Source organism: Musca autumnalis, unplaced genomic scaffold, assembly GCF_047663935.1.
Source record: "Musca autumnalis isolate F117 unplaced genomic scaffold, ASM4766393v1 scaffold_562, whole genome shotgun sequence".
In the NCBI taxonomy this organism is placed as follows: domain Eukaryota; kingdom Metazoa; phylum Arthropoda; class Insecta; order Diptera; family Muscidae; genus Musca; species Musca autumnalis.
In genome coordinates, this window is record NW_027412158.1 from 1 (window position 1) to 60,589 (window position 60,589).

The 60,589-nt window shown below is 35.7% G+C and overlaps 1 pseudogene; it reads left to right on the forward strand.

Moving 5' to 3' along the window:
- The first annotated feature begins 23,120 nt into the window (after nt 1-23,120).
- Nucleotides 23,121-31,496, forward strand: LOC141388103 (sodium- and chloride-dependent GABA transporter 1 pseudogene; annotated as a pseudogene).
- The last annotated feature ends 29,093 nt before the right edge of the window (nt 31,497-60,589 follow it).

Sequence of the window (60,589 nt, forward strand, 5' to 3'; positions counted from 1 at the left end):
ATTTGAATAAAACGTTGAATGTTCTGCACATAAGTTTTTTGTCCATTCCGCCCCTAAATATTTTCCGACCATCACCAACGTAAATAGGCTTTTTTCTCTGTGAGACCCCATCAACCCAAAAATTTCGTGATGATCCGATCAAAATTCAGAGCTGTAGCGTGATTTCAAAAAAAAAATTAATAATGGGATGTATTACCGACTATTGCGATATCTCCGTTATTTGGCCACATTCGCCAAGCAACTTTGCATCATTGCACAGATGGGATTCTTTACTTTCATAGTCAGGGGTTGCTTTTGGAAAGTCGCCAACCAAAGCTGTGATATTCGTCATTATAACTAAAATCGCAAAAATGACCACCGTTGTTTGACCACCTAGCCAGATAACGATTTCCGCGGGTAATAAGGGTAAAATGAACAAAAATTCTGTATTTACCATTCTCGGGTAATCGAGGTTCCACTATATATATTTTTTATTCCTTGCTTATTCTTCTTGGGATCATAGGACTTCTACAAAGTTATTCCATCTTAATCTATCATGACATAATACTTTATTTTCATCGAATGATTTGTTTGTCTTCTTCAGGTCTGCATGCAATGTTCTCCGCCAAGTATTCTTTGGTCGGCCAGTGCGCCTTGCTTCAAGGACTGTCATGGGAATAGCTTCTGGGGGCTTTCGGAGGGTATGCCCAATCAATTTCCGCGACATGATTTGCATTCCAATCTTCTCTTCATTAGTCAAGGTAAGCAGATCGGCATTGGAAATTGTTCTTGGCCAAAATATTCCACATATTATCCGTAGGCAGCTGTTGACAAAAGTTTGCAGCCGTTGGGATATGCTCTTGAGGCCTGGGTACATAACCTACCTCGCCTGCTTGCCTTGCCTTGCTGCTTCATTTCTGACATAATAAAAATAAAAGAATAAAGAAGACAGAAAACATTTCGAATTGGGCTGCCCTTTTCTTTTTTATTATTTTATTAGAAGCAGGCAAGGCAGCTTATGTACGTAGGCCTTTAGACATGAGCGATGTTTCGCTTCCCTATAAATAGATAAACTTAACGCATGAGTTGAAAAGTCGTATTTTCGTTTTAAGAGAGATCTGAATGGCCGTCCAGGTCTTGTTCAGACGACCTCGGTTTTTTGAGTCTGTTTGTTACATCTTCTTCCGCGCTGTTGTTGGTTGCCATTATACTTCCCAAATAGCGGAAATTGTTTGCATAGCTAATTATGTGATTTTCAATCACGAAGTGGTTGTCTATTATGTTTTTTAATCGCATCGCATATGTTTTTTCTGTATTGGTTTCAAGACCGACCTTTTTCGGCCGCCGATTTTTCATTACATTTGCATTTACCATTTTCCGCACCGACTTCTTCACAGTGTCGTCCGTCTTTATTCGTCATATCGTTTGATGAGGATGTCTCATATTCTGTTTCTTTGGCGCAAGCTTCGGCGGGTAATTTGAGTGTTTTGCCGAAAAAACGACGAATTCAAGAAAGTAAAAACTGTAAAATCAGTTGTCTTACCGAAAAACTCAACAAAGGCGTTATGACTCTATCTGAGTTCTTCGAAGCTATTATAAACAAGGAAAACAACATTGTTAATAATGACATCATAGAGGATGCTGATAGCCAAGATATTTCTGAATCGGAGACTCAGGAGGATACAGAAACATCTCCGAGTCAACCTACAGAGGACCTTAATTGTGTTATTTGTGTGCAGGAACCGAGAAATATTTTGCTTCAACCATGTAAACATTTCAAGATTTGTTCGTATTGTTTTGAAAAGTTAGATGCAAAGTCCAAAACAAATCGATCACCTTTGCTTTGCCTTATTGCAGACAAATTGTTGGAACAAATTTAAAAATTTATCAATCAAATTACGAAAAGATTGTATGTCTGCGTGTAGGCTAAGATAGATTAGTTTAAGTAGCTCTTAAGTTTCATTTTATTTTAATAATATGAGAATTGAATCCTCAACAAACCGAAAGGTTGTTTTTTCTCTTCTCGCTTTTACAGACCTTATGACACTTTAAAAATAAAAAAATATGGTATAAAAGTGTTATTCATAATTATACCATATTTTTTTATTTTTAAAGTGTCATAAGGAATCGCCAGTTTCTATTTCGAACGTTTCTTCTTCATCCTCGGCATTAACTTCTAGAACTTCTTACTTCTTCGGATAATATTCCACCGTCTCATCAGCCTCGTTTAAATCATCATGAAAGGGTTGTTGTTCGCCTACGTCTGGGCTATGTGCTCCAGCGAACTGCTGTGGCAACGCTTCTTCACCGTCGGTATTGGCTTCTTGTTCTACCTTGTATTTTTCATTATCTTCTGATGTAACTTCCATGACTTCATTAAATGTACCTTTATCGCGTACAAGATTATCGTCCATGATTTCTGGTATAATCTCATCGTTGCCTTTGGATTCTCTTTTTATATTCTCCTCGGAATGAGGACTAGACGCTAGGAAGGGTTCCAAATCTGAATTTTTATTTACTTCAGGGTCACATTCAGGAATCTCAATATCACAGTTTGCTCTGCTGGCTACAAAATATTTGCTGTTGGTCATTTCGCTGCGTAGTCGTTGCAACTCAGCTTCCAGATTGGATATCTCAGAACCTTGGCTTGTTCGTTCATTCACAAGCAATCGCTCCAACTCACTATTGCGGGCATTCAATGCAGTGTTTGCAGACTCCAATTCCCTAATACGGCTATTCAAGTTGTCAGTACATGTACGAGTATCGACAGCACTGGATTTACGATTGACTGCCGCTTTGCCATTCACAAATTCTTCCACAACTCTTTCTTCATCATCGCTACCAGTGTTATCTCCAACATCCTTGTTTACGTAGAGATCACCTTCTTCAGTAATTTCTTCCTAATTCTGAGGACTTGCCGGCGGGGACGATTCCTGGGAACTATCAACCGCTTTATTTCTTGTATATAATTGCAGCAATAGTTCCATTTGTCCCTGCCTTTGCTCTATCATTATTCTCTGTCGTTCAAAAAATGCATCCATGCTAAGCCGCATCATCTCCAACATTGTGTTAATTTGTGTCTCCATGGTTGAGTTCTCTTTTTTTATATTTTTATTTGGGACTTGTGTCCTCATTTCAACGTTTTTTTTTTTTTTTTTTTTTTTTGTGGGACTTTATGTCCTCTTGTGATTTTTTCCCCGATTGGGACTTTTTTAGTCCTCTTTTCTATAAATTTTTATTTTATTTTTTTCTTAAGTGGGACTATATGTCCTCTTTTCAAATTTTTATGTATTTTTTTTAATGTTTGCCTTCGCGGCTTTTTCTAATTTTGCCTCATTGGGTCTTTTGAAATTGTTGCCTCTCTGGGTCTTTTCTATTATGCCTCATTGGGTCTTTTCTTTACTTCAGCAATTCCCTTCTTTTCTAGGGAGGAGCTGATTTTAATATTTTTTTATTTTAATTTTTTTCCTTTGAGTCTCTTACCACTGGTGGGGGAAAAACTCAATTTTTTATTTTTTCTTTTTACTTTTCGTCGTTAGTTCAAACCTATTCAAAGGCTCGATGGACCAAATGTAAAAGCGAGAAGAGAAAAACCAACCTTTCGGTTTGGTTGAGGATTCAATTCTCATTTTATTAAAATAAAATGAAACTTAAGAGCTACTTAAACTAATCTATCTTAGCCTACATGCAGACATACAATCTTTTTTATATATTTAGCCAGCACACAAGGAGGGTTGTTTTGTCCCTACATTGTGCGCCTTCTACCTACTGAGCGTATCGTTATCTTCGTGTGTGGACTTTATGACATTCTTTCTTATCAGTGCTCACACACATAGATTTACGACGGCTCGGAATTCATCACACATATTTAACATAGATTAATAATTGCCGTCTGCACCAGCGCATAAGAGCACTGCAGGGAAAACATATGGTATTTTATGGCACTGGGAAATTGATAATATGCAATATTTATTTTCAATGGTTTGATTTTCCCAGTGCCCTAACCTCACCCAAAGATATGTACAAGGTCCATGGACATTATGACCCTGGACGTTATGACATGCCACCTGAAAAAGATCGGCATGGGAAATAAAAAATTTTTATTTTCCATGCCGACATTTGTCGCCACCATCGTGAAAAATAACAGCTTATATCCATATAGTTTAATTAGTTATAATATTTGTATGAATAAAATGGTATGGAGAAACCAAAATTCGCGCGAATTTTTGTTTCATACCAAAATATCAACCTATTTTCACAACAAAAACAATTTACATTCAAATTCTTAATATTTCAAAGCATTGAACAAGTATCTCTATTAACAAAAAAAAGAAAACTATTCCTATAAAAGACAATGAAATGATAAGTCAACAGAGTTATTAGAAACGGTAAGATAACGGTGAAAATCTTTTTAAATTGGATAATATATGAGAGAAACGGTACAAATGTGGTACCAAAAGTGAAAATAGAATCTTTGAAAAATAACTCAATTGTAGAACAAAATAACGGCCTTATTGCCTAGAAAATTTGTATCTAAATTGATGTTGTATAACTGTATATGTTATCAATTACTATTTTTGCTGCATACGAACAAAAAAACATAACAATCGATGAAAGTTTTTGGGGAATTATTTCATTTTCAAAATTGGGGACTTGTTTCATAATGAAATAAGTCCCCAAATTTGGGGAGTTATTTCATTTTATTTTGGGGAGTTATTTCACTTCGTTGGGGAGTTATTTCATTTAAATTTTTGGGGACTTTTTTCATTATGAAATAACGCCCCAACTTTGGGGACTTATTTCATTTTCAGTTTGGGGACTTATTTCATTGGGGACTTATTTCGTAACGCCTTAAATCAATCAATAGATGTCGGCAGAAGGCAAATATAAAATTAAGTATTAATTATTTTGGTTCAGTTGGCCTTAAGTCGTTACAAAACCCAGATAGGTGAAAACTTTAGTATCTCCATACAAACATTTTTACGAGTGATAAGGTTATGCACATTGGTAGTGGTGTAGGGTATCACATAGTCGGCCCCGTCCCGACTATAGCCTTTTCTCACTTGCTGTTATTGTAAAACTATTGTCGCATAGATTTACCTTTTCAAATGAATTTGTTAAAATGTTCGGAATAAAGATTTTGTTGAAAACATACGTTTGACTATTTCATATCAGTGCATTATTTAAAAACCGCCTTCTAGTTAACATAATACCAGACTTACACTATATATATAGTACAATATGTCAAATCCAGGGCCTTAACCAAAATTTTACAGTTATAGCTCAATTTTTTTCAACCAATGCAAATTTTATTACATGTAGAAAAATTTCATACGTTTTTAAGACGGATTTTTGTAAACATAATTTTACAGTTTTAGCTCAATTTTATTCAACCAATGCCAATTTTATTACATTTAGAAAAATTTCATACGTTTTTAAGACGGATTTTCGTAAACATTTCATTTATCAGTTCACTAAATACCAGTGCTTTAATGTTTAGTATTATTTAATACTTCTAGTACACTTATTGTACGATCACCTCTAACAGTGAAACTGACGAATAATTAATAAATAAGAAGTCCACCTCTATTCCTTACCCCAATTCCAAATTTATTGTACTTTAGTACTTTTCTCTCACTAATTATATAATTCCAGCGTCATTCCTACTCCCAACGCCAAATTTAGTACCAACACAGACCCTATTACAAAAATTTAAATTACAGCTAAATCCATTTATGCAATACAAAAACGGTATTAATTAGGTACTTAAAAGATGTATAATTTTGAAAATGGATCACAAATATGGGGGTTCACACATTTCGATGAAATTGAAAAACTAACACTGTTCTTTTTAAAAAAAGTATTAAAAATGGCAAGCTTTACTCCAACATACATTCTCATGTTAGAAACTGGTATAGAAAGTGGTCATTGGGTTATGTTCACCAACCACTTAAATTAATTAAAGCGAATTTTGTACGAGTATAAAGATGATAGACTACCAAAAATATTGGTGAAAAAAAGAAATATCTGTCACAAAATATTTCCAAACTTATTTGGAGGCAAAACATTCAATGTCTTCTACAAAATATGCGTACAACTATAATAAATGAGGCACTAACAAAATTCACAGCGATTTTACGGTAAATTAGAACCTACTCTTGGCAGATCGTTCTTCATGGATCATTTGACACAGGATGATATTATGTGGATACTTAAAGCCAGAAGTGATATGATAGCACTTAATTCAAATCGATATCAAGCAGATGCCAACCCAAGATGTTCAATGTGCAATACACAAGAAAATGAAGACATACAGCATTTTATTGGTCATTGCCCAGCACTAAAAGAATTCCGTCAAATGAGTCTGAAATAATATCCTTAATGGAATAGTAGACAACTGGAAATGCTTAGCAAATTATTTAAGAATTTGCTTACAATATAGAAACCAATTATTATTAGAATTCAATCTGTAAAACACTGCAATCACTACCAATTAACCTTAATTGACAGACGACTCTAAGTCAATGACACTAAACAATACTAATCATTTATGTATTCTCTAAAAACGTTATCTGTATTGCAATGTAAAATTTCGAAATTAAATAATAAGGAATACTACTACTACTAATTTGTCCCAATAGTGGGGATCTATGTCCCAACTTCGATACCCATTTACAGATCTATCTGTTCCCCCAAAACCAATTATAGTAGTATTTAGTACTTATCTTCACTCTAAATGCCAACTGCTATCCTAATATCGAATTTTACAATTTGCATATCTACCCCTTTACGCAAATTCTGTACCTCTTGGTATTTTTCATACGTACATATAAGTATTAATTTTGTTGATCTTATTTTTATTTAATAGCAGCATTTATAATTCCTGTTTTACCAAATACCATAATGTATAAATTTTTTACCCTTTAACACTTTTCGTACACATAAGTAAGAATTTCTAGAATTACTTTGATATCTCAATTCCACATTAGTTCTTATTTTCAGAAATCCATCTCTATGCGTTTATCCAAATCCAAATTCTTCGTACACATAAGTAATGAATTCTTAAATAAATATATTCAAAAATCTCAACACCAACAGATATCTTAATAAAAAATTTCAGGATTCCAGCTCATTCCGTTCACCCAAGTCCAATTTGTATCACATTTAGATTTAGTACTTTTAGTACACATATGTACGAATTTTTCCAATTGCATCTCTACCTCAAACCTACACTCCAACACTAATCTTAATTTTAAATTTCAGGATTCTGATTCCAACAGTAATCTTCATTCTAAAGTTCAGGATTCCAGCCCTATCCGTTCAATCAAATTGTACACATAAGTACGAATTTCCAAATCTACCTCCATATATCAATCCGACACTCCAAGAGTAATCTTAATTTTAAGTTTCAGGATTCCGACTTTATCACATCACTAAAATCCAACTTGTACCAAATTTAGTACTGTTTGTACACATAAGTACGAATTTTCAAAAATACCTCAAACCTCCACTCCAACACTAATAATAGCTTCAAATTTTAGAATTCCACCTCTATTCGTTCACCAAGATCCAATTTGTACCAAATTTATTACCACTTGGTACACATAAGTAGAATTTACAAAACTATCTTCGTATCGGCGACATGACTTGACGCCCAACGGACATAACGACCAAAATCAATGTTGTGCGTTGTGTTGTCACTGACACCGGACTTAACGCACAAAATGAAATTGGACGTTATGTCCGTTTTCCGAAATTAAGGAGTTTACCATTTCATATAATAATATTCAGATTTATTTAGAAATAAAATTGATTTATGTAGTAAATTAGCTTACTGAAATCATATACAAATCTCTACGGATTTTCCAAGAATTTGTCGACAAAATGGATCAATAGTTATGTACCTTTATCGTTATGTTTTTCCTGTGTTTCCTCTTAAAAAGGTTTACAAGCATGCACAACTTTGTAAACCTGCAATTTTATTTTTAAAACGCATTGGATTTCATTTTCGGATTCACAGTCATCTGTAGACGATTCGTTTAAAGCCATTGGGGAGAGATTGTTGATCTTCTTATTTGTAGAAACATCTTGGTAGTTATTTGTTTAATTGAAAGTTTTTTTTTTGTTCTTGTGTGCTTGCGATATTTCTACAATCGCGCGCGCTATTTCTTATGAAATATACCGTATTTGACTTTTGCTCCATCGCTTCCAGCATCTTCTGGTTTGCTCTATAACTCAATTTTATTTACAATAAGGAAATTTAAATACATATCAACATTAAACTTAACTTACGGAAGCGATCGAACAAAACTCGATAACGATTTTTTATAAAATATACCTTTTAATCGACAAATTATTTATTTCGACCTTATTTGATCTTTTTTCTGGAATTTTTAAGACTATGTCTTATCAGGCTAAAAGGTCATTCTTCAGTGAAAATAAAGATTATTTATTTCATTTTCTTATCCGACGTTTCGCTGGTATTTGCCAGCTTCTTCAGGGATAATAATTTATTAAATCTGGCAACGACAATATGAAGTAAACAAAAATTAATTACATTTGATTTCATAAAATTTGTCTTAGTACTAAGAAAAGTTGCACTTACAGTTAATCTTTCGTCAAGTTTTACATTTAGTTGTATAAATTTGAAGGTTTCTTAAACAACACAACAAATAAACTATTAAATAATTGCAAAAATAATCAAAAAATAATGTAAATATCACAGCTTTTTCTTAATACTACGGATCACAGGCATTTGAATTACAACTAAAATATTGCTATTGTATAAATTGCGTTTGTGTTGTCTTTGTCTTCTTTTCTGTTTATTGCATATTCCGCTTTTTGCTGTATCCTTAAGCTCTCTAGTGTATACCTTTTATTTTCTGTTCCTTCTTTATCTAAAATTCTGACAGATTCAAAATCAGCTGAGTGATCTGTATCAAAGCAGTGTTGGGCTAAAGCTGTTGTTTGTTTTTTCTTTTGTATGTCCGTACTGTGTTCTGCTATTCGTGTGCCTAAACTTCTCTTTGTTGTGCCTATGTAAAGTTTTTCGCATTGTTCTTCTTCTCTTCCTTTGCATTTAATTTCATAAACAACGTTGCTTTGATCAGTCTTTTCTATTTTATCTTTGGTGTTTGTGTATAGTGATGAAATTTTTCGATATGGCTTGTATGCTAATGCTACTCCTTCTTCATTTATTAGCTGTTTCATTTGTTTTGTTTCTGTTAGGTGGGGAATATATTGAATACTGAAAAATTTAGTGTTGCCAGATGTGTTGTTTTCTGCTTCTTTTGGGGATGTGGATTTTTTTAAAAGATTATTGATTACATTTGTCGGATAACTATTTTGTTTGAGCAATTCTTTTAGTTTTATTATGTTCTTGTTTTTATATAATTCGTGGCTTAGAGTTAATACCTTTTTTATGAGGCTGGTGGCAGTGTTTATTTTTTGTTGTATTGGTTGTGTAGAGTGGAAGTTAATTATTCTTCCAGATGAGGTGGGTTTCACATACCAGTCGGTGTACAATTTATTCCCAACTAACTAACTAACCACACACTCCGCAAGCGCTCCGAGACTATATGGACTACCGAAGGTACACAAACCTAATATGCCTCTTAGACCTATATCATCATCAGTCGAAGTCCCATGCTATGGACTATCGAAACACGTTGGCAATATTTTGAAAAGTATTATAAATGAAAAATACAACACCAAGAACTCCTTTGAACTGAAGAAGCAATTAGATGAGATAATTATAGACGATGATGATATTTTGGTATCGTTCGACGTGGTATCGTTGTTTACCAACATACCGATTCATCTAGCGATAAAGAACATAATGGCACAGTGGAACAAGATTGAAAACAATACAAAAATACCACAATCAATTTTCTTAAAAATTTTACAATTCTGTCTTAACGATAACAACTATTTTAAATATGACGGCAATTTCTACACACAAATATACGGTATGCCTATGGGAAATCCATTTTCCCCCACCATAGCCAACATAGTTTTAGACACATTATTGACTCAGATTATAGAAGAACTTGACAAAGAAAATATTCATTTTAAATTTTTGACGAAATATGTTGATGACATGTTTGCCATAGTAAAAAGAGGGCAGGAAATGAAAATATTGGAGACATTATACAAATATCACAAAAAGCTACAATTTACAATTGAAGTAGAAGAAAACAACAGCATTCCATTCTTGGACATAAAGCTCCATAAAATTGGGAATAAATTGTACACCGACTGGTATGTGAAACCCACCTCATCTGGAAGAATAATTAACTTCCACTCTACACAACCAATACAACAAAAAATAAACACTGCCACCAGCCTCATAAAAAAGGTATTAACTCTAAGCCACGAATTATATAAAAACAAGAACATAATAAAACTAAAAGAATTGCTCAAACAAAATAGTTATCCGACAAATGTAATCAATAATCTTTTAAAAAAACCAACATCCCCAAAAGAAGCAGAAAACAACACATCTGGCAACACTAAATTTTTCAGTATTCAATATATTCCCCACCTAACAGAAACAAAACAAATGAAACAGCTAATAAATGAAGAAGGAGTAGCATTAGCATACAAGCCATATCGAACAATTTCATCACTATACACAAACACCAAAGATAAAATAGAAAAGACTGATCATAGCAACGTTGTTTATGAAATTAAATGCAAAGGAAGAGAAGAAGAACAATGCGAAAAACTTTACATAGGCACAACAAAGAGAAGTTTAGGCACACGAATAGCAGAACACAGTACGGACATACAAAAGAAAAAACAAACAACAGCTTTAGCCCAACACTGCTTTGATACAGATCACTCAGCTGATTTTGAATCTGTCAGAATTTTAGATAAAGAAGGAACAGAAAATAAAAGGTATACACTAGAGAGCTTAAGGATACAGCAAAAAGCGGAATATGCAATAAACAGAAAAGAAGACAAAGACAACACAAACGCAATTTATACAATAGCAATATTTTAGTTGTAATTCAAATGCCTGTGATCCGTAGTATTAAGAAAAAGCTGTGATATTTACATTAATTTTTGATTATTTTTGCAATTATTTAATAGTTTATTTGTTGTGTTGTTTAAGAAACCTTCAAATTTATACAATTAAATGTAAAACTTGACGAAAGATTAACTGTAAGTGCAACTTTTCTTAGTACTAAGACAAATTTTATGAAATCAAATGTAATTAATTTTTGTTTACTTCATATTGTCGTTGCCAGATTTAATAAATTATTATCCCTGAAGAAGCTGGCAAATACCAGCGAAACGTCGGATAAGAAAATGAAATAAATAATCTTTATTTTCACTGAAGAATGACCTTTTAATCTTTTGCTTTCAAGATCTTTATTGGGCCTTATGTCTAAAGTTAAGGCTGCCAAAACTGGTTAAGTGAAATCCTAAAATTCGTAAGTAAGATTACTGTTGGTGTGGAGGATTGCGATACGAAGGGAGACCTGACTTAACGCCCAAGGACATAACGCCCTGACCCCGGACTTAACCCTTCTTTGCATGATTTTTTCTTTTTTGTTCAAAAAAATCAAGGAGCTAGAATTCATGCTATGTTTATACCCTCAGCCTTTAGGCTAAAGAGGGTATTTACACTTTGATACGACCAAAAATGTGACTCATCGAAATAATGGTTTTAGACCCCAAGTATGTTTGTACGATATCCGTTTCAGACAATTTTGAGCAATGTCCGTCCGTCTGTCTGTCTGGCAGGCTGGTGCGCACGATAACTCTCGAAGGGATCAATCGATTCGGTTCAAATTTTGGGTACCGAAATATTTTGTCCAGATTTGTGCGCACGATAACTCTTGTAGGGAATAACCGATTTGGTCCATACTTTGCACATCGTGTAGTTTCTACGAAACTTAGATGAGGTTCCAATGTGGACTCAATCGGTCCACTCCTTCGTATACCTCCCACACAAAATTTCGGAAAACTTCAGTTTAGGACCTGGTCTCGAATTGCTTTGATTTTTGTTTACGCCCGTTGTATTCGGTGTCCTCTATACGACGCTGTAAGTTTCATTAGGGGCAAGTCCATACTTCCTGAGAAAATAGCCTGAAAGTTACAAAAAACCCTATGACACCGTGTGTAGTGGTTGGAGCGCAAGATAACTCTCGAACGGATCCGCCGATTCGGTCCAAAATTTGGCTTTCGTAATATTTTGTCCAAACGTAGTTCAAGTTCAAAGATAGATTATATCGGTCCACTTCTTCCGGTACCTCCCCCACAAAAGTTGCAAAATGTTCGGAAAATTTGTGCGTACGATAACTCTTGAAGGGAGTAACCGATTTGGTCCATACTTTGCACATTATGAAATTTCTGCCAGACTTAGATGAGGTTCCATTATGGACTCAATCGGTAAACTACTTCGAGTACCTCCCACACAAAATTTTGGAAAAGTTCAGTTTAGGACCTGCTCTCGAATCGCCTTGGTTTTTGTTGTAACATCTTTTATTCACTGTCCCCTATACGAAGGTACAAGTTTCCTCAGGGGCAAGTCTATACTTCCTGAAAAAATAGCCTGAAAGTTGAAAAACAAACCCTATGACACCATGTTTATGGGTGGAAGCGCAAGATAATTCTCGAACGGAAATGCCGACTCCGGCCAAAATTTGGCCTTCGTAATATTGTTTCCAAACTTACTTTAAGTTCGTAGATAAGCCATATCTGTCACTCCTTCAGGTACCTACCCCACAAAAGTTCAAAAATATTCGGAAAAATTGTGCGCACGATAACTCTTGATGGGAGTGACCGATTTGGTCCATATTTTACACATTCTCATAATATCTACCAGATATAGATCAGGTTCGAATATGAACTATATTTGTCCACTCCATCCCGTACATCCCACACAAAATTTTGGATAAGTTCACTTTAAGACCTGCTATTGAATCACTTTGAATTTTGTTGAAGCAACTTACATTCGCTGCTTCAATTACGATGGTAAAAGTTGTTTCAAGGACAAGTCCATACTTCTTGAGAAAACACCCCGAAGGGTGTAAAAACCTCCTATGGCACCTCCATGGTCTATGTCGGTCCATTTCTTTAAGTACCTTTTCCGCAAAATTTTTGACCTTTAATCCTAATCAACATTTTTGTCGGTTCATACGACCAAAATTTTGAAACCCCCTAAATACATAATTTTTTGTGAAAAAAGTGTTTCAATTTGCACAGGCTGAGGGTATATCTCGGTCGGCATAGCCGACTGATACTTTTTTACTTGTTTTAGCATAATTTTAGCAAAGAACAATATGATGGAAATTTCCATCAACATTCAATGCCAGATCAGTAGCTAAGCATAGCGATAAAAGAACATGAATATAAACAATGAGAATATTAGTGAATAGTTTTTATTTTTTGACAAAAGAATACATTTATTTTTATTTGTACAGAATAGAAGTAAAATAAAAAATTCAATATTTTTAATGATAATTAACAAATGATTATACATATATTATTTTTTATCATGAACCTAGTACAGAATGCAATAACAAGAGTATATCATTAGACAGTGTTTATTCTTTATGATATTTAACAAAGCAATTATTATTTTTATTTAGGCACAAATTTACTGCACATTTACTACGTAAAATTGTGGAATATCCATTACAGGTAGGATATTTACAACGGAGTGACCTACCCATGTTTGGCCAATGTTCAGCACCATCTGTAATTATATCTTTTGGAGGGAGGGGGGGTGTACATTTTGAAGCCCTCTTTCTTTTTGGATCAAGCTCTTGTTCAAGACCGCTCGGACGACCTCGTTTTGGTTCTTTACTTCTTCCTTTATTACAAAGAAGAAAAGCTAATTCATTTCTGAACTGGCTCATTGTAAGTATAGTTTTCCCATGGTGATTATTTTCCATGGCATTTTTCCTATAAAGAACCCACGCATTTATTTCTGAGAGATCCAGTAAGTTGAAAAATATACGCATATACCATTTTTTACCTAATTGTTATACGGTTTCTTCCCAAAAAAACTATCCATAAGGTCTGCACCTCAAATTTGCTTATTCTACTCTTGTACAATAAATGGACAAGCAATACCAATTTTTTCCTTTTTTGTCTTGTCATATCTGGACAGTGACAGGTAAAGCCCCAACATAAGTGGATAGTAGATTTACCACTTTATTATCCTTCATTGATACTCTTTCTTCAAAGCTTCCTCTGGGAACAGATTTTTTTATTTAAGCTTTTCTATCTGGTAATTTACTATTTGGAATTCTGTTTTCTTAGATAGTTCCCCCTGTGTGGATTCCTTCGTTTGCTCAAAAATATGCCAAAGGCAGTGAGGTATAAACATTATCGAAGAATATAATATGATTTGTCTCTCTTTGTACTTCCCGAAGTAAACGAACTACCACATTTCCTGTAGCACCAAGTTCTGGCTCACCTGGAATATTTTCTACATTTTCTTGTCCAGAGTAAACTTCAATTTTGTATGCATATCACATCAAATTAAATTGTACATATAACTTGAGGCCACATTTGTGGGTTTTTTTTGGGCAAATATTGCTTTAGGAAATGTCCAATTTTTGTAGCACACATCTGTTCATCTACTCAAAGTCTTTGGTACTTTGGTATTGTATCAAATCTTTTGTTGAGGTGCTGTATTACAGGGCGGATTTTGTGAAGCCTGTCATGTTGTGGGTATCCTACGGGCTTACGATGATCATTATCATTGAAATGTAATGATAACTTAATTTTTTCACACTTATTCAACGTCATTGTTGATGCGATTGGTCTATATCCAAACTGTGGCGACCAGTATGATCTAGTGTCTGGAAATTTCTGCACTGACATGTATAAAAGGATGTGAAAACACCAAGAATGGACGTGTTGGATGCTTTCCTGTAGAAGATGAAAGCTTAGCACCCGAACCAAAGAAATATTGTTTGAATTACAATATTCCTCCCAGATGGGATTGCGTGAAATAGAAAAGAAAAGAAAACACAGGCGGAATCAATTTGTGATTTTGAACAGAAAAATTCTCTTTTTATTGAAAGAAAATAGCAGTAGAAAATTACGAAAGCAGATTCTTACCGAATGACAGGATGGTTGAATAGCAAGTGAATTAAAATTGAACAAAGGGAAAGTATGAAAGTCCGAGAAAGCACAGACGACACACATACATATATAAGTAGGTGAGCGGCAGTGAGAAAGAAAAAGAGTAAATGGAATAGGAAAAAGCCTGAGTTGCCAGAAGCCAACCAGGACCTCTGAGACCCAGGATTTTGGCATTAACAGGATGACAGAGAACTTGTTTATGTCCGACTCAGTAAAATGTGTAGCTGAGTTCGGGTTTCCTTGTATTATATAAAGGGTTGTTTCTTATAATATTTTGTTGACAAAATCATTTGTAAAAAAATGTGTGAAACACTGGTATGGGGTTTCTAGTTTAGATATTTCATCAGGGTATTACCCATAAAAGTAATATTTTCCGCAACATATTCCATGTTCTTTTTTTTCATATCAATTTTCTTTTATCTATGAGATTGGATTGTTGATTGCCTCCTCCTGAACAAGGGGAGCATCACTGTCAAGATTTTCATCGACAATATCATCAATTACAGTTTCCTCGACTTGATCATCTTTTTCATTTTCTCCCTCTAGGTATCTTTTTAGTTCATCACCGTCGTGCATCTCATCATCAAAGCCACCTTCTGATAGCCAACCATCTTGCAATTGCTTAAAGTAAGCTTCAATTTGCTTATCGTGTAAGGAATTCTACAGTAGTAATAAACAATATTCATTCATTCATTCATTCATTTTTATTCATATGTCATTTTGTGGGTTAACAATATTATATATAAATAAAAAGTTTAGGATCGAATGTTCCTTTTCTGCTTAATTATTATGGACTATGAAAAGTTTTCTCGACCTTTTAATTCTTTATGTCAAATTTTTTTAAGACTTAGCCTTATTGGGCTGTTAGGTCTATATTTGGTAGATGAAAATAAAAACTATTTATTTCATTTTTCTATCCAACGTTTCGTCGGTATTTTCCAACTTCTTCAGGGATAATTTTATTTAAAATCTGGCAACGACAACGAAAAAGTATATTTTTTATTTTAAACTTTTACATTCTTTTGCACATAACATTAAGATATGAAATACTTACAAATAATTTTTCGTCATGTTTTTACATTTGATATTAATAGTGTCAAGTGAAATTTTAATAAAAAAAACTACTATTAAACTAATCAATATAAATGCAAAAATAATTAAAATTAATGTATATAAATCACAGAGCTTTCTTAATGCTATTGTATCACGGTAGAAAAAACAAAAATCGACTAAAAGATAGCTATGGTGTAAATTGCATTTGTGTTGTCTTTGTCTTCTTTTCTGTTTATTGCACATTTCATCTTTTGTTGGATTCTTATACTCTCCAACGTGTATCTCTTATTCTCCATTCTCTCCTTGTCCAAAATATTGACGTTTACAAGATCAGCTGTGTGGCCTTTCTCAACACAGTGTTGTGCTAAAGCTGTTGATTGTTTGCCTTTTTGTATATCCGCGTTATGTTCTGCTATTCTTGTGTTAAGACTTCGTTTTGTTGTCCCAATGTAAACTTTACCACACTGTTCTTCTGTGTTCCCTTTACATGTTATTTGATACACTACGTTGTTTTGGTCTCCTTTTTCAATTTTAGTTTTTGTTTTTGTGTATAAGCATGATGTTGTTTTGTATGGTTTATGTGCTACAGCTACTCCTTCTTCATCCATTATTTGTTTTATTTGTTTTGTTTCTGTCAGGTTTGGGATATATTGGACACTATAATATTTGGTGTTACCAGATGTGTCATTTTCGGATACATTATGGGATGAAGATAATTTAATCAGGTTATTTATTAAATTGTTGGGATAACTATTTTGTTTAAGAATTTCTTTGATTTTTGTTATGTTCTTGTCTTTAAATTGCGCGTGACTAAGAGCTAATGCCTTTTCGATTAAATTAGTGGCGGTGTTAATTTTCTGTTGACGTGGTTGTGTGGAGTGGTAATTCATTATGCGTCCTGTGGCGGTTGGTTTCATATACCAATCGGTATATAATTTGTTGCTAACTCTATCAGCCTGTTTCTGTATTTCGAAAGAAGAATGTGTGCGAAAGAAACACGTCCAAACTCTTGTGTGTTTTTTAAATTTGTTTTTTGTTTTGAAACAAAAGCAAAGGTAAAATTATTTCGAAAACTAAAGTTCGGGCGTGTTTCATTCGCACACATTCTTCTTTCGACATACAGAAACAGGCTGTATGTATTTTAATATCTAAAAAAGGTATGCTGCTATTTTCTTCTATCTCCAATGTGAATTTCAGTTTAATGTGGTAGTTATTCAATGTTTCCAAGATTTTGCATTCGTCTCTTTTTTTTTAATTATTGCGAAAATATCATCAACGTATTTTGTTAAATATTTGAATTGTATATTTTCTTTGTCAAGATCTTTTATTGTTTCCGTCAAGAGAGTGTCTAGGACAATATCCGCTATTGTTGGAGATAGGGGGTTCCCCATTGGCATCCCATGAATTTGTGAATAAATTTTCTCATCATACATAAAATAATTATTATCGTTAAGACAGAATTGTAAAATTTTTAGAAATTGCGACTTTGGTATTTTTGTATGTTGTTTGAGAGTTTCCCACTGAGCCTTTATATATATTTTTTTTTTATATTGCCAGGTGAATTGGAATATTCGTAAATAACGAAACTACGTCGAATGAAACCAATATTTCATCATCTTCAATATCTATCTCCTCTAACTTTTTCTTTAATACTAATGAATTCTTTATATTGTATTTTTCTATGATAAAGTGTTTTAGTATATCTCCAATGTATTTAGATAATTTGTAACACGGAACCTCAACCGAAGACGATATTGGTCGTAGAGGCATATCTGGCTTATGAACTTTGGGAAGTCCGTATAATCTTGGACTTAGTTGTAACATTATGAGATAAGTTTAATATACAACAGTAAAAAAATATTTCCCCGTAGCTCAGGGGATAAGTAATTGCATAGTGGTGTAAAAATCAATCATGTGGAATTTCTTAAATTAAACACAAACTTTTTCAAAAACTACTTTAAAAAGGCACAGAAACACAAACTGGACACCTTTCTTCCACTAATTTTAATTTTTTGACAACAATTTATCAATAATAATACAAAATAAAAAATACGAAATGGTGCGTTTATCGCAATTACAAGAAACTGCAAAATTAGAACTTTCAGCTTGATTTACCGTTACTTACATGTGTTTATTTTTTACAGTTTTGTTTTGTTTTTATGCAATACACATTAAAACGTTATCCAGACATAATAAATATAACGTGTTAATTGTTTTTAATATATTTTTTTTGGCATTCACTAATATGATGGAAATTTCCATCTATATGCAAAGAAGGGTTACCACCCAAAATTAATTAGGGCGTTATGTCTTTGTGCTTTAAGTCAGGTCGCCCTCCTCCACTCCAACAGTAATCTTACGTACGAATTTTAGGATTTCACTTTTATCTATTCACCAAAGTGCAAATTGTACCAAATTTAGTACCATTTACTAACTATCTCAATCCTACACTCCAACAGTAATCCTAATTCCTAATTCGTAATCCTTCACTCCAAGAGTAATCTTAATTCAAAATTTTAGGATTCCAGCTCTTTAGTATCTTTTACTGCTTTTGTACACATAAGTATGAATTTCCAAAACTTCAGGGTTCCAGCTTTATCCGTTCACTCAAATCCAAATTGTGCCAAATTTAGTGCCATCAATTTCCAAAACTATCTCAATCCTTTACTCCTACAGTAACCTTAATCGAAGATTTTATGATTCCAGCTCTGAGTATTTTGAAGCCGATTTCACCTATTCTATGAGTATAAATTCATCGTGAAAGTGAGAGTTCTGCTGTTATCATACATGAGAGGAATTTTATCATACTTGATTTAAAAAAAAACTAAAGATTGATTCAAAAATACAAAATGTTTGTCTGTGTGACATAAGCATCCGGAGAACATATTAAAGCTCAAATGCAAATGAATTATGCATTGTTTTTATTCTCGTCTAGTTTTAATTCAGTTGACTTTTTGTTTTACTTATTCTCTCACAAATTTCCAAAATTAAAATTTTCAGTCTATGCAAGGTTGTGAATGATTTGAATATAAATGTGTCTATATGTCAGGGACGTACGCAGGGGTGGCCCAGGGGCCCGGGCAGAAATGGTTTGGCCGAACAAAATTTGTTAAGCTACTGTAACTAGTTATTATATTTTTTTCTTATAAAAATGTTTGTATGTTTGCATATTTCATATTAAAACTTATATTTTCTTATGTTTCTGAACAGTAAATTTACATCATTAACAAGTTTTGTAAGAAAATATTTTAAAAATTTTTGTTTGTATGCTGTTTTTGAGAGAAACTTTCAATGAAATCTGAATTACTGCTTCATGTCATATCATTCCACTATCAAATGCGAATTCCTTAATGAATATACTCCAAGTTTATGTCTTATTCGAACTATATAAAGCTCTCGAGGCTTAAAACTCATCGTGTAACAACAAAAAAACGGGAAGTATATGAAAAAATGTCTATTGGATAAAATGTATGCCATCGCCAAAGTTTTGTTATTCTTTTTTAGACAAATTTGTTGCTAAACAGTATGAGAAAATAACGAAGACAAATGAATTTTTGTGCGTCACCTGATTTTTTTCCTTATCATCATTATAATTATATAATTGTAGCCTCAGACTTTAAGGTTACGAGATTATGTGTATACACTAGGACACGATACAAATAGGTCTCATCAAAATAATGATTTTAGACTCCACATACATATGTTTGGACGATATTCTTTCCAGACAAGATGGAAGTATTTACCACCGTCCGTCCGTCTGTATCTCTGTTTGTCTGGCAGGTTGGAACTCATGATAACTCTCGAACGGATCAACCGATTTGGTCCAAGTTATAGATCTAATTACCTCCGCCATAAAAGTTCAAACATTTTCACTAAAATGGTCGAAGGGACTAACCGATACGGTCTAAAATCGAACCTAATATGGACTATCTCGGTCCGCTCGCAAAATTACTTCCAAAAGTACATCAAGTTCCAAGAGAATATGTTTGGACAACATTTCAGGTTCCTCATACAAGTCTAACATAACAACGGAGACTGTTCGAGGATCCTTTGGACATTTTGTAGTCCTGTTTACAGCGATATCCTATTTTTCGTGGACAAGTTCATTCTTCCTGACAAAGCTCTAAATACTACGGTGACAAACTAAAATAGCTTATGGGCGCGGTAACTATCGAGAGGAGTGTCTCTAAAAATAAGATCCATTTCTAAAATTAATTAGCTTATTGTTAGCGAATAATTGTGGTCCAATAAGGATCGATTGTTATTTGTCAAAACTATATAGAACTAAGTCCATCAAAGTATTTGTCATCGCGTCCAAAAACTTCTAATCGTACAATTAAGAAAAAAATTATAACGCTTCTTTTTAGCATTATATTAAAAGTAAAAATAAGCCTGGAATCAGACTCTATCTCTTCCGGTAAATAACACTGTGCCGCGTTTTTAAGGTAACCTTGTGCAAACAATTTGAAGTGAGGATTTTTTGAAAGTACAGACCCAAAGTACAAAGGCCTTAGTTGCGTTTTGTTGAGTCAGATCCAGCTCGGATTTTACGGCCTCATCTAGACATTGTTAAATATCGACTTTTTAATAGAGTTGTGTCGTTCATGAACGAACCGGCTCAAAGGAACGATTCCGTGAAAAGAACGAACGGATCCGTATCCAGCTCATTCTTTCATATCGTTCATTTAGATCCCTGATGGACGAGTCATTGCTGCTTACAAAATTAGCAGCTTTGATTTTGCAGTCAAACTCTAAACAAACGCTGCGTTAGCGCAAGCAGCACAAATTTCCACACAAAACAAACAATGATTCAGAGAGCTACTCTCGCTCAGTAACTCACCTCATTCAGTAGCACATCTCGGTCATATCTTTCTTTTGCATCATTCGTTCATCTGGTTCTTTCATATCAAAACCACCACGACTACGTTCAGAAACAAAACCACCCCCATTAGCACACAATGTGTCATTCGTGAACGAACATTTTCAAAAGAACGATTCGGTGAAAAGAACGACGGACTCATATGCAGCAGAGAACGAACGACTTCAAAAGAAACTAACATAGTCAAATGTATTGTTGAACGAAAAAGAGCCAACGAACGAACTAAACGACCCGGATCTTTTTGGTGAACGGAATGAAAAAGATCGATCCGCTCAATGAACGAGATTGCCCAACACTACTTTTTAAAGCAACTCGGGGCTATATCTATGAAACCAATGCAAATCTTCTTCTGACCTCTGAAGCAAATTTGTAGATAAGGGTCAGAATGAAATAATTGGACAAATAATGAACTGGAAAAACTACATTTATTGCCTTAATATAATATTTTATAATATATCTAAAAATTCCATAGTTTTTATAGATTTCGCACCATATCTCCAAAACTGTTAAATTTTTCTTAATGTTTTTATTTGGAAACACATCAACGACAACGGCAGTCGATATTCTTAAAAATTAGGCTAAGATCATCGAAATAGTAAAAATCTTGCTATAGCAAAGACAACGTCAATTCTTTGTGGTTGTAAAATTCTGCGATAAACTATAACGTGGGCCTGTATGATTAAAAACTTCAATATACTGAAAACGGGGCATAAATTTTACATGGCGACTTTACCGAACGCGGCCCGATATTGTCTATTTTTAATTCTAAATATCCTACTCTGTAAATATTAAAAATTGTATCCTAAATATTATGAATTCTTTCTACTGAATTTATATACTTTGTACCAATAGCTCATATAAAATTCGAAAAATCGATTTTTTTGTCTCATTTTAAAGTAAATAGAATAGAATATGCGCCAAAATTTCCAGTCCATCGGACAAAAATTTACCGAGATATTAGCTTTCGAAGGGAAACGTTTATTGTGTTTTGTATGTAGCATAGAAAGTAAAAACGTCTTTTCCTCGGAGTTGCACTTTTGAAAGCGGTGCCCACTGTAGCTCGAAAACGGATGCTCCGGTCTTTATATGTTTTTGTGGGACTATTATAGACATAAATCATGTGATAACAGAGAGGGTTTTTAAAAAACTGCTGAGGGAGTCCGAAAAATATAAATTTTTTACAGTGTTTTTTTTTTAATCGAAATTTTAATCAAATCAAAAACTGTTAAAAATTTTTAAAAATTGGTTTTTTTAATTCGGTTTCGATAATGGACAAGATTATTAGGTTCGTAATGATCCCACCAAAAAAATATATGCTGGTCGGTTATTCTTTTTCAAACTACAGTGGGTACCGCAAACTGCTTTAGTAAAAACAGTGCTTTATAGGCGGGCATTTGTCAGAAAGATTTTTCAAAAAAAAAAAAAAACAAAACAAAAAAAAAATAGAAGGTAACTCAAGGTTTAATAGATTTCTTATAAAAATTCATGAAAATGGTTTTTCTGATGCTTCTAAGTGGCCATAACCCCTTAAAATGGCTTTACGTAACGCTACACAACATTCGAATTTTTCATGATTTTTGGTCAAGTTGGCCCCCCCGAAATGAAATACTGCGTATGTCCCTGCTATATGTTGTATGTCAAGATGGTATTTTAACCAGGGTTTCGGGGTCGAGATATTTTTGGCTCGACTCTGACTCCAGGCCAGTGTTTTTTCACGACTCCGGCTCCGACTCTGAGGGTAAATTCCTATACCACTAAAAATTAATAAAACGTGAACAAATGTTTAACTTGTTCCTATATTTGGGCCCATATAGGCTAGTCTGTTTGTTTTTCCTAATATATTCTTTAGAATGTTCATTACTACTCAACTACAGAACATAAATATGAAGTGACATTCATATTTATATTATTTCTACTGAATCTTGTATTGAAAAATGGCAGCAGTTTTTGTCAGATTTATCTTTTTCCGAGTATATTCTGGAAGGAACTTTTCCCCGTGCGAAAATCTTTACGCCTTCAAAATATGTGAAAATGAAGGGCAATAGAAATCAAAAATCTGCATGCAGTCAAAATTCTAAGCAATTTATGAACAGGTTTTAATATGGATGTAAGCCAAAATTGTACAGTGCTTCTAGAGCATTAATGATGACCCCCAGTGTTCGTGACACTTACGAAACTACGAAACTTGTTTGGTAGACTTTTCTTCATTTGATTTTTTCTTATATCCGTTCACCCGCATCCAATATGTACCATTTACTACTTATCGAACACATACCCAGCAAAATGCTCCATGCCAAAGATGCCATTCAATCATGGGTGCAAGTGATCTGGCATGCCATCCTTTTAGCATCTTCATCGATGAATTTTATATGAGCGTGGACCCCAAAATATGCTATTAATTTTTGGATGACAAAGCATGACATTTACACCAATGCTTTGTCATGTCATTTTCACCAATGCTTTGGCATGTCATTTCCACTAATGCTTTGGCATGTCATTTTCACCAACCCTTTGTAATGACATTATCATTACGACGAGAGTTTTAACAACGTTGGTTGTGATTTCTAGTATCCGACAACATCAAGCCTATTACAAATATTTAACCTTATATATTTAGAAAAATTTGTATAAATAAAAACACAAAATTCATCGGATATTTCACGACTTCGTTTACATCGGTTTTAATGCTAATGAAAGGATCGGGTCTTTCACGACTTCGTTTGAACCAATGCAAAAGAAATCACGTCATCGCATGGAACCCCTTCCTTCAAATTTTGCTGGGTAAGTACGAACTTCTAAAAGTACATCCATATCTGAATTATTCACTCCAAGAGTAATCATTATTCCAAATTTCAGAACTCCAGCTCTATCCGATGTCCCAAAACCAAATGGTACCTAATTTAGTACCATTTAATACTTCTTGTACACATAAGTACAAATTTCCAAACCTGTCTTCCCATGTCAATCCTGTTGGATAATGACAATTCCAAACTTTAGGATTCCAGCTCTATTCGTTCACCAAGACCCAATTTGTACCAAATATAGTACCATTTAGTACTTTTCGTACACACAAATACGAATTTCTAAAACAACCTCCATATGTCTAACCTAAACTCCAACAGCAATCTTAATTCCAAATTTCAGGTTTCCAGTTCTATCCGTTCACCCACACGCAAATTGTACCAAATTTAGTACCATTTAGTACATAAGGAAGAATTTCCAAAACGATTTCCTTATATCAACGCCACTTCCCAACCTTGAATCCCATACCAAAGTTCAAGTTGCTAGCTATATCCGTTCAAATTTTAAATTAATATTTTTTAATGTTATATTTTTATTACAAATACTGTTTAATTGTTCTTTTTTTTTTAAATAGTTATCTTAATACAGTTATTTTATTTATATTAATAAATCTTTTTTAATATTTCTTTAAACACTAAGTAATTTAGTCGTTGAAGCTTTCCTTGATGTTTCCAAAGTTGTTGTTAACGTAAAAAAATCTCAAAAAAATAATAATTGACTATAATAAATTTTATTCCATTTAAATATTGAACAAATAAGAACGTGTTAAGCTTCTTATACACTCCACAACGAAGTGTATTAAACTACAAAATAACAATAAGTTTTCTTTCATTTTAAAAGAAAAGGGGCAGTATATCTTAACTGATAATAAATAATCCCTTTACAAAAATAATCATTTGGCGACATTGCTGTTCTTTTCAAAACATGGACCAATAATTGCAACTTAAAACAATCTCGGTTCGAAGATTTAACAAAAAACTTTCGAAATCCATAAAATTGGTCTATACCGGGTACACTTAAACCAGGATATATATGGACAGTAAGCTTTCTAAAACAACCTCCATACGTCTAACCTAAACTCCAACAGCAATCTTAATTCCAAATTTCAGGTTTCCAGTTCTATCCGTTCACCCACACGCAAATTGTACCAAATTTAGTACCATTTAGTACATAAGGAAGAATTTCCAAAACGATTTCCTTCTATATATGGACAGTAAGCTTTCTGTCTTTTGTGAACACTAAAATTCAATTAACGACCAATTCGGCAGGGAAACCTAAAATCTTAAAAAACCTTAAATGGTGGCTACGTTTATATGGGGGTTACGCTTATATAAAACATGGACCTATACTATCTGATTTTTTGCAAGGCAGTTATTGTACCTGTATATATGTTTCGTACCTTTAGCGAAGACTAAATACCAAATTTCAGTTATTCCGGTTGAATTATGTGGCTAAAACTTTCAAAACACCGAAAATCGAAGGGTACCTTTCTATGGGGGCTATATGAAGACGAGGGGCTATACCGACCAATTTCCGACAGAAAGTTTTATACCCTCAACGAAGACCAAATTTCAGCAATTTCGGTGGTATGTTGAGCACACAAACTTCAAAATACCTAAAATCGGGAGGTACCGTTCTATGGGGGCTATGTCAACACGTGCACCGGTACAGCCCATTTTCAATACCAAACATCCTAGGAGTAATAGAATCTTGTATACGAAATTATAAAGCTATATCTTAAAAATTGCGAGCTATATATTGATTTCAACAGACGTAAGGACGGACATATTTATGTCGACTCAGAATGTTGTGCTGATCAAGAATATATAATTTAGAGGGTCTCCGACGAATAATGTGTACAAATGGAATGACAAATTTAATTATACTATTTATATTATGGTGGAGGACATAAAAAGGTCCCGCACAATCCCTTTTAATTGATATAATACATCAAATAAAATTATAAATTATGTATGTAATGGTATTATAATAAACTGTGTGAGAAACAAAAGGTTATGCCATTTTGGTTATGTCGTTTTGCTCCAAAGTTTTTCAGCTACAGTATAGTCTCGATAATCCGGACACACGTTAATCCTGACAACGCGGTAGTCCGGACACTAGAATTTTTTACATTGTAGACTCTGTAATCCGGACAGCAATCTTAATTCCAAATTTCAGGTTTCCAGTTCTATCCGTTCACCCACACGCAAATTGTACCAAATTTAGTACCATTTAGTACATAAGGAAGAATTTCCAAAACGATTTCCTTCTATATATGGACAGTAAGCTTTCTGTCTTTTGTGAACACTAAAATTCAATTAACGACCAATTCGGCAGGGAAACCTAAAATCTTAAAAAACCTTAAATGGTGGCTACGCTTATATGGGGGTTACGCTTATATAAAACATGGACCTATACTATCTGATTTTTTGCAAGGCAGTTATTGTACCTGTATATATGTTTCGTACCTTTAGCGAAGACTAAATACCAAATTTCAGTTATTCCGGTTGAATTATGTGGCTAAAACTTTCAAAACACCGAAAATCGAAGGGTACCTTTCTATGGGGGCTATATGAAGACGAGGGGCTATACCGACCAATTTCCGACAGAAAGTTTTATACCCTCAACGAAGACCAAATTTCAGCAATTTCGGTGGTATGTTGAGCACACAAACTTCAAAATACCGAAAATCGGGAGGTACCGTTCTATGGGGGCTATGTCAACACGTGCACCGGTACAGCCCATTTTCAATACCAAACATCCTAGGAGTAATAGAATCTTGTATACGAAATTATAAAGCTATATCTTAAAAATTGCGAGCTATATATTGATTTCAACAGACGTAAGGACGGACATATTTATGTCGACTCAGAATGTTGTGCTGATCAAGAATATATAATTTAGAGGGTCTCCGACGAATAATGTGTACAAATGGAATGACAAATTTAATTATACTATTTATATTATGGTGGAGGACATAAAAAGGTCCCGCACAATCCCTTTTAATTGATATAATACATCAAATAAAATTATAAATTATGTATGTAATGGTATTATAATAAACTGTGTGAGAAACAAAAGGTTATGCCATTTTGGTTATGTCGTTTTGCTCCAAAGTTTTTCAGCTACAGTATAGTCTCGATAATCCGGACACACGTTAATCCTGACAACGCGGTAGTCCGGACACTAGAATTTTTTACATTGTAGACTCTGTAATCCGGACATCACAAATTTTTCTTACCTCGATAATCCGGACACCATTATTTTTTCCTATCTTTAACATTCGATTCTTATTTATTTCATTGACGTTTTCGTTCTTAGCAATGACAATTGGTGTATAAATACGAAGATTTAAGTTTTTCTAAGTTTCGGTCCAAAACTCGACTTTCTATATAGCCATTGTTAACTCAGTTATACAGTGAATATGTGATTAACTATCTGAATCTGACAAATGATTTTCCCATCGTTCAACCATTGATAATGTATATTATAAGCAAAAGTATTAAAAAAACTAGTATTGGGTAGCCCTGTTCTCTGAATATTTGATGCTGCGTGTTCCTTTTCTGTAAAGGGATTGGTTCATCAGTGAGAAAGTCCCTTGAGGGCATGTAATGTATCCCAATGGTATTTCACCTAGAAATATTTAAATCATTTAAAGCGTTGGGATTAACAGCTTAGTTTTTATTGGGATTTACAGCTAAACGAGGAAACCAGTAGAGACATAATGTTGGAATTTCAGTAAATTAAAAATTTACCATTTTATTTTCTTACTTAGACATTCAAAATCGCCGGTAACTAAGTATTGTTATGTTGCATTCTCGTAATTATGCAACCGATATATTTAAATTCCATTTTGTCTTATTCGTAAGCTATAACATTTGAGATGAAGTCATTAGTCGATGTTAATACAAATGTTTAAATATTCACCATAATGAGATGAGTCCAATTGAATTCTGAAGTTCTATCGAGAGTCATAACAGGCTCAAGCCCCATGTATAAGGGAAACCAATATACGTGCATGGACTACGAAGTTGATGTCCTTTAAAAAACTTCGAATAAATATACACCTGTAGGAGAGAAGTTTCAGATGACAAAAATACTCAGCAAATGTCACCTAAATTACGCTGGAGGAATATACGAAATAAATTTGGTATCCAGAGCAGCTGCACCGGTCTTAAAGTGGTCGGAACTCGTAATATTTGCTTATTATGAATTCGTTATCTTTATATGTCAGGTTATTACCTAGTAAAAGTCCGTTATTAATGATTTAAACGTACAAAATTATATGATTTTATTATTATTCGGTAATCAGGACAATTCGATAATCCGGACACCGCCGAAACATGCGGTGTCCGGATTAACGAGATTATACTGTATACATATATCTGCTTGTAGTGTGTTCAAAAGTTCATATAGAAAAATATTCATATGACATTGTGCGTTAGCTTTTTTATCGAATCACCTTATAATTAAGATTTTATGTAATCTTAGGTAAAAAATCATCAAAATAAGATACAAGTACATGAATTTGCAAAAAAGTCGTAAATTTGGATATAATTTAATCTTCAAATTATAAGTCTGATTTTGCATCATCACATGAAACACACTTCCAGCAGGGAACCCAATTTTCATTCAAGAAACAAAGGGTAAAATACGAGTATGTATGCGTACGCAGCTTAAATTTTTTTTGGCGTTGCGAAGTGGTCGCTGCCATTGACCAAAATAAAAACAAATTAAAGTCTATTTTTCGATACAAAATATGTTCGAATGTACTCCTAAGGGATGAAGGGGTTTAGCTTCTCTAAAATAAAAGTGTCATTGATTTTAACGGTACACTTCAAGAATATCACCAAATAATGGAATATATAATGATGTAAGAACGGTGCAAAAGTCAAGCGAAATTAAAATAAAGTGCATATTGATGAAATTTAATATGAATAATGAAAACAAGGTATTAACTTAATTTGTTTGCGGTTTTCTGGATGTCAAGTTGTTGTGTATGTTAATATGTGTGTTTTCCGACGGCCTTTTGTAGAATTTCTTTTTAGTATAATTGAGATTCACGTAAGGTTTTAGTTATGTTCCCCTGTTTATCCCCCTAGACTCTATGTTCCCCCTAGATTCTATGTTCAAAATATTTGCTTCTGGTTTTGCCTATTTTGAACTTTTTTCCAAAGTTCCAAGGATACCTTTCAGGGTGTTTTTTTCATTTTTCAAATGCGTAGGGAATAAATTTCACCTATTTACAGAAATCGAGTGGTGCAGTTATACGTCAATGTTAAACTTCGGTTTTGAATGTAAAATATCCAAAATTGTGCGATTTTGATTGTATATTATGGCTGGAACCTTTAAAGCACCGAATATTTGGCAGTACAGATCTATGTAGACAAGACCAAAGTGTGGAGGTACATACATGTATCGAAAAATTGTAGGAGGTGTCTACCTTCAGAAAAGATGAAGTGTTACTCCGTTATTTTGAACAAAAAATGCTATTTTCAATATTAAAGTTGGACTTATTTTGTTTTTTCGCTTTTTAATTATTTGTGTTTGCTACAGTAACCTTGTGTGCTACAGTAACCTTTACCGAAATTTTCGTATTGATATCTCCCAGCAAAATGTTCGATGCCAAAGATGCCATTCAATCATGGGTGCAAGTGAGCTGGCATGTCATCTTTTTAGCATCTTCATCGATGAATTTTATATGAGCGTGGACACCAAAAGATGCTATTCATTTTTGGATCCAAAGCATGTCATTTACACCAATGCTTTGGCATGCCATTTACACCAACCCTTTGCAATGACATTATCATTGGAAAGAGAGTTTTAACACCGTTGGTAGTGATTTCGAGTCTCCGACAACATTAAGCCTTTTTTACACAATTAATCTTATATATTTATGAAAAATTGTATAAATAAAAACACAAAACTCATTTCTATTGGATCGATGGAATGGGTTCAAATGCTGATGAAACAATCGGATCTTTCACGACTTCCTTCGAATAGGTTAAAATGCTGATGAAAAGATCGGATCTTTCACGACATCGTTTGAACCAATGCAAAAGATGCCATGAATTCACGTCATCGCATTCCTTCGAATTTTGCTGGGCTGCCCAGGAAGTATTTTGGCCGCTCTTCCTATACAAGTCCAACCACAGTGCGTTGTAGGCCGAGGACAAATGTTTGCTCCACTATTCTGATTGGAAATACCTGTGGTCAATATAAAGATGATGTGCACAATATCAGGCAGCTTATTTCCCTGTTGCGTGAATTGAGAAGACGAGTCAATTTATGGTATACACTTAATTCCTTTTGTTGTTGACAGTATCCGTTTTTACCGTCATCACTATGGTAGGCACTGGCTTTAAGATTTTTAAAATTTTTCACTGATTTAAGTCACTTTATGTAATTGCCGCCGTCAGCTTTGTTCGCCAGTTATGTTTTAAGGGCGAAGCCCAATAACAGTGTTGCCTTTAGTTTATGTCGATAGTCCTGTTTGGTCTTGAACGTTTCCTCCTGGACGTATTCATAGGAATGATTTGGCTAAGGTTTCAACGCCATAGTCAGTTATGACCTTTCTGAAGCGTCGTTGAAGATGTTCAACAGCTCCTAAGCGAGGTCCATGCAACGATATTTATCAAAATTTAGCAATTGTAGAACAAACTTCACAGCCGCACGCTGCATGCCCAATGCAACGGTAAAAATTCTTGGAATGAGCAGAACGATATTCCAATTTCATTAGCAGTTTGCTCTGATTATCGAAGTCATATTCTTTACTGCTTCAATGTTTTCATCAGTTGTTGATGTGCTCGGGTGACCAGGAAGAGCATCGTCATTGGCATCTTCTCGGCCTTCATTGAACTGATTATACCACAATTGAACTTGTGTTCTGCTCATAGAAGTCTCGTTAAAGCTACAGCCAACATTTCAAATGCCCTTGCGCACAAACTATTAGGTACCTCTTCGCATAAAACTTTCTCTTATTGATTTTGCAGAATGGGTTTCTGCAACTCTGAATTGTAGGGCCTTCTGCTTGATATCCAACACTAAACCATATTCTCTACCAAAGTCTTCGGATTTTCATTTTCTGAATCTTGCATAATTAACAATAGATTGTTAATATTGAAACTTTAAATTTATTCAAATATCGATTTCAGGTTGCTGTAAATCCTGCTCGCGGGTCATGGTCTTCAAAGCTGGATTTCATTCTGTCCGTCGTCGGCTTAGCCATCGGTTTAGGAAATGTTTGGAGATTTCCTTACCTGTGTTATAAAAATGAAGGTGGCGCTTTCCTCATACCATATTTGGTTGCATTGTTCTTAGCTGGAATACCTATGTTTTTTATGGAATTAGCGTTAGGACAAATGTTAACTATTGGAGGATTAGGTGTATTTAAAGTAACTCCAATTTTTAAAGGAATTGGATATGCAGCTGCTGTTATGTCTTGTTGGATGAATGTATATTATATAGTTATTCTAGCGTGGGCAGCATTTTATTTGATAATGGCGATGCGTACTGATGTTCCCTGGCGCAACTGCAATAATTCCTGGAAAAACTAATTAAATGTTGGGAAGTGCGCGAGAATATCTCTAAGTTAAAAATTTGTAATGTTAATGACATGAATGCCACAATGTCAGAAATAACAGATCCTGTGAAAGAATTTTGGGAATGGGTATAATAAAAATTCAACAATTTCAATTACACGGCTAAAAGTTTTAACTGTCTTTCTTTAGGCGAAGAACGTTGAATATATCGTCTGGCATTGATGACATAGGAAGTATTCTTTGGGAACTAGCGGCTACGCTCCTTTTAGTTTGGATGTTATGTTATTTTTGTATTTGGAAGGGAGTAAAATGGACCGGAAAAGTCGTTTATTTCACCGCCCTTTTCCCGTATGTGTTATTAAGCATACTTCTAGTGCGTGGTGTTACCCTAACAGGAGCATTGGACGGAATTAAATTCTATATTATACCAAATTTTTCTAAGCTTACAGAATCACAGGTGATTTAGCCAAGCAATATATACAACTTATCATATTTAAGACTGCTGTACTCTAGGTTTGGATTGACGCAGTTACCCAAATGTTCTTCTCATATGGATTAGGTTTAGGAACCCTGGTTGCGTTGGGTAGTTACAATAAGTATACCAAAAATGTTTACAAGTGAGTATTTTATCAACAAAAGAGTTTGATTCTTTTCTGGTTTTATTTATTCAATATAAACTGGTTTTAGCAATTCAAAAGGATAAGTTTTAAGCAATTTGTAGAGGTAAGTTTTAACAATTTTGTAGGTTTTAGTTAGTTTAATTTGGATTGAAAGTTATCTTTAGGTAGGCAGTTAGGATTTCATATATATAGCACATAAGTTTTAGCTAGGTTTAAGTAGGATATGATTTGTGCAGAATAGGTTTAAGTAATTAAAATCGAGGTAATTCATTTTATGTTTAACCTAAGAGTTAAGGTTAGAATGCTTTATTTATTTTACAATACAATTATGTACAAGGTAAGTTTTTTCTATTTAGCACGTAAGTATTTTAACCTTAGCAGGTAGGTGAAAGAAGTGTTTCAACAATTGGTTTGAGCGCATGAAAATAGTATAAATCATGCAGGAGACTACTTAAAAGAATAATAAAACTATTTTTGATGGTAGTTATTCGCGTTTACATTGTTAGGTCAGACAGTTATCGTGCAGCCCTCGTATTTTTAAATCCGACTGTTATAAACAGCATCTAGCAAAGGTATAGAAGGCTTTGGACAAGATGCCGTATAAGAAAACCTTGTATGTTTTCTGCTGGACAAAAATTGTGTTAGGTCATGGTAGAACAAATAAGGTAAAGTATATACTTCAACAAATACAACTCAACAACAACCACATAGAAATTTGTTTTTGTTTGTTAGTTAGTTGTAAACAAAACAAGGAAATGTTTATAAATTATTGGAATTTTAAAAACTTAAATTTTTCATATTTGATTGAATATATCGTCACAATAAATGCCCGAAGATGCAACCCACAAAACCAAAACTTTACAGGAGAATCAAAAAACGTTATAAAATGAAAGCCTGTTTTATGGAATATCAATCTTATGAGGTCAAGTATTTCGAGTATTATCAATCATGTAAATGTGGGAGTAAATAATAAAACTAAAACCGCGAAAACGCATGGTTTATTTTTGAACCTAGAAGCTAGAAAGTTTGTCAGAGCACGTATTTTAGCTTTATGTATCAGATTCTATCAAAAAATTAATTTCGATTTTCATGTGGGTTACGTCTTCGGGCATTTATGGTGACGATATTTAAAAGCATGAATGAAAATTAGTTACATTTTCAATTTGGATGTTTCCGTATCATTCCACTTAATGCATAATTTCTTCCAAAAATGTGTAGGGTCGCTAAAAATTCCTTGGAAAAGGAGAAGCTGTTTCAATCTTTTTGATTTGAAATCAAAAAGCACATGCTTATTAGGGATTTCTTTCATTCAAATTTAACAAAATGCCACACATATTAACAAATGTTGTACCGCCTCTATGAGCGGTGTTATAGTGTGCGGCACGTCGTTCGGACTTGGAGTAGGTTACATGTCATTGATATCAAAAATTCTTTATGGGAAATAGTTCTTTTCTGAATGATATATTTTTCCTTAAGAAATGTAATATACATCGAAAATATAAATAAATATATAAAATATCGAACGGAATTTGACACTAACATTACAGCTCAGTTCAGTCAGCTGAGTAATGCTGTTACTTTATATTGTTTTAACATAGTGATAGATGTTAAAAACTTTGTTTTATACTTATGGTGTCCCCGAAACTATAGTGCCGGATAACGGTTCTCAGATTAGATCAAACCATTTTAGTAAGTTTCTACAGCGTTTTAAAGTCCTTCACATGTTTACAGCGGCGTATGACCATCAAAATAATGCCACTGAAAGCGTAAATAAATTAATTATTACAACAATATTAGCATATATTTCTCCGAACCAGAACGATTGGGATCTTCTGCTGGGTAAAATTTGCTGTGCACTTAGGTTCTCATTTCAGTCTGTTATCAGAAAAGCACCCTATTATCTAGTTGTTGGCCAACACATGGTAACAAACCGCTCTGCTTATCCACTTCTACGCCAGCACAATATTCTTGAAGGTATAACCGTAAGATTTAGCAAAAATGTTTTTTCGTGAAATACTAGGAAGTAGACCTTAGGATTTGATGCGGACAAAGAACGGAAAGAAACAAAACGATTCCCGTACCAATCACACAAAGCCACAAACTTTTCAGCTTCTCTGAATCGTTTCATTCTCACAACCAAAACAAAAACACAAACTTTTCAACGTAAAAAGATGGAAACCGTACGATTGGTGAAATGTAACTTCGGCTATGCTTTGCCGAGTTGTTTCATTCACCACCGAAACTACAAGTATTTTTGGGAAACGTTTGCCGTGCATTATGGTCAATGACACACTCAGACACACACACATGTGATTGCTTAACAACCCTATAAGTTAGCATCAGCATACAACAGTGAATTTTATCAACCACCAAACGTTTTTGATTTATTCACATGTGTTAAGTACTATTTAGTTTTCTATCTGTTGTTGTGGAGTTGAGTACTTTTCGCTTTTCGTTTTGTTCGTACTCACGAATGTAAACAAAACGAAACTAAACAGCGAGCTCGGCCAACGAGGGTTATGTTTCGTTTTGTATTGTTCCTATGGAAAATACTAAACAAAACGATTGGAAATTTTATTTAAAGTATTTTTACGTACTCTGGATGCGGAAGCAGTTTTGAAGAAACCAACGAACCTGTAATCTTTGAAGCAAAGGGGTGTCCTTGATGTAGATTTATTGGTGAAATTTCAAACAAAGCAAATTTTCATAAGGCTACAGTGAAATTTCAAACAAAGCAACTTATCACAAGGCTACGGTGCAAAATTAGCACCAACCTTTATTAATTGCCGAGTTCGTCGGCAGCTAGGTAATTCTAACTATCAGCAAAAAATATAAGAGGGTGGATATTTTGTATGCAAGCGGTTTCGGCTTTGGCTGTAACCCTATGCCTGAGTAAACGTCTGTTCGGTTTGCAGCTGATCGCTTTTTTGTTTTTATCTTAAATATCAACTGTTGGCTTTTGTAAACAATCAAATACTTTTGTGGAAAGATTATTTTGTTCTGGAAAATTGAAATTCAAAGAATATCTCAGTCAAATACTGTGGTTTCAAAATATAAATTTTTGACTGTGTTACGCAATTATTTTATTCTTTCTATTCTGCTGTTTCTCTTTCCTTTGACTGGAAGTGCCTTGCCGTTGTTGCTGTTTTTTTTTCTGTTATTCTTCATCCGTTGTTACTAAACAATATGCCTGCAGCGAAGAAGCAAACATTGTGTGGTAAATGTAATGAACCTGTGACTAAAAATCCAGGCGCCCCAGGTTCTATTCAGTGCAACATTTTTGATAGATGGGTGCATGGACCCTGTGCTAATTTAAGTGAAAAAGAGCTTGCTGCACTTAAGGCAATTAGAGTCAGTGCCTTTATTTGCACCACCTGTGAATTCAACCTCGATAAAAGCCGAAATAACCGTGGTGCAACTTCAGATGACATACAAAACATTAACAAGAAACTGGATTCCTTCACTGCTTTGCATCAGGGAGAGCTGGGCTCAATAAAGACGGCTATTGAAAAATTGAATGCGCAAATGACGTCCTGCCTTAATGAAATAAAAAATGCTATTACGAGATGCAATGAGAAAGTTGCTGCTCTTGAAACGTCCGTTAAAGCTCTGGAGGATGAAAATAAACTCCTTAAAGCGGAAAATAATGCTTTGCACCGTAGATTGAATCGTGCGGATTTTCTTATAAGTGGATTGCCTGATGGTCTGAATGATTTGGTTGGGACTGTGATTTCTATAGCAGCTTTTTTTAAAGTGAATCTAGAACGTCGTGATGTCGGTTTATCCTGCTACATTCATAACAAGAAGCATATATTGGTGAAGCTTAACTGTGCAGAACTTCGAGATAAAATCATGCGTGATTATTTTAAGAGTCGATCCTTAAGGGTATCTGATATTCTCCCAGCTGATGGCGGAGATGTTTCGAGAAGGGTTTATTTGAATGACCACTTTTCTCCTGGGGCTAGTAGCTTGAATGCCGTCTGTAATAAGCTTCGTCGACAGAATGTTATTTCGAAGTACAAAATCATAAACGGAGATAAAGCTAGAGCGAAAATTACGCTGCCTGATGGTAAACAGATTGAACGAGATGCTTCTGGTTGTTCTTTGCTATTCACAAATCATAATTGACTGATCTATTTTCTTTATTATATACCTATTTTTTCATATTGTGAAACCTGGATACAGCTGTAGCTAGTTTACAACTTCTTTTTTACCTCTATGAGGTTTTTCAGCTGGATGATGGTTCAATTATTTCATTCAAAGTTGTATACATATGCATATGTTGATATTTTATTTGATCTCTTTTTTTAACTATGCGATGAGCTGTATTATTGATTGAATTTTTGTTTATAATGAATCGTAGTGTTTGCAAAAGATTCTCGCATTTATATTTCCTTACTTTGCTCCCCATCTGCTATGTTTTTGATGTCTTTTAACGATAATCTTGGTCCAATAGTGAGTGGTAACACCTATCTAAAAAGTTTATTGCATCCATATAAAAATAATCTTAAAATTGCTCATCTAAATTGCAGGAGCATTAAACCTACTACTAAATTTGATGAAATTAAACGTATTTTGGAAGATAGTACATTTGATATCTTTGCTAATTCCGAGACATGGCTCTCGTCTGATATATTGGATTCTGCTGTTTCTATTCCAGGCTTCAACATGTGTCGTAATGACCGTCAGATAGCAGCTAGAGGTGGTGGTGTTGGAATATATGTTTCTAAGGGTCTTCAATACAAGTATGTTTCTAAAACCTCAGTCCGACATTGTGAGTCTCTTTTCATAGAGTTGCAATTTTCTAATACTAAACTTCTTTTCGGTGTTGTTTATTTACCTTCGGGTAATGTAGATGTTTTTGAGAACCTTCACTGTGACATGTTTGCTGAATATACTAATATAATAACTGTTGGAGATTTCAACTGCAATTTATTTAATCCTTCGAGAGCAAACCTGTTTCGGTCACTTTGTACTGGATTGAATCTAAATATTGCTCATAACTCAATCCCTACGCACTTTGACTTACGTAGTCGGTCGACATCTCCGATTGATTTCATGTTAGTCAGTGACTGTGCTCTCTTGAGCTACTCTAATCAGGTTCAGTGTCCTGCGATTTCTGACCATGCTCTTATTTTTGCATCTCTCTCTATTAATTATAATCCTTTACCAGACTATTTTGAATTCCGCGATTTTAGGAACACTGATTGGGATGGTTTATTTTCATTCCTTGCCTCCTTTGATAGCAGTTTGATTGTAGAGTGTACGGATGTGGATGTTAAATGTTCTTATTTATGTTCTCTCTTCGATGAACTTTTTTCGTTTGTTCCTATTGCTAGGAAAGAAATTCGTTACTCGGGTGATCCTTGGATGCAGTCAAGTGGAGTCAGGTTTGCTACTTCGATAAGGGATTTGGCTTTCCTTTCTTTCCAAAGGGACCCATCTCGGCAAAACTGGCGTGTCTATTGCAAGTACAGGAACAAGGCAAAATCTGTTATACGCAAAGAGAGGAGAATTCATTATGCGAGGCTTTATGGAAGAATGGATTCCACTAGACTTTGGAAGGTTCTAAGAAGTCATGGCTGTGTTGGAAACAACAATGAGGGGATAAATATTGATGTAGATACTATCAATGAGTTCTTTGCAAATGCTTCTGATGTATCTTACGATGTATCTTTTAATGTGGATGATTTCCTAGATGCTGATTCGTCTTTTTCGTTTCGTTGCATTAATGAAGATGAGCTTTGTGAAGCAATAAATAAGGTTACATCTAAATCTGTTGGTATTGACGGCATACCTATATCCTTCATTAAACTAGTTTTTCCATATGTCTCGGGCCTTATACTGAACCTTTTTAACTCTATTTTAACTACGTCAGTTTTCCCATCTGCGTGGAAGACAGCTCGAGTAGTGCCAATTCCAAAATCGCGGTCTGTTAGGGAATCTGATGACTTGAGGCCAATTTCTATTTTGCCTGCTGTATCAAAGATTATGGAGCATGTCATTAAGAATCAAATGCTTCAGATTTGTGAAAGTCGGATTAATGATTGTCAATTTGCTTTTCGCAAGGGACATAACACTACTCATTTATTGCTTCAACTAACTGAATCTGTTCGTGAAGCCATCAACGATGATATGGTTAGTGTTCTTATATCCTTAGATTTGTCCAAAGCCTTCAATTCTATTAATTATACCTCACTTATTTTAAAATTGAGAGATGAGTTTAACTTCTCTAAATCTGCTTGTAAACTAATTTTTTCCTACTTGTGTGATAGGAGCCAGTTTGTTGTTCTAAATGGTTGTCAATCTAATTGCCTACCCTTGTTCTCTGGTGTTCCACAAGGATCTGTACTTGGTCCCCTTCTATTTATCCTATATGTGAATGACCTTCCTCGTTGCACGAATTCTGTTTTTTGCTCTACTTTTATATTTGCAGACGATATATTCTTGCTCTTTAATAGTAGACGTGGTACTATCAACATTCTTGAAAGTAATATAAATTCAAATCTAAATTATTTCCTTCGTTGGGCGACAATGAATTCATTAAAAGTCAACCCTTCTAAGACCAAGGCGTTATTTTTTGGTAATAATAACCTTTTGCCTAATATTGACATCTTCTTGGATCGCACTAAAATCGACTTCGTACAGCAGCACAAGTGTTTGGGTGTAATTATTGATTGTGATCTTTCATTTGAGAGTCATATTGATGCTTTGTCTGGGAGAGTTTGGGGTATGTTGCGTAGAGTTTATGGATCAAATTTATATCTCCCTTACAGAATTAAGTTAATGCTGGCGAATTCTCTATTTTTATCTCAAGTCTTGTATGGGTTTGAGGTATATTCTGGCACTATTGGCGGAAATATTGACAAAGTGAACCGTATTGTGAATACTATTACACGTTTTTTATTTAATCTTCGACGAAGAAGTCATGTATCTGAACATGTCGTTCGTTTTCTAGGGTGCTCATTTGATATGTTTGTCAATTATCGTTGTGTGTTGCTTTTTTACAATCTTATTAAAAATGGCATGCCTTTTGCTCTTAGTAGGACATTTACTTTTTTAAACACTATTAGAAATCCTCAGATTTTTATTCCTTTGATTTGGAAAGATGTGTATTCTAAGTCTTTCTTAGTCAGAGTCGCTCGGTTTTGGAATTTTTTACCAATAGAACTACGTTTTTTTTCTCACACCAATAACTCTTTTCGTTTGAAAATCCTTAGATACATGCAAAGGCTACGTGAACAACAATCCAGATATATTTAAAGTCATGTATAATAAGTCACTCTTTGAATAATCAGCACATGTTGAGTTACTACTCTTTGGACTTTTTTATTGTTTTTTTTTTTTCTTTAACTGTTTTTATGGCTGGCGAGCCGAAGAAATATATCTGCATTTAAATAATAATTATTTGTTATATATTAATGTATTTAAGTAAATTAAATTGAATTTATTATTTTATAACTCAGGTTTTTTGTTTTGAGATACGTTTAATTGGCCATTGAGGCTTTGTATCATATATGAATTTTGATATAAATAAATAAATAAATAAAAATGTTTACCCTAATGCTGATTTTGGCTTACATTACAGATGGATTTTCCTTTCAATGACTATTTTGTTTATTTTTGTTGCGTTTAAATTTTAGCGGCTTAATATGGCGAACTCTGTGCACAATATGCGTGAATGTATAACAATGATCTATCAGCTAATTGACGTTCCTACCCTTATTTATTTTATGCTTTTACCATTTTTTTTGGAATAGAAACGTTAGTATTTCTCCTTCATTTGGTTAAGTGATACTCACTCCGTCGACTACAAAAAATTTAGTAACAAGTTTTTTTTAACCTACATAAAACTTGCACTGAAGTAAAAATTCTCTTCACTTTCAAAAATTCTAATTCCTACTTTTGTACTTGTTCTAATTTGCTACTCTTGTTTTTTTCTTTCCTGTTTGCCTATTTGATAAGAAAAAGATAACAAATATTTTTGTAATTTTATTAGATTTCTCGCATTGGATTCCCAGACAACGTTATGCCAGGAGAGTTCCCTTTAGAAAATACATTGTTATATATTAGCATTGATTTTATTCCCAACTTATTCATTGAAATATCTCAACTGATATTTGTTCATTTCTATAGGCTGAATTGCTTACTCTTGCAACAGGCTAGCCTACTAAATGTTAAGTAAGACCAACCTTTTGAAAGCTTTTCTGCTTTTGGCACGCAATACTCACTCACTTTGTGGAGATCACATATACAATTTAGATCTCACTGGTCTCAATTCTCAATATAAACAAATGCAATCGTCTTGTGTTTTACCGCCGTATTTATTGTCAAAAGAAGTGAACTGAAAGAAAACTCCAAACGTTCAAAAAATCAATACTAAAACAGCCTTACATTTTGTGAAAAGTTGTGCTTATTATAGTGTCTACATAGGTATTGAAAATTTAGCTTTTTGTCTCATGAAAAGGAGTAATAGGCGAAAATTTCGCCAAATAAAAAAATAATCAGTGAAAATCAAGTCTTTTAATGCTGATTGTCCAAATAAGTGTTGCTAAATATCTTTAAATGATCCAAACTCAATTGTTAGTTAAAATCCGAGAAATTTTGATTTATATCCATCAGGATATAGTGTTACCTATGTACATTTATTCAAGCTCTTTCCCATCATTAGTTTCTTTTTTGGAAAAATGCTGTTTATGTCCCCCATAAACAACACAAACATTGGCATCCTTACTTAAGTGCAACACCCCTAAAATTCCGCACTAATATAAAATACCCAAACACTTTGTTGCAATTTGACGATTGTTTGCTAAACAACAAACCAATTCGCCGCAACATATGAACTCAAAATACACTCAAAGCTCTACCAACAAATTATTAGTGATATTCTATCTCCCACGTATAGAACATTTCTCGTGTTATGGTTACATTTACTGACATGTGACAAAATTTACTCTATTATGGTTTTAAATTGTTAAGCTTTTTGATCTTAACCCTTGCAAGGCTGTGGTTCCACTGCAACAACTTTTTCAATTATTCCTGCTCCAAAATTGTATCTATACTCTTATTGTACCCATGGTAAAGCAACACCGTGAAATAACAAGGAAGAAATAACAATAGAGAAATACCACGGTTGGACCAATTATAAAAAATTGGAAATATAAGAATGTTTATTTACTCCAGAACATGGCAGAACTACCAGGTAGTGGTATCACACCAGCTGATCGAATATAAAAAGTCAAATCCCTTTATAAAAAAATTATTTTTGTTGTAATTTCCCCAACAATATAAACAAAGTTTTGACATAACATATTCAAAATTTTAGGATGCCACTACTTGGGTAATTGTGCCATGCTCCAGAAATACTTCTTAAGAAAAAAAAAATTATTAAATTCCGTTCACATGAATTTAACAAAATAATCTCTAAAAACAACATATTCATCAGTGTATTGATCTCTCCGAACGTTGAAGGTGACATTTTAAACATGTTGGTGGTAAACGTGGCTAGTTCCTAGAAGTCTCATTTGACCTAAAAGGGTTAACATATAGAATGTCACGTAGTGTTTTTGGTTTCCAATTCTCTTGTACTCCCAATATTGTTCTCTATCCGTCCAGTCTCCAATTTCTAAACACTCACAGAATACGCGGTCATTGACCTGAGTTTAAAATCAGCTGATTAGTGACGTCGCTACATGGTGTGTTATCTTATACCTTTGCCGTAAATGTATATGGAATTACAATTTGAACGATTCACATGACTTTATCTGAAGACTCGCTGCATGCTCTTCATTCAAAGCATCATCTATTATCCAGTGTTCTTTTGGTTTTATCTCAAAATTTCTATTGATGTGTATTTGATCATTATAAAAGCTAGTTGCAAGCAATATATCCACAACAATAAAAAATTTAATTTGTTGAAAGAAGTAGACATCTTATCTTTATCTTTATCTCCACTTCACATCTTAATTTTTGTTAAGCAACGTTTAACCTCATTCATACCCCCAGTCTTGAAGGTTTCCATATTGAACTATTCCTTTATCTAATACCTTGGATCGTAGCAATCAGTTCTATCCAATGTAACGTAACGTTCGCCATGTCGTTAGAAAAATTCATACGCCTGTCAGACAGACCCGTTGAGTTTGAAGCCAACGACAAGCAAACACAATTGTCATCTTCCTACGTGATTGAGGCTTATACAGAAGAACTGAAAGAACTTTGGTCTCGATTGAAGCCAGCGTATGAACAATGTCTCATCGATACAGAACAGGAGGAAGCTGAAGGCGCTGAAGAGGCAGGTGATTCCCACAAGCATGACGAAAGCAAAACGCATCACCAATTGATACAATCAAGTCAAAATTTTGCAGCTCTTTCGACACTTATTGTCGTTGTTTTTCTCAACTAGGTGAGAAGCTTCATAGCCTAGCCTCACCAGTTGTCAGCTCAACACCTACCCAAAAGGAGGGGTTTAAGCTTCCTCCATGCGAAGTTCCTCTTTTTAGTGGTGACTACCCTTCATGGCCCACATTTAAGGACATGTCCACGGCAGTCTGTATGAAAAATTCCAGATTGAGTTCCGTGGAGAAACTGTTCTATCTCAATCAAAGAACCAAGGGTGAACCCCATGACATTGTCAGCAAATTCTCTCTCACCCATGACAACTTTACCACAGCGGGGAAAAGCCTACGCTATGAAAATAGGAGAGTTCTGGTGAACATACAGCTGAAAAACTTGTTCAATCTTCCCTATATACAAAACGAATCCAGCGTTTCTCTCAAGAACATTCAACGGGACGTGAATACATGCATATCCCTCCTAAAGACCTATGAAATCGATGCCGCTAGTTGGGATCCCATTTTCATCCACATCTGCTCCAACCGTCTCCCAGAGTCAACATTGACCTTATGGGTACAGACATTGGAGGTTAAGGCGGAAATTCCCAAATGGTCGGAACTTTACTCCTTTTTGACTAACCGACAACGGACCTTGGAATCCGTCTTAGAAATTCGTCGAAAAACGGCTAACTCCCCCAATTCTTCCAATAAAACCAACAACAATCACAATTCAAGAACCATTAAATCCTTTCAAGATAGTATAACTGACACCGAGTGCGGATTATGCTCCAATAAGTTGCATGTTATTCCCAAATGCCTTAAATTTATTGAAATGGATGCCGAACAGCTTGTGTCTCAATTGTCTTTCCAAGACTCACACGGTTAAAAACTGTACCAGCAAATTTTGCTGCTACAAGTGCGGCAAAAAGCACCATACTCTAGGCTAAGATTATCGAAATAGTAAAAATCTTGCTATAGCAAAGACAACGGCAATTCTTTGTGGTTGTTGTTGGAAGTACCAAATGTATGTGTTACATTATGGCAACACACATACATACATGGTAGGTAATTGAAATGTAATTAGGATCATGCACACACATTGTAAATAGTTCTATGTGTAGAAATAAGGTTTCGTGTGTATCATTTGAGTAGAATAAGATCACTCTCAATAAAGATGCCGAACAGTAAAGACCTGCCTTTCACTCTCTAGAAGATAGAGAACATCGCCATCCACAGCAAAACCTAAAAATTGTTTCAATAGGTTATGGGCCCAGGAGCACACTCAGAGGAGAAGAAGAAAAGTTCCTGTAAAAATGTGTGAGTAGCAGCCAGAAAGTGTCCAAAGTGGAAGTGCCCAGGAATTCTCGTGACGATTGTTTGTCAATCAAAATCGTGTGTCGAGTCCGAGAATGGAAATGATTAGTGCATTTTCCAACGTCGATTGTCAGATGACAATTGCGATAGCTGGAGCGTGAAGATGAAGTCAGTGTAGATTCATCAAGAGCTGTGGAATGTCATTCAGAGAAGAGAGATACCAGAAACTGTGAATCGACAAAAGAAGCGTGGAGTACTCTGGAAGAAATTCATCAACCAAAGGAACTAGTGTGTCAGGTTTCCTTAATAAAGCAGGTATTGGCGATGAAAACTGATGTTGGTCATCGAAGAGTACATCTTACATCTACATGTGTTTACGTCCGTTGTAAACGAGCAGGCATCGAGGAAAGGCAGCAATATACACGCAAATTGTAGCAACAACAAGAAGAGAGAGTCAAAGGAGAAGTTCATCGAGTACGCAGAAAAACAATGCAGCACAATGTCCGAGTTCTCAGGTAAAGAGAAAGGGTAAGGAAACCCCCACAGTGAATGCGTACACGGTTGTGGCAACGATGAACAATAAAACTGTTAATGGAAAAAAAAACATCTGGTGTCTAGACAGCGATCGTAATGAGTTTACGACATATGATGATGACCGAGCGCAGAACGCAAGGGAAAGTGGTAATTAACAACGGAAACATCGAGCCTAATGATGTGTTGTTTGTCTCAAATCTGCAGCGTTTATTGCGGTTGGTGAAGTAGCAGAGAACGACGTCGTAAAGATTGACGCGAGAGAAGCGACGATCCTAAATAATCAAGCTGACGGCGAAAAGGGTCAAACATCTGTTCATGCCATCGAGTGTGTTTCTGGCAGGCAAACGGAGAAATAGAATGAGATAGCAATAACCTAACAGTTGTACGAATGGAGAGAGTCCACGACAACAACCAGACCGCAAGCAATAGAAAATCTCGAATGTGTTTCGAAGAAGAGTGCCATTGTACGTCAATGGGAGACACCATTCAGGAGGAGCCTGATGATTACTGATTAGAATTCTTTATACTTACATTAAGATAAAACTGTATTTGATGTGTATTTGTAATGTGTTTACAAGAGTAGTATGTAAGTTAGGAAATAAAGAATTATTCGGCTAGAATCTTGTGTAGATTTGTATGTATGTGTGTTGAGGAGGAGTGTTGGAAGTACCAAATGTATGTGTTACATTATGGCAACACACATACATACATGGTAGGTAATTGAAATGTAATTAGGATCATGCACACACATTGTAAATAGTTCTATGTGTAGAAATAAGGTTTCGTGTGTATCATTTGAGTAGAATAAGATCACTCTCAATAAAGATGCCGAACAGTAAAGACCTGCCTTTCACTCTCTAGAAGATAGAGAACATCGCCATCCACAGCAAAACCTAAAAATTGTTTCAATAGTTGTAAAATTCTGCGATAAACTATAGCGTGGGCCTGTATGATTAAAAACTTCAATATACTGAAAGCGGGGCATAAATTTTACATGGCGACTTTACCGAACGTGGCCCGATATTTTCTATTTTTAATTCTAAATATCCTACTCTGTAAATATTAAAAATTGTATCCTAAATATTATGAATTCTTTCTATTGAATTTATATACTTTGTACCAATAAAAATTCGAAAAATCGATTTTTTTGTCTCATTTTAAAGCAAATAGAATAGAATATGTGCAAAATTTCCAGTCCATCGGACAAAAATTTACCGAGATATTAGCTTTCGAAGGGAAACATTTATTGTGTTTTGTATGTAGCATAGAAAGTAAAAACGTCTTTTCCTCGAAGTGGCACTTTTGAAAGCGGTGCCCACTGTAGCTCGAAAACGGATGCTCCGGTCTTTATATGTTTTTGTGGGACTATTATAGACATAAATCATGTGATAACCGAGAGAGTTTTTAAAAAACTGTTGACGGAGTCCGAAAAATATACATTTTTTACAGTGTTTTTTTTTTTGAATCGAAATTTTAATCAAATCAAAAACTGTTAAAAATTTTGAAAAATTGATTTTTTTAAATTCGTTTTCGATAATGGACAAGATTATTAGGTTCGTAATGATCCCACAAAAATATATGCTGGTCGATTTATTCTTTTTCAAACTACAATGGTGTTTACGCCGGATTTCCCCAACTGGCAACCCTATTTCTATTTTTCAGTATCCCGAAATTTTTCTATTCGGCATCCCTAATTGTACCTTGTATGCTCTCATTCTCTCTCTGAATTTCCTTACTGAACTGCCGCTAGAGGGCGCTGTTTATGTACAAAAGTACCCGAAAAATTCTTATTTTTTTTCCTATTTTCCGACTCTCCTGAGCTGTTTGGCATTATTCCGGATACATTGGAGTAGTTATCCATTCCCATCAGCTGCCGTCACATATTGTGCCTTTTTCCGCCGCTAGGTGTCGCCCTGTTAATAAGAAAATACCTCAAAAACGTTATTTTTCCTCTATTTTTCGGGGATTTTTCTAATTCTTCTAAAAGTTATCCACTACCTTTGACTTGGTTTGTTGTCTAGAAAACGTAGCGTCGCGTACCGCCGCTAGGAGTCGCTCTTCATACAATTTAAATAGCCAAAAATTTATTATTGTTGTTCATTTCCCAAACTTTTCGGGATTTTCGCTATTTTATCGGAACAAGGTCAGATCATTCCAATTATTCTCCTTGTTCTTGGATTTTAGTGCATCACCAGTCCGCTAGGTGGCGCTCCGCAATTACAAAACAAACTGGATAACCTTCATTTTTCAAACGTTTTTTCCTACTTTTTTAAGAGCAGTTAATATATTTCCAATTTCTTCCGACTTCTGCAGACTTATATTGCATCCAACTTCCGCTAGGGGTCGCTTCATTCAATGACCATTATTCAATATCTGGGCTTTCCTGCACTTTTCTTGCCACGTAGTGTATACTGCAACCACTAGGGGGCGAATTGTAATTTTCTTTTCAATAAACACTTGTAAACTAAGAAACATTATTGTTCTATTCCAAATTCTAAAACATCGCATTTTCTTTCCTTTTTTCCATTCCATCTTTCCTTGGTGGATGAATCTTGAGGAAAATATTTCCATTACTGAAATATTTTCGAGGCTTACAGCAGAAACCCAACCGCCCTTCATTCTAGTGAGAACACCCAGTCTCTTTACCGGCAGCACTGTTTTTTCATATAAGAACCGCACACACATTTGTTCCATTATTTCTCGTTGGTTTCTGTTGAGTCGTTTACTCGTTCAGCCAACAAGCAGTGATCGATTTGTGTTTTCACTCAACAGTGATCAATATATTCTCAGTGCTGTTCTCTTCGTTTGCACGTACACCCTACAGCAAGCCCTTTTACATGGTCGAAACATAACCTGTTGGCGACATATACATATTATTATATATTAGCACATGTATAAGTGAGGCGTCGAGACACGTCATTCTTGTCAACTTTTAGTCCACCATACTGCCGCTAGAGGGCGCTGTTTATGTACAAAAGTACCCGAAAAATTCTTATTTTTTTCCTATTTTCCGACTCTCCTGAGCTGTTTGGCATTATTCCGGATACATTGGAGTAGTTATCCATTCCCATCAGCTGCCGTCACATATTGTGCCTTTTTCCGCCGCTAGGTGTCGCCCTGTTAATAAGAAAATACCTCAAAAACGTTATTTTTCCTCTATTTTTCGGGGATTTTTCTAATTCTTCTAAAAGTTATCCACTACCTTTGACTTGGTTTGTTGTCTAGAAAACGTAGCGTCGCGTACCGCCGCTAGGAGTCGCTCTTCATACAATTTAAATAGCCAAAAATTTATTATTGTTGTTCATTTCCCAAACTTTTCGGGATTTTCGCTATTTTATCGGAACAAGGTCAGATCATTCCAATTATTCTCCTTGTTCTTGGATTTTAGTGCATCATCAGTCCGCTAGGTGGCGCTCCGCAATTACAAAACAAACTGGATAACCTTCATTTTTCAAACGTTTTTTCCTACTTTTTTAAGAGCAGTTAATATATTTCCAATTTCTTCCGACTTCTGCAGACTTATATTGCATCCAACTTCCGCTAGGGGTCGCTTCATTCAATGACCATTATTCAATATCTGGGCTTTCCTGCACTTTTCTTGCCACGTAGTGTATACTGCAACCACTAGGGGGCGCTTTTCACATAAGTGCATACTTACAAAAACGCAATTTTTCCAATATTTTCCTATATACATATACTTGAATTGCTGCTATTTTCCGGAAAGCCAACCGGAAAAGATTTCCCAAGTCTTTCCGACGTGCTTAGTTTTCCTGGCTTCTATTTTCGGTTTTGAAGTTCGCAGTGGAACACGAGAACATTACTTTTTCTCGTTTCCTTTTCCACTCGTATCACCGAGCTTACTTTTATTCACTTCCTTCACTACGATTTCCTCCTTCTAACATTTTCCTGAACGATCCCAAAATGGCCTATCCTAATTTCGTAGGCTCCATTAGCCGACTTGTACAATTAAATTCCTGTGTGAATAGTGGCATTATTCCATTTACTTCTTCTCAGCTTTGCCGCAACTGTTTCTCCAAAACACATAGTGTGAGAAGTTGTCCATCCAACAATACATGTGTCCATTGTCAAAAACGACACCATGTTATGCTGCATGATGATTCTAGTGACACCTATTCATCAAGTCAGCTACATAGCACAAGTTCCGATCCTGCTTTGAATGTCGGCTCCACTCAAATTTCTGATTCTCCAATACAGTCCACTTCTTCAATTGGAGGCATTCAAACGTGTATTCCAAATTCCGAAGGTGCTCTGGTAGTCTCTAATTCATTCATTCCGGTGTATCTTCTCCAGTTTCAACACTTATTTGGTTCAATCCCAAGGAACTCTCCACTTCCGAGAGCGTTCTTTGTACATCCAATCTTTTGTTCCTGAATAGTTTTCCTTTTCCAGTTCCTATACTTCTTGATTCCTATCCAAAGAAGCCCTCCATTTCCGAGAGGCTTCCTGATACATCCATTTTTCCAATACATGATGAGTTTCCTTCCGGTGTTACTCATCCAGTTCCTGTACTTCGTGATTACGATTTAGAGTGGCCCTCCACTTCCGAGAGGTCCTCTTATGCATCCGTTGTTCCATCCCAGGATGAGTTTCCTTCCCGTGTCACTCATCAAGCTCCTGTATTCCATGATTCAAATCCAAAGAAGTCCTCCACTTCCGAGAGGCTTCTTATTCCGTTCCAGAACATGAATTTTTCTGGCGTAATGGAGTGTGATAAATCAATTTCCAAATACATTGATCCACACAATGACCTTTCAATCCGTGGGTATTGTAAATCCGATCGAATACTCAACTGTTTCAAAGACAACATTCATATTCAACTCTATACGGAATATGATAAACTAATTCCAAAGTTTATTCGATTGACAGAGACATTTCCAATCATGCCTCTCTGTTCTAAGAAGAATTACTCCTTAATGAATGTCGCCACAAATGCTAACATTTCATTAAATATATTCCAACTGATTCCAAAGTTGAATTTCATTATTTTCGGCAATAAGACTCCAAAGTTGAGTCTATTGCGGGGTTCTAAGTTGCCAAACTATTCTCCAAAATTGAGGTTCATCCGAATCAACTTCGTTACTCATATACCCATATTTTGTCATTCCAATCATACTCCATCCCAGATAATTCATTATAGCAACCACCCAGGTGATGCAATTCATGAATTCCATTTACAAACTGGCACATTATTTGTCATTTGTCGTACTGTACTATTCCAGTTTTCTTTCAACCAGCTGATATTCCATTCACAAGCACAAGTAAGATTCTGCGTGATGTACTTTGTAGTACACAGTCGGATGAAGCTGTAATCCAATTCGAACCACTTACAAGTTTCAATTTTCCCTCAGCTTGGCGAGTATATAATTTGCCTCCAGACTGGGTCAAAATTCGTAGCCATAATAGCTATTCCGCATACGCTCACCTGGGTTCTTCCAAAGTAAGTGTTGCTCCAGTGGAAACACTGTCCATTCCAAAGGTTATCCATGCATTAATTCCATCCGAATGCGAATTCCATTCTTTCTTTTTGTTGTACCAAAGTACAACTAAGAAATTCCAGAGAAAGAATTTTCATATTGTTGCACTATTTCCAAAGTACAAACATAGTATGTCTGCGTCTACACCACGGATTTTCTATTCCTTTGTACACCTTCCGTGGTACCAATTCGAAGATATACCTCAATAAAACATGTTCCGTATTTTTATGGTTGGTTGGTTTACGTGGTGGCTATAGCCTTCATAGCCTCAATTAGTATTTTAAATATACCGTTTTGAAAACCACACCACTCGTGTAGAGACTGTTATTATGTTTGTTGTGTTGATAATTTATATCCAGCCTGATGAAGTGAGAAACCTCAGAAGGTCTCCCAGATCTAGTTCGGTTATCTCGGTAAGATCGTGCAGGAACGGCCGTCCCAGGGTTTTCAGTCTTTTTTGCAGTTGTGCAGGGCAGGAGCAGAGGAGGTGTTCAACCGTTTCTTCCTCTTCTTCGTTTCCGCAGCTGCGACAGTAGTCATTGTATGGAATATGTAGACGCTTTGCGTGATTACCAATGGCCCAGTGACCTGTTAGTACCGCAATTAGCCTTGCCAGGTTCCGACGATTTTGGCTGATCAGGAACTTTGTACGTTTGATGTTGTAGTGTGGCCATGTAGATTTTGATATTTTACAAGTTTCAGTCTTGTCCCATCTGATCTCAGCTTGTGAAAGATAGTATTTGAAGATATCCCCTTTAACTACTCCCAATGGTGTTGCGACTGACGCCCTTGAGAGTTCGTTAGAGGCAGATCCCGCTCTAGCTAGTTCGTCTGCTTTTTCGTTACCTTCAAGACCCCTATGACCTGGAATCCAAATGAGAACTACTCTGGTCAGACGTCCTAGCTCAGCGAGTTCTTCTTTACATTCCTTCACCAGCTTTGATGTGACGATATTTGAACTCAATGCTAGGAGCGCCGCTTGACTGTCGACAAAAATTCCTATTGAGTTTGGTGAGTGATGCTGTAGAAGTATTTTGCAAGCTTCCTTAATAGCCAGTATCTCTGCCTGAAAAACACTGCAATCTTCTGGTAGCTTTATTGATGTAGATATATTTGCTTCTTCCGAGTAGACACCAGAGCCGACTCCACAGTTCATCTTAGAGCCGTCCGTGTATACATTGATGTCGTACCCCTTCAGTGGTGTACTATTGTTCCATTCTTTCCTGCTTGGAAATTGAACTTTAAAGGGCTGATCAAAGGTTATTGCAGGAGTACAGTAATCAGCGTTGGTTGCTATTTTTCTTGGTAGTTTGAGAAGCACGCAGGCATGTCCGTAGGCTCTATCTCTCCACATGCCTAGAGCACGTAGCCTTGCAGCATTGGAGGCCGCAGTTGCTTTGATGTGTAGATCTATTGGCAGTATATGCATCATTGTATTGAGGGCTTCAGCCGGACAAGTTCTCATTGCCCCTGTCACCCCGATGCATGCGGATCTTTGAATACTGTATAGTTTTCTCTGAATTGTTTTCTTTCCCACTGTTGGCCACCAAACTAGTGCTCCATATGTGAGTATTGGTCTTATTATGCTGGTGTACATCCATAACACCATTTTGGGTTTGAGGCCCCAGCGGCTCCCAAACATTTAGCGACATGTGTAGTATGCAACGGTTGCTTTATGAGCACGATGTTCCATATTACGTTTCCATGATAGTTTTGAATCAAGGATAACGCCTAGGTATTTGGCGTGATCTGATAAGGGTATTTCTTGACCTCGTAGTCGTGGAAGATTGGTGAAAGCATATTTGGTTTTTGTAGTAAATATCACCATCTCAGTTTTCCCTGGATTCACTCCCAGACCACTTCTTGTGGCCCAAGTATCCAGTGATTTCAGGGCTCCGCTCATGATGTCACTCATCACGGACGGAAATAAACCGGAGACGAGAATTACCACATCGTCCGCATAAGCAACCACCTTAATCCCCATTTGGTCAAGTTTGCTTAGGATTTCATTAATCACAAGGAGCCAAAGCAGTGGCGAGATCACCCCTCCCTGTGGAGTTCCTCGATTTACGTGCTTCGACAGCGTGCTGTTTTCCAGTGTGGCATTAATGACTCTACTCTGCAGCATGGTGGTTATCCAACCATTGATGAATGGTTCCACGCCAAAGTTATATAGAGCTTGTTCTATTGCTGAGGTGCTAACGTTGTTGAAGGCGCCCTCTATGTCTAAAAAGGCGGCTAAGGTGTATTGTTTGTGCTCCAAGGACATCTCAATAGTCCTAACGACTTCGTGAAGGGCTGTATCTGTCGAGCGTCCTTTAAGGTAAGCGTGTTGACAGAAATGATGAGAGACTTATGGGTCTAAAGTCTTTAGCATTTTCGTGACTACGTTTTCCAGCTTTCGGTATGAAAACAACTTTTACCTGTCTCCAACTCGTAGCAACGTAGTTTAGGGAAAGACATCTACTGTAGATGTGTACTAACCAAGGGTTAATTAAGCTTAATAGACAAATTAATCTTTATTATCCATCTATTTATCTATCAATAGTAATATAATGTCTAATATATAGTATACATTATATAAATAATTTATATATTAATAATCAATTAGATGAATATAGTTATATATATAAATCATTTATATATATATACATCTATATAATATAAATAATATAGATATTATTAAATATTGTATATAGATAAATCTATATATATATATATATGCAAAAATTAATTATCTATATATATACATATATAGATATATAATTACATTAATTTCATATTATAAAATAACTAATATATTAACTTAATAAGTAAATAAAAATTGGTACTAGGTAAGAGTTGAAAATATTAACTCTTAACTATAAAAATTATATATTAATTTTTACATAGAAATAAATCAATTATATCCCCTAATATAAAGATTCATTCTATTATAATTTTATTTAATATTTTAACAAATAAATATTAAATTTATTAATTATAAAATAATTTAAATTAGTAAAAAAAAAATCAAAAAGTAAAAAATGAACCATCAGAATTTTTAAAAAATTCATAAATTTTGACAAAATTCGGATTTTTTTTTTTTTTTTTTTTAAATTTTTGAAAAATTTAAAAATTTTTAGTGTTATTTTTTCATATAAAAAATTTATATAATATATATTTAATGTTTTTAATAACATTAATTTAATATTATAGGGGGTATCTATTTTTTATTTGAAGCGTGCAGAATCTGAAATTAGGTCTATATACTCTATTATATAGATAGATATATATATATATAAATGTTTAATTAATCACTATTTATCTATTAATTAAGCTTAATTAAGTATAATACCATCTGGCCCCGGAGATTTGTAGGGAGAGAAGCTATTGATAGCCCATGTAACTTTACTCGGACTTATAATCTTTCCGGCTTCAGTGTTGTCTGTATTTATAGCTGTATTGGCTTGCTCTTCGTTAGTACTATTCGTGCAACCGGGGAAGTGAGTTGCAAGAAGAATTTCAAGATATTCGGCCGAGTTTTCTGACCAGGTACCGTCATTTCTCTTTATGTAGGTGGGATTTGAGTATCTATGGATTTCTCTAGAATGGATACAGCCTTTTCTATGCCTGCTGTAGTTTCATCTGTATGTGGAATATTTGGAAGTTTGTCCTTCAGAACCCTATTGAACTTTTCCCAGTTCGTTCTCTTAGGATTGCGAAAACAATTAGTGGGCGTTGCCTTTTCAGATATGTTGAATAGTATCCAATTGTGATCTGAAAAAGACCTCTTATCGGATACTATCCAGTTGTCTATTTCAATTTGCCGTCTATCTGATACTAGCGTGAGGTCGATGACCTCCTGCCATCCCCTAAAGTTCTCCGAGCTTGGAAATACAAAAGTTGGGTTAGTACCTTTGTTGCATATAGTGAGGTTGTTAGTATTTATGAAATCTAAAACTGACTCACCTCTGTCGGTTGTTTCAGAGCTGCCCCACAGAGAATGTCTTGCGTTAGCGTCGCAGCCAATGATTATGGTGTCATGTGGTAGAGTGGCCCCCATAAAGCTCGAGACCTCGCTTGGTGGAGCTTCTCTGGAATGGGCCATGTAGCAAGAGGCAATAAGGAACTGCTTACCGTTTTCCAGTTCCACTCTTGCAACGGTAAAGTCTGCTGTGCTAAACTGGGGACATAAGAAAGCGTTTATGGTGTTTTTCACAATTAGACATGATCTAGGCTTACCATTATCCTTCATGTATATCGTCTTGTAACCTCTGTTATCCAAGCCTTTTACTTCGTTTTCGTAAACGTAGGGCTCCTGTATGATGCCTATGTCAAGATCCTCCTCAACTAGAAGGATCCGCAGGTTATCTGAAGCAATTTTCGAGTGCTTCAGATTGATCTGCACGACCTTAAACATCATTTTTATTGGGTGAAGATGTGGGTGGCCCCTCTAGCTGCATATTGTCGAGCAGCATACCGGCGTCGTCGATGTCCGCTTCATCGTCTTCTCCATTCGGGCCATGTGGGCGTAGTATTTTGACTTTGGCTTCCCTTATGCCAAAGAACAACTTGTTCCCCAATCTTTCGAGAGCCTCTACTCCGGCCTCAGTAATTGAGAGAACTAAGCTCATGCTGTTATTATTAGGTGGCTCAGTGGCGATTACGGACCACTCGTCCATCGGAACATCCTTGTTCATTTTCGCCAGACATTTCAGCAGCTTTGGCCCGTCGCACTCTATTTTGGGCAACCAAACTCTGGCACGAGGTCTCATCGGGATTTCTTGGGCCGGGATCAGCTTCAGGCTGATGTCGTCCCAAGCATTGCTAAGCTTAGCTATGCTTTTTTCCAGAAACTCCTTTGAGTACTCATCCATACATTTGATCACCCTGTAACCACGATGTACCTCGCTGGAGTCGAAATGGGGTACAGGAGAATCCTCGTTTGCCAGAACGTGTTCCATAACCAGTTCCGACAATTTGGTTTCTACAGTACCCCATTCCGCCGTGGTGATAGGGGACAGCTTACCCTCCTTTTCGTTAGCTATGGCAACCAGCATGTTGTCCTTAACAACTTCATTGAAGGGGCGTTTTGTTGTAGATGATGTATTGGTGTTGTGTTTGAGCTTCTTTCGCTTTGCGGGCTTTGTGTCCTCCGTCCGGGAACGCTCTCGCTTGGAAGAAGATGGGCGATCGTTGATATGTGAGATTTTGGCTTTCTCATACTCCTCAACAATTTGTGTATATTTGAGCTTGTCCGCCTCATCCCGTTCATCCACTGTACCGTTAGCAGCATTCTTGGCTATCTTGCCGAGAATAAACTTCGCCTTTTGGTACAGGGATTTCCGAACGTCGGACGGACTTTTCTTTTTTAGGTTGGGTTCAGTAGATTGTCCATCTTTCTTGACGGACAGAGTCGCTGTTTTGTTGGTATTTTGTTGTTGAAGTGAGTCACAGCTGTTTGCAGAGCTGACTACACTTAGTTGGCTAGCTACCAGCTCCTGGCTGGATGCTAAGAGTTCATCCTAGGAGGAGTTGCCAGGCTGCAACCGAGGAGTTTTGTTTTGGTGTTTGTTTGTTTTTGTATTTTTCTCCATGTATTGATCCCACGAGTGTGCCGTAAGGGGATGGACCATCGTACGCAGTGACGGCGTGCGCAGACTAGGCTATTAAGGTAAGCGTGTTGACAGAAATGATGAGAGACTTATGGGTCTAAAGTCTTTAGCATTTTCGTGACTACGTTTTCCAGCTTTCGGTATGAAAACAACTTTTACCTGTCTCCAACTCGTAGCAACGTAGTTTAGGGAAAGACATCTACTGTAGATGTGTACTAACCAAGGGTTAATTAAGCTCTCCGCGCTTTGAAGCATTTTTGGTATAATACCATCTGGCCCCGGAGATTTGTAGGGAGAGAAGCTATTGATAGCCCATGTAACTTTACTCGGACTTATAATCTTTCCGGCTTCAGTGTTGTCTGTATTTATAGCTGTATTGGCTTGCTCTTCGTTAGTACTATTCGTGCAACCGGGGAAGTGAGTTGCAAGAAGAATTTCAAGAGATTCGGCCGAGTTTTCTGACCAGGTACCGTCATTTCTCTTTATGTAGGTGGGATTTGAGTGACCCTTTGCCATAACTTTGCTTAGTCTGGCAGTATCTTTGGTGCTGTCGAGAGATCCGCAGAATTCAATCCAGGATTGGTTTTTTGCTTTGGATATTGCTTTTTTATATTCCCTAAGCTTATCCTTGTATGGCTTCCAGGATCCGCTTTGGTAGCTGACGTTGAAAGCTTTTCGTGATTGTTTTCTTAACTTTGAGAGCTCGGACGTCCACCATGGTGGATAACGTTTCTTTGAGCGAGTCAATGGGCATGACACTTTAAAGGCTGTATCTATGGATTTCTCTAGAATGGATACAGCCTTTTCTATGCCTGCTGTAGTTTCATCTGTATGTGGAATATTTGGAAGTTTGTCCTTCAGAACCCTATTGAACTTTTCCCAGTTCGTTCTCTTAGGATTGCGAAAACAATTAGTGGGCGTTGCCTTTTCAGATATGTTGAATAGTATCCAATTGTGATCTGAAAAAGACCTCTTATCGGATACTATCCAGTTGTCTATTTCAATTTGCCGTCTATCTGATACTAGCGTGAGGTCGATGACCTCCTGCCATCCCCTAAAGTTCTCCGAGCTTGGAAATACAAAAGTTGGGTTAGTACCTTTGTTGCATATAGTGAGGTTGTTAGTATTTATGAAATCTAAAACTGACTCACCTCTGTCGTTTGTTTCAGAGCTGCCCCACAGGGAATGTCTTGCGTTAGCGTCGCAGCCAATGATTATGGTGTCATGTGGTAGAGTGGCCCCCATAAAGCTCGAGACCTCGCTTGGTGGAGCTTCTCTGGAATGGGCCATGTAGCAAGAGGCAATAAGGAACTGCTTACCGTTTTCCAGTTCCACTCTTGCAACGGTAAAGTCTGCTGTGCTAAACTGGGGACATAAGAAAGCGTTTATGGTGTTTTTCACAATTAGACATGATCTAGGCTTACCATTATCCTTCATGTATATCGTCTTGTAACCTCTGTTATCCAAGCCTTTTACTTCGTTTTCGTAAACGTAGGGCTCCTGTATGATGCCTATGTCAAGATCCTCCTCAACTAGAAGGATCCGCAGGTTATCTGAAGCAATTTTCGAGTGCTTCAGATTGATCTGCACGACCTTAAACATCATTTTTATTGGGTGAAGATGTGGGTGGCCCCTCTAGCTGCATATTGTCGAGCAGCATACCGGCGTCGTCGATGTCCGCTTCATCGTCTTCTCCATTCGGGCCATGTGGGCGTAGTATTTTGACTTTGGCTTCCCTTATGCCAAAGAACAACTTGTTCCCCAATCTTTCGAGAGCCTCTACTCCGGCCTCAGTAATTGAGAGAACTAAGCTCATGCTGTTATTATTAGGTGGCTCAGTGGCGATTACGGACCACTCGTCCATCGGAACATCCTTGTTCATTTTCGCCAGACATTTCAGCAGCTTTGGCCCGTCGCACTCTATCTTGGGCAACCAAACTCTGGCACGAGGTCTCATCGGGATTTCTTGGGCCGGGATCAGCTTCAGGCTGATGTCGTCCCAAGCATTGCTAAGCTTAGCTATGCTTTTTTCCAGAAACTCCTTTGAGTACTCATCCATACATTTGATCACCCTGTAACCACGATGTACCTCGCTGGAGTCGAAATGGGGTACAGGAGAATCCTCGTTTGCCAGAACGTGTTCCATAACCAGTTCCGACAATTTGGTTTCTACAGTACCCCATTCCGCCGTGGTGATAGGGGACAGCTTACCCTCCTTTTCGTTAGCTATGGCAACCAGCATGTTGTCCTTAACAACTTCATTGAAGGGGCGTTTTGTTGTAGATGATGTATTGGTGTTGTGTTTGAGCTTCTTTCGCTTTGCGGGCTTTGTGTCCTCCGTCCGGGAACGCTCTCGCTTGGAAGAAGATGGGCGATCGTTGATATGTGAGATTTTGGCTTTCTCATACTCCTCAACAATTTGTGTATATTTGAGCTTGTCCGCCTCATCCCGTTCATCCACTGTACCGTTAGCAGCATTCTTGGCTATCTTGCCGAGAATAAACTTCGCCTTTTGGTACAGGGATTTCCGAACGTCGGACGGACTTTTCTTTTTTAGGTTGGGTTCAGTAGATTGTCCATCTTTCTTGACGGACAGAGTCGTTGTTTTGTTGGTATTTTGTTGTTGAAGTGAGTCACAGCTGTTTGCAGAGCTGACTACACTTAGTTGGCTAGCTACCAGCTCCTGTCTGGATGCTAAGAGTTCATCCTAGGAGGAGTTGCCAGGCTGCAACCGAGGAGTTTTGTTTTGGTGTTTGTTTGTTTTTGAATTTTTCTCCATGTATTGATCCCACGAGTGTGCCGTAAGGGGATGGACCATCGTACGCAGTGACGGCGTGCGCAGACTAGGCTATTAATAAGTACAGCTCGACCCGTGCCCTGGCGTCGAGGGGGAATTGCTAGCGACCAGACTTCTTTAGACACTTGTCGGCCATTCAGATCCTCAGCACAACTCTCACTACCTTGATCTTAAAAGTGTGTGTATATATGTCGCTAGTCCCAAGGTGAACTGTGGATAAATCAGTCCACCCTCTGGGCTCGTAACAATTCCCTCCTCCTTTTGCAACCGGGCTTGGGACCGTCTTTGGCGGAGTTTTATACAATCTCCAAAGTACAAATCCAAGTTTGCGTTTCCAACGAGGATTTCCTATGATGTTGTACTCTTTACGAAGTACAAATTCAAGATCTTGTTCCAAATTCACTTCTGTTCATCCGATTATTTGTAAGCACTATTGTATTTTCCTTCCTACAAAGCACAAACTGCCTTTCCAGATATCTACGCATTCAATATTTCGAACGAGAGCCGCTAATCTACTCCGCAATGGGTCCTTCCACCATGGAAACAACGTAGCAGTATATTCTAACTATAATTTCATTAGTTTTAAGTTCAAACTTTTAATTCACTTCATTTTACTGTTTTATTTTAAATTTGTTTTCATTCATGGTTTAATAAGAAAGGTTGGCCAAAGCTTTATGTCAATTTAAATTTTTTCATTCGAGTATTCCTAAAACTTCAAAACAATATACACAAACTGTGTGGTGTTTGAATAATATGTCAAACAATTTTAAAAACAATCGAATTCAATGATTTTTAAAATTATTTTTGGAACATTTGTATGGAAATAATTCGTCAGGTTATCATTGCAACAAACATTTTATCAAATCCACAACTTGATTATGCGGAGAAACATTGGTCCTTCATTCATTTTTCGCGATTTTTATAAAATGCTCAAAATTGGTGTTGTAAACAAACCCACTTGTTGCTTAATTTTGAAGTTTTAGGAATTCAGGAAAAACAAGGGTTCTATAGATTTTTTTCATTTAAATCTACCTCTTTACTTATACCATGTTTTCATTTATATTACGTAATGAGAGAGTACACGTTACAGTCGAGGCATGTTTTATTGCAGTGATACTGCAAGGGGCCCAAGATGTTTACGCCGGATTTCGCCAACTGGCAACCCTATTTCTATTTTTCAGTATCCCGAAATATTTCTATTCGGCATCCCTAATTGTACCTTGTATGCTCTCATTCTCTCTCTGAATTTCCTTACTGAACTTGCATTGTAATTTTCTTTTCAATAAACACTTGTAAACTAAGCATCAACCAGTACTGTTGTCCTTGGTAAGCGTTCGTTCCTGTTTCACTGAATTCAATAAAGAACCATTATTGTTCTATTCCCAATTCTAAAACATCGCAATTTCTTTCCTTTTTTCCATTCCATCTTTCCTTGGTGGATGAATCTTGAGGAAAATATTTCCATTACAGCAGAAACCCAACCGCACTTCATTCTAGTGAGAACACCCACAATTGGCGTTTTCAAGTGGGTACCGCAAACTGCTTTAGTAAAAACAGTGCTTTATAGGCGGGCATTTGTCAGAAAGATTTTTCAAAAAAAAAAAAAAAATATATAGAAGGTAACTCAAGGTTTAATAGATATCTTATAAAAATTCATGAAAATGGCTTTTCTGATGCTTCTAAGTGGCCATAAACCCCTTAATATAGCTTTACGTAACGCTACACAACATTTGAATTTTTCATGATTTTTGGTCAAGTTGGGCTCCCCCGAAATGAAATCCTGCGTACGTCCCTGCTATATGTTGTATGTCAAGATGGTATTTTAACCAGGGTTTCGGGGTCGAGGTATTTTTGGCTCGACTCTGTCTCCAGGCCAGTGTTTTTTCACGACTCCGGCTCCGACTCTGAGGGTAAATTCCTATACCACTAAAAATTAATAAAACGTGAACAAATGTTTAACTTGTTCCTATATTTGGGCCCATATAGGCTAGTCTGTTTGTTTTTCCTAACATATTCTTTAGAATGTTCATTAATGCTCAACTACAGAATATAAATTTGAAGTGACTTTCATATTTATATTATTTCTACTGAGTCTTGTATTGAAAAATGGCAGCAGTTTTTGTCAGATTTACCTTTTTCCGAGTATATTCTGGAAGGAACTTTTCCCCGTGCGAAAATCTTTACGCCTTCAAAATATGTGAAAATGAAGGGCAATAGAAATCAAAAATCTGCATGCAGTCAAAATTATAAGCAATTTATGAACAGGTTTTAAAATGGATGTAAGCCAAAATTGTACAGTGCTTCTAGAGCATTAATGATGACCCCCAGTTTTTGTGAAACTTACGAAACTTTTTTGGTAGACTTTTCTTCATTTGATTTTTTCTTATATCCGTTCACCCACATCCAATTTGTACCATTTACTACTTTTCGAACACATACCCAGCAAAATGCTCGATGCCAAAGATGCCATTCAATCATGGGTGCAAGTGATCTGGCATGTCATCTTTTTAGCATCTTCATCGATACATTTTATATTAGC